The sequence below is a fragment of the Sceloporus occidentalis genome, unplaced genomic scaffold (genome assembly GCF_023333645.1).
Source record: "Sceloporus occidentalis isolate IW3139 unplaced genomic scaffold, rSceOcc1.0.p SCAF_5, whole genome shotgun sequence".
NCBI classification, from domain to species: domain Eukaryota; kingdom Metazoa; phylum Chordata; class Lepidosauria; order Squamata; family Phrynosomatidae; genus Sceloporus; species Sceloporus occidentalis.
Genome location: NW_028316985.1, coordinates 154,930,700 through 155,002,788, shown reverse-complemented (window position 1 = coordinate 155,002,788; position 72,089 = coordinate 154,930,700). Strand labels below are relative to the sequence as shown.

The window sequence follows — 72,089 nt, the reverse complement described above, 5'->3', positions numbered from 1 at the left end:
TGGTTTTATTCTACTTTTTTTCTTTTCTTTTTACTTGGATTTAAATTTTATAATGTGTGCTGATGACTGTAGAGTGGTCTCCATCTATCTTCTACATTTTAGAACATATGGGTATGATAGATGGATGTTATCTACCTGTTGCTGCCTTACTAGGTTGTTAGATGGTGCTTAGGAAACAGCCAAGAAAAGTGGCTATTTTGTTTAGTTGCTCAGTTGTTACTCAGTTGTATTTTTGTTCTGTCCCTTTCTCCAGGGCCCCTTTCAAAGGGCTACAATATAGCACCACGTCTCTGCTTTAATTGTTATGGTAGCATCTTATGAAATTCTGGAATTTGTAGTTTGATGAGGTACTAGAGCTCTCTGGCTGAGAATTATAAATTCCCCTCTTGAATTGAAAATCCCAGGATTTTGTGTGATCAAACCATGGCAGTTAAAGTGAAATTGTAGTGTCATAACTAGGTACTGTGAAAGTGAACTTGCCATGCTGTGCTGAATTGACAAGTGGAATGCATCTTGAGGAAAGCCCTAAGAAGCTTGGTTGGTTTTCTGTTTGTTCACACACTCTAAAAATTCATGTTAGATTTTTGCCTAGTTTATTTTAAGAATAAAATTCAGTCTTTCTTCTGGGTTCTCAAATTTGTAGCAATTAATGAATGAGTCTTGGGTGAAACTCTTCTAGACTCTTCAGCCAAAAATGAAATACAGTGGACCCTTGTTATCTGCTGGGTTTGGTTCCAGGAACCCCTGTGAATAACAAAATCTGTGTATGCTCAAGTCCCATTAAATGCAATGGCATAGCAAAATGATGTTCCTTATATAAAATGGGAAAATCAAGGTTTGATACTTGAAATTTATACTTTTTTTTGAATATTTTCAAGCAGTGGATGCTTGAATCCATGTATAAAAAATCCGTGGATAAGGAGGGCCAACTGTATTATGCTTTGTGGAGCTTTGCAAATGAGCATGAACATCTCTAGCAGACAAAGTGAGGCAACTGTTTCAGGCAGCAGGTAGTGGAAGGTGGAAGCCCACCAACCATTCTTCTTGACTTCATTACCTTCTGTTGGAGCTGTAGGAAAGAGCTGTGTGTGCATGCCACACAGCCTGTCCTGCACCCCTAATTTAGCCTGGTGTCCTCAGGGACTGTAGAAAACTACCCATTAATAGCGATGACGTAAGTTTCTTTTGGCTTCTGTAATAATGAGCAGGGCAGTTAGTCCTTTGTCTCAGGGGGCAAAATGTCTTGGGTCAGCCCTGTAAATGAAGGTGGGACCTGTCAGATGTACCTCTTGTAATTATGATTGCTGATATAGCCAGGATTGTTTCTAAGTACTTGCCAAACGCCAGCATATGTGCTTCCCTGAACAAAGATTCCTTCCGAAGATGAATTCAGAAAGGAAGAAAAGCAGTAGATTTCATAATGGCATCAGATTTCACAGATGGTCTATGATGATCCAAAAGAGGCATGGCAAAAAAATGAATTTGGAAGAGAGATTTGAGGTAGGAGAAGAATGTGGCATGGGATAAACTTAGAAGCTTCTCTAAATTCAGGCAACACTGGCATGCAGGAACAAAAGTCACTGAAAGCAAGTATGGGAGAAAAGAAACCAAGGGGATAAATATCAGGTAAGCCTGTTTTCATTTTACAACTCAGCTAAAGCCTCTGAAAAACATAATATGTAATGCCTGTACCATATATGATTATTACCTAGTTTTATTTCTAATCATTCCCAAAATGCAAAATCCTGCATTTTTATAAAATTCTGCCATGTTTCACATGGTGAAAGTTATTTTTTAAGTTCCCTAGTGGAATATGTTCATACTGTTAATGTTCTGTGCCAATTGGCTTTTCAAAACCTAAACAAGATTGTGAAGGCACTACAAAATGTATTTGTAATAGGCCTTGCTTAGAACAAAGTCTCTGTCAATGAACTGAACAAAGAACATGTCCTGCTCCCTTTCACCTGTGGCTGGATTGCTTTAAGAAAATTTGTTTATACCTCAACCCATGTCTAGACTTGCTGGGACATTTATTTAAGCCATTGCTATTGTGAAACCAAGACAGCTGATGGATTCTAGAGACGAAGGTTTGAATCACCATTTTGCCATGTAAACTCATGGGGTGACTTTAGGCATATCACACTCTCTCAGCCTCAGAGAAAGGAAAGACAAATTCCTTTCTCAGAGAAAGGAAAAACAACAACTTTTGCCAAAAATGTGTGATAGGTTTCCCTTGTGGTTGTCATAAGTACGGAATGACTTGAAGGCATACAACAACAAATCATGAAACCAATGCATATTGAATCTCTTAATTCTTTCTCGTTGTTGTTGTTGTCAAGATGACTTCCACTTATGGCAACCCTATGAATGAAAGACCTACAAGTTATCATAGGGTCAGGGCCATGGCTTCCCTGACTGAGTTTATCCATTTGGAATACGATCTTCCTCTTTTCTTACCGCCTTATTGTTCTTTCTACTGAGCCATGCCTTCTCATGATGTGCCTCAGTTTAGTCATCTTGAATTTAGGGAAAGTTCAGGCTTGATTTGCTCTAGAACCCATTTATTTGTCTTGTTAGCAGTCCATGGTATCTATAAAACTCTTCTCCAGCATCATATTTAAAATAAGTTGATTTGCTTCCTATCTGCTTTCTTCACTGTCCAGCTTTCACAACCATACATAGACGTTAGAAATGCAATGGCATGAACAATCCTAAATTTAGTACGTAGAGACATCTTGTAGCACCTTTGAGACTAATTGAAAGAAAGAAATTGGCAGCATGAGCTTTTGTAGAGGAAGTAGACTGAAGTGTATGAAAGCTCATGCTGCCAATTTCTTTCTTTCAGTTAGTTTCAGAGGTGTTTCAAGATCTCTCTATGCACTGATTTTACAGAATATATCTTTGAATCCTAAATTTAGTATTCAATGATATATCTTTACACTTTTTGTATAGTTCCTTCATAGCTGCCCTTCCAAGTCCTAGGAGCTTATCGCTTGGGCAAATAAGTTGGCTTATCTCTTCTGGCTTCAGTTATGGATCCAGGATGCCCTCGGATGTTATCATAGCTAAATTGCCACCGATCTAGGCGGGATACCACTGTCCAGATGCATCCTGGGTCAAAGCCATGCTCAGCCAGCCAATTTTTTAAGGTGGAAGCTCTCTGACTTTCAAAAAGTGCTGGCTGAGTGAGGCTTCGACCTGGGATACATCTGGGTGGTGGCATCCCACCTAGATCGGTGGTGATTTAGCTGTGATAACATCTGGGGGCATCTCAGATCCAGAATTGAAGCCAGAAGGTTTAAGCCTATTTGTCCAAGCAATAAGCTCTCTAGTCTTCTTCTGATTTCATGACTGCAGTCGCCCTTCTGATTAAGGACTGACACAAGGTATGGAAAATCTTGAGCTATTTCAATATCATCTTTGTCTGTTTTAATTATTTTAATTTCACTGCTGAGCATGTGAATAGCTTAACATTCTTTCAGCTTGAATTCAGTTGTGTCATTAGGTACAGCACTGCTTGCAGTTGTCCTCTGATGTACCCCAGAAGCTTGTTGAGTGTCATCTCCTCACCTTCTGGAACCATCTTTTGTTTCACTTTGGATTGTCTTATCTTACTATTTTTTGGGTAAAAGGCATTCAAAAGGGATTTACCTTTTTTGGTAGTTCTGCACAGCACTTACAAATGTTACTTATGGTGCCATTGCCATTGTCTCTGAGAGATCTTCTGTCAAAGTCACATTGGCTCATTTAGTCTTGCTGCTCAGCAAAAATCTTTTTGACATGGGAAACCCAACCAGCAGCAATGTTGCCATCAGCAGAGCCTCTTGCCTCACAGGAGCATGCAGTCCCACCACCATGGAAAGGCAGTGCCATCGGTGAGTTCTCTGTCATCAGGAAATAATAATTTTGACTGATAATGTAACAGAACAATTAAATAACTTTCTCTGTCTTACCCTAAAGAAGAAACATGCAGAGTAGTAGGTATGAAGAAAAAGTTAACACAGAGTGTGGAGATTTTAGGGCCTTATTTTGTGAACATTGGGCTTGTGAAATTTGTATCTTCATGAATGAACTATAGATGTTTTGTCTGAACGAACTGCCTAATTCTTTCTAATAGTATTCCAAGGAAAAGTGATGATTTGCCCCTTTACTGAGATTTTGTAATGCTGCTTCTTTGGAGGCAATGGCAATCAGTTTGATTGTAATCTTCCCCTTTTGTTTTTGCTTTTCTTCAAATGAGACTTTTTTTTTTTTTTAGCAAGGAAGGATTTTTTTTACCATATCTGAAAAGAACTGTGCTAAAGATGACATATCATACAAGTTATTGCATCCCATGTCCTTATCCAGTATTTAGTGCCATTAGGAATTTTAATTCAATTGGAGAAAGATCAGCCCGTTTGGATAAAGTTTCTGTATGCCCAATCCTGCTGAATAAAAAATGAGAAACTGGTCTTGCAGTCAGCATGCGACAAGACATGGATCTCAGTGTTGGGAAAGGTGCCTTTTTCAATTTCTTAGTGCCTGGGAAAGCTGCTTTTAAATTCCAACAAAAGTTTGAATCATTGCATGGAGTCACTGGCCCCTCTGAGGGGGCTTTCTCCATCTTCTTAAGAACAGACCACGCACAGAGCCAGATGGTTCCCGTCTGCTGGCTTTATTCAATGCACTTCCTCCCACAGACGGGAGCCCTTTTGCCCTTCTTCCACCCCTCCTCTTTCAAGCATCCACCATGGAGCCTTTCTGTTCTGTGGCTGGAAATAATCTTTTATTGCCCAGTTGTTCGGAAGTGACCTTTTGCCCTTGATTAGATAGCACCAGGCTCTATCACCGGATTGCTTTTGAGCTGGCAGTTGCTTTTTGTCTTTGCTGATCCGGTGTCAGGAAGAACAATGTAAAGGTTTGCAAAAATTTTAGTTCCACTAAGGCACCATGTGGGATGGTAAGAGGCAGGGGAAGATACTAGCATATTGTAGAGTAGCCTTTGCAGATCACAATAAGTGGTGTGTGTATAGTTGCTGTTTTTCTTAGAAAAAGTACATTGCAATGTAAAATCATCAACTCTGAAATAATACAACCTCCAGGTAGTTCCATTTTCCATAAAGCCTTTCAGACTCTCCAAAGACTTAGTGACTGTGACAAAAATCTATTAGAAAAATAAATGTTTGGTACAGAGAATATATGTGCTTAGAATATGGACTTGGATTCAAGATACTTATCTTGTAGATCTTGGAAGGAAGTGCCACTGATTTGGGTGGATTCCCAGTTCTTGTAGATTTTTAAAAAGTGAAGCACACTCCTACAAAATTGATGTCCTTAAGCCGAATGTCCCTCCTTCTCTCTTGGGGCTTCTGGAAAAGGCAAATTCATAACAAAAAGAGCAAGATGGCAGAGGTGCATATATAGTCTAGTGGTATTGCTGAGATAAAAGTTATATTGTGTGATGCTCAGTAATATCATTCAGGCAACAGAGTTGTGTTTAGGAATTTACATTAAAAATGGCTTCTAGGGCACATATACCTTTGATGCTTCAACTAAGGTGGATTATTGTTTACACCCCAATATAACAAGTTTCATTATTTGAATTCTTGTTAGTTTTGTTTTTATTTTAACTTGCTGCATATATATGCTCAGGGCCTTAAAACTGACATCCATGTACCTTTACCTCAAAATGGTAGATGAAGTAGTTACCCAGAATTTTAAAGGTATTTCCAAATGATGGTTGTTCCGGAAAAGGCCCTGAGCAAAAGGAATTAGTATAGTGAGACCTCTATTTTGGAGTCCATCTACTTCATAGATGCATTCTGTTTCACATCTGTAACCTGTCTGTTTTTGTAGGGCGTCCAATTGTATAGACAGGTGCCTATAAGTGTAGATATGTGCAAAAGGTCATATGTACATTTGTTAGAGATACTGAGGTGCTGAGAGCCAGTGTGATGTAATGTTTGACTGTTGGACTAGCATACTGGAAGATGAAGGTATCAATCCTCACTCAGCCATAGAAACCCACTGAATAATCTTGGACAAGTCACGCTCTCTTACCCTCAGAGGAAGGCAAAGGCAAACCCTCCCTGAATAAATTTTGCCAGAAAACCTCCATGATAATTTTGCCTTAGGGTCACCATAAGTCAGAACTTATTTGAACACACACAACAACAAACTGAGTAGCTCCTGAGTGTGTAAAGAGGGTTATAATGCATGTTACATTTCTTTTCAACCTCAGAGTTCACTGTGAGGATGAAATTCTGGAATATCTTGAAGCAATGTTCCAGAATAGAGCAAAGTCATCTGTGGGAGACAATGTTGGTGATTCTACTGTGTCTTCTGACACAGAGGAAGCACTACCAACAAACATGGCTCTATGCTTGTAGAATACATACCCTGCAACTGTGTTGATTTTCCACCCTAGTTTTCAGCTGTTTTTATAATGTCTCAGTTTTTCCCTTCCTTCCACTTTCTCCTCAGCTGATTTCAGTTCCTTCAAACTGAGTTCAAAGTGCAAAAGTCATTTGCAATCAGTTAACTCAACAGCAGGGAGAGGAACAGAGAGGGCAGAATCTTGTCCTTTCCAGTAAACCCAGGCAAAGGCAAACTGCTCTAACCTCTTCTAAATTGTGTGTTCTTTCTCATTAATAATGTTTACCATCTTGACTATACTCTGATATTGCCGGCCTACATATGTCCCAGTTTTTATCTGTGAAATATTGGAGCATACACAGAATGCAGATAACTAGGTACATGTGTCTGTGCATGCATTAAACAGGTGCAGGTAGCTAAGGATGCTCTAGCAGTTCCACCCCTTAGCCTTAGCAATTCCTCTTCCTCCATTCTCTTTACTCTTATTCTTCATAAAAAAATGCCTTCAAATATATAATTCATGCAACCTACATGTCCTCTTCTGGACTTAGCCCATCCATCAGGACTTTCTACATGTTGATTAATTTATTTTTTCTAATCCAGTATTATAGAAGTACATATATAAACCAATAACAACACACAAGTCCAAGTCTATACAGGGCTGCAGGTAGTAGATTTTACCTGCTGAGTTTGGCCTATCCTTCTGGTTGCTTCCTACCTTTAGAGCTCCACATAATTCTAAGCTTAATGTTTATAAATGTAATATAAGCATTCTTTATAAACCAGATTTTAATCATAACAACATCCACTGGAACAAACAACAACAGCAAAAAGCCACCTCTCCACTTTAAATAGATTGTGTACAAACTGTGGGCAGATGGACTGTGGATTAAATAACATTAACTGGATAAAAAGAGGCAATCTGATTATTTAATTTTTTTTTAAAAAAATCTCCAAACAAATGGCAGGATAAGCCTTGCTTTTAAAACCTTCTTAGTCCTTTGGTAAGTTTAGGAAGTGCCATTAAAGAGTAGCTGGTGTGGACAATTTCTATAAAGCAAGCTAATTTAGTCCTGTGATTATATTTTGCCAAAAAGCAGCTCTTTAGAAAGCAAGCGACAGAGGTATGGATTTCGTTAGCACTAAAGGCAATGCTTGTTTGTTGCTTCTTCCTGCCTTATTTTGAACTATGAAAAGTGCTGCAAATATGGCAGTAAAATAATCTGTTATGTAAATCTGTAAATATGAAGTGCAGGTGTAAGTATATGCTCTTTGAGTTCTTTTAGTGTACTCTCTTTCCCTCCCTCATTTTTAAAAATTTGGTAGGCTTAGTAGAACTTTTGTTACACTTCCTTCCCTGTATTAGCAATGGAGACAATCAAGAGGAAACTGACTTAGAAAAAAGTGGGGTGGCTTAGCAATATGCTGATGTTAGCCATACATCAGTGCTGTTAGACATGGTTTATTAGTCTTGTTAAGACCAATCAGGGTGGAAAAAGCTTTTTGTCCTGGTACATAATTTACCATTTAGACTTAAGAATCATTACCATTTAAATGTTTTGTGAACTTAAATAGTACTCATTTCTTTCCAAGACTGCCTTTTTTCAGAGGAAACGGTCTTTCATAACGGAAATTGCCAGTACTGATTTTTACGTTTTTATCAGGAAGGTTGTCTTCTCTCTTAAAAGAGACAGCTCATTGATCTTTCTTGATGTAGCTAGAGCGTATGAGAGAATGTTATTTGCATGCATATCTGTGCCTTCACACATACACAAGAACCAGTGTGGCATAGTGGTTTGAGTGTTGGACTGGAGACCAGGGTTCGAATCCTTATTCTTCCACCTGTATTCACCTGCATTCCAGATGGATAGACTCAATCAAGGAAGGCATGGCCCTGAGTCTGCAAGACCTGAGCAGAGCTGTTGCTATAGGGTGATTTTCTATTTCATTCATAGGGTTGCCATAAGTAGAAGTCTGTTTGATGGCAGTTAACAACAACAAATCCTCTTCAAGGTAAGCAAGCTTCCTCTGGCTGTCAGTATGTGTTATCTACAATTATGTGAGGACTGGCATAACCCTCAGTGTCTGCTACTCTGTAATTAGCCCATCCTTCCTTTCTTCACTTACTAAGTATAACTCAAAAACTGTCTGGAAAATACGTATGTGCATGTGGTAGGGGATGACAAACCAATCAATGAAGAACTGAACAGGAACTCAATCTATCCCAATATTACAATCAAGTAACGTTTATCATGGTAAAGGCATGCAAGGAAAGCAGACAGGATGCATGATAAAAATAAGAAAATAAACCTTAAAGCAGACCTATTGTGTTTCCGAAATTCAACACCATGTAAGTTAAGAGACCAAAGAAATGTATGTCAGGGTGCTCTCCTGCTATTTTATAGAATATCTTGTGTTTATTAAAATGGTTAGAAAGGTAAAAGTCAAAAAAAGAATTTTGCCAATTTTTATGCTGTATGGTTCGAGTGACCTTGACTGGCAATAGCAGTCTTCTGGCCAATTTTCATAGGCAAGAGATGCTCATAGAAAAGGATGATTTAGGCCCAGAGTTTACCACAGGTGAGGTAAGAGGAGGTTATGGGGAAGAATTGCTTTGTGTATCTGAAAGGACAGCTAAATGGAACATGACAGGAAGGGTCCCACCCAATGGAGCTTGCTACTTCAGCCACTGTAGGGAAAGCTAGGTTTTGTACTCTGCATGCATAGAATGAGGGGATGAGTGGGCAGGCATAGCGTCTCATTTAAATGTGAAAGTCTTCATACCTCTTTTCATAGTTGGTTTCAAAGAGAGTGACAGTTGATGGCAAAATATAAAAAAACACAGTGGTATCTTTATTGGGCCAATTAAAAAAAGCACAAAATACATAATGAAAGCTTTTGATGCTCCACTGTCTTCTTCATCAGACAAACGTGTTAAAAATCATACAGGAAAAGGAGAAAAAGTGAAGAAGTTAGAGTCACAGGGCCTGCATTTTGTCTTATGATGTTACTTTTGTTGTCAATTAAGATCTGGAGCAATATCAGTACAGGCAGAGGCCACTCTCCTCTTTGGCTACATGGGGATTTTGTTGGCAGTTGATTGCAGTAGCAATTGCGTTCTGTCTCTAGACAACCAATCTGATGAAGAAGTCACTGTTCACCATGGCAAACATCTTCCTCGTCATTCTCTTAAGGAGAAGCCGAATCTTCCAGGTTGCCAAAAGTTTGCATGGGCAGTGGTTCACAGCTGGGATGAGGCAACGGCTCCAGATATTGTTGGACTTCAACTCCCTGAGGTCCCAGACAATATGGCTGATGATGAGGGTTTATGAAAGCTAAAGTCCAACAACATCTGTAATCTTCCTAGTCAAAAACCATGGATATAGTAAGGTATCACACAAGTGATACATAATGCTACACAGGCTGAAAGCAAGTCCATTACAAATATAATAATACATAGAAAAGAAAATATGTCAGAGACATTGTGGTGGTGGTACCAAACCTCTCTTGGTTTGGTACCTTTCAGGGTAGTATCACTGCTCTCTTCAGTGCCATTCCCCATTGTCAACTGCACTTTGAAAGAATAACTTTTAATATATATGAACATAATAAGATTTTAACCTCCTAAAACTATTTCTCAAGATGGAGTTTTACTTCTGAGCATGTATTGAGGGCTTTTCAATGCCATTGAGTAAGTGCTGTCACCTCTGAAATCAAAAGAATGTACTTTGCAATCAAAAAAAATATAATCTCCACAAGGGGTCAAATTATGGCTTTAATAGATTCTCTTCCTGCACCAGCCCCATTTCAATGTTTATATGGAAAATAACAGAAATATAAAGAGCTACCACAGGTCCCTGCTTCTTTGCAAATCTCTATAAAGCCCTTATACTACTTGGATTCTCTTTTACCCAGGATCTGGCAGTCTGACATTTTCTGTGAAGTCAACACCTTCACAAGATTAACATACATTAGGCCTCATGTTTCAGTATTTCCCCTTTTCTGTATGCACAGCTATTAATGTGTGTGGAAAAAAAGTCATGCATATCAAAAGGCCTATTTGCATGACAATTTTCAGTGGAAATGTCCTGTGACCTTTTTCTTGTCTGGGGTAGCTAATCCTATTTGAAATTCCTGCCATGCTCCTACAGAAGGTCAGTGCACTTGTGAATCATACTGCACCTGCTGTTGCAGTGCCTAAGCTTTTGCCTTCAAATCTGACTGAAGGAAGATAAACACACACACACACACACACACACACACAGAGAGAGAGAGAGAGAGAGAGAGAGAGAGAGAGAGAGAGAGAGATCATTTAAGTACCTGTGTGGAAAAGAAGGGCAGTATTTAATTTGAAATAGTAGTCTATTTCAGTCTATTTCAGGCAAAACCACTTTTGAGTATTCCTTACCTAAGAGAATTCTATGAAATTCATGGGGTCACCATAAGTCAACAGGTGACTTGAAGGCACACGTGTGCAAGCACACACACATACACACACACACACACACAGAGCAGATCTATGTGAAAAGAACTAAAATGTACAACTTCACTTGTCTTCCATGTTTTTGATTGCAAATGTGTATTTCACTCTGAATGAAATGAATAGGAGTTGCTCATAAACATTATACAGTTTGAGTCCCCCTTATCCAAAACACTTGAAATCAGAAGTGTTTTGGATTTTTTCAGATTTTGGAATATTTGCACAAATATAATGAGATATCTTGGAGATGCAATCCAATAAAATTTATTTATATTTTGTTTATATCTTATACATATAGTCTGAAGGTAATTTTATATGCAAGAGTGTAAATAATTTTGTGCATAAAACAAAGTTTGTGTACACTGAACCATCAGAAAGCAAAGGGGTCACTATCTCAGTCACCCATGGGCGATTCTAGAATATTTTGCATTTTGAAATTCTGGCTAAGTGAGCTTTTCCCTTGAGAAATTAGGGTATCTGCTGAGGCTTTATGGGCAGTTTCTCCCTCCTTGATGACTTGTAATTCAGTGGCAGAACACATTATGCATACAGAAGGCCTCAGGTTTAAATCACAGCATTTACTGTTGTTGATAACCCTTGCTCAGTTATAGAAAACCCACTACATGACCTTGGGTAAGTCACACTCTCTCAGCCTTAGAAGAAGGCTATGGCAACTTGCCTCTGAATAACTCTTGCCAAGAAATCTCTACAATAGGGTTGCCATAAATCAGAGTCAACGTAAAGTCATATAAAAAACAACATCAAATATTAAGGTTTGGGAAGACTCCAAAATCTTAGAACAAGCATGGGGAGCACATTGCCTTCTGAAAAAATATATATGAAAAATATGGCTTTTTAAACCCTGAACTGAACTTTCCATCACTTTTGGTTTTGCTGAGGAGGTGGTGGCTGTGATAGTAGCTGGTGGTGGGAAGTTACCCACTTCTTGTTTTAGACGTTTGTTTGAAGCCCTCCAGGATGTGACACGCCGCTGTTCACCATCCAAGAACGGAGGGGGCGTGTTGGAGGGCCACCCCTTGGGGGCGAGGTGCCTGAGTCCTCCCCCCATCCTGCTATCCGACCACCAGAGTTTCCCTCTGGCACACCCGAGGGGGTGTGGGGAAGTGCTGGCCTCAGATGTGGAGCTTGCGGTGGGAAGGAGGGCCCCTTGGAGTGGCGTGGGGATGGCAGGCAGGCCCATTTGCAGTCAGGGGCGTAGTGGCTTCCACACTGGGCGACCACAGGTCTTCCCTTTCCAAGGCACATTCCCCCCCTTTCAGGTTTCTGTCCAAAAGTGTCCTCCATTTTGAAGCATGGGCTCATTCCCACTAATGGGAACAACATGGAATAAGGGCATAATTCGAATCCACAGTGGGAACTTGCATCAGTTGAATTCATGACCCGTTTTTAATGCAAATCGCAAACCAATTTAAACTGATTTAATAACAAATTGTAATGAGCCCCTAGTAAGACCGGACAGATGTAGAAAGTGCCAAGAAGCAACACACTGGAATACTACAGCTAGGGATGCCATAACCCGGCGGCCCCCGTGACAAACCTGCTTTTGGGGGGCCCCTCCTGGTCCCGGTATGGTTTGGCCCCCAGCCCTTGGTTTGGGGCCCGCGCAGCGCCAACCCACCTTCCCCTGCCTCCCTGCGTGGCTGCGCCACCCACCTCCTCCTCCTCCTCCTCCGTTCCAGGCCGTGCGGCCCTGTGGAGGAGGCGAAGGAGGAGGCGGTGCGTGGGGGGAGGCGGGGGAGGGTGGCGGGGAGGGTGGCGCAGGCACGCGCAGGAGGCGCACCTCCTCCTCCTCCTCCTCTGTTGCAGGCCGCGCCAAGCGGAGGAGGAGGCAGAGGTGCCTGCCTGGCTTGGTGCTCCCTGTGCGCGCGTGTGCCAAGGCAGCAGGCACTGGCAGGCAGCCACCCACCGCCTCTTCCGCCTGGCGCGCCTCTGCGCTGGGCACTTCCTTGGGCCCGGGAGGCGGAGGCAGAGGAGGAGGCTGAGGTGGAGGTGGGTGGCTGCCTGCCTCCTGCCTTGGCGCGCGGGCGGGGGGGGGGGAGCGCGCCAAGGCAGCCACCCACCTCCTCCTCCACTTGGGCCTGGGCTGGGAGGCAGAGGAGGAGGAGGGAGGAAGGAGGGAGGAGGGAGTAAAAAAGGAGGAAGGAGGAAGGGGGAGGAAGGGAGGAAGAAGGAAGGGAGGAGGAGGAGGAGGGAGGAAGGAAGGAAGGAGGGAGGAAAAAAGGAGGAAGGAGGAAGGGGGAGGAAGGAGGGAACAAGGAAGGGTGGAGGAGGAGGGAGGAAGGAAGGAGGGAGGAAAGAAGGAGGAAGGAGGAAAGGGGAGGAAGGAGGGAAGAAGGAAGGGAGGAGGAGGAGGGAGGAAGGAAGGAAGGAAGGAGGAAGGGGGAGGAAGGAAGGAGGGAGGAAGGACAAGGAGGAAGAAGAGGAGGAGGAGGAAGAGGATAGTGATGATGATGATATGAGCCAGCTTCTGAGGCACAACCAATGTAAGTTGCTCTGATTTTTACAAACTCATGCGCAGTGAAAAAAAACCCAAAGTCCCTTGACCAAGTACACATTTCTGAGAAGTACAGTTGAATCCAAGGGCAAACCCACTTCTTGTTAGACCACCTTGACATATTCAGTATGCGTAGCATGTTCAGTGTGAAACCCAAAGAGTTTGGTTATGGAATAAGCCTCTGAAATATGCAAGAGATTGCCATGTTAAGTAAAGCCATGTTCAATGCCCAAATGTGCTGTTTGGAATGGGAGAAGGGGGGTGGCCAGAAAGGGAAAGTACATTTCTGTCATCTGTCTAGGAATAATGCCCAAATGTCCTCCATTTTGATCATGCCTAAGAAACATGTATTTATATTAACATTTTTTAAAAACCATCAATTTTTTCCGTGTGTCCTCCATTTTTAAAAAATGTGCCCTCCATTTGAAATTTTTGTCCTACATTTGTCCCACATTTGTCCTGGTTTGGAGGTCCAGACTTATGGCAACCCTAACTACAGCCATGCAGCTTTTTGGAGGGCCTCCATCAGTTCCTTTGACCCCCCTTCTTTGGAGTTCAGAGGTGCACAGCAGTGGCCATATTAGACACTTTTATTTTCAGCCACTCTGCCAGTGAAAAATGAAACTGATAAATATATGACTATCCCATGATAGGTTCACCTTAGGGTCTCCATAAGTCAGAAATGACTTGAAGGCACACAGTGAAAAGAAAACACAATGGTACTAGTTATTGTTAATGATTTCTAGAATATGTACATTAACTAGATGATGTACGTAAATCAAAGTAAGACAAGGCCCTGCCCTTTTAGTTTTGCAGTCTAGAAGAGGAGGCATGGGCAACAAAGGGAAGGAAGGAAAATAAAAAGATCTTTTTGATGGAAGCAGAATGAAGTATTTGGTTGCTAGCTAACAGGCATTTATATCTAGCTTGCATATCTAGCTGGTTTTTCCTTATTGCTCATGATGAAGAGATGCAAGTGGTGTAATTACTCAGTGGTCATTAGCCTCAGTAACTTTGCTACTTCAGTCCCAGGATATCTGAAAGCTAGAGCAGAAAAGTGAGAACCACATACAGTAGATCTGAGTCCCCACTAAGCCATGAAACCTATTGGGTGAACTTCTAGCTATCTTAAGCCTAAACCTAAGACTAAGATTAAGACTAAATCTAATTTAGCCCACAGGATTGTTGTGATGATAAAGCCCAGAGGAAGAGAGCCTTGGAATCACTGGAGGAAAACTTTGAAGAAGAGCTTGTTCGTTTGTCCTTTGTTGTGGTGACTTTATTGGAGGGAATTGGGTGTGAACACACATTTGCTGACTATTGTGGTCACCAGATCAAAAACATGCGCTCATGCAAAATATTTGGTAATTTGATATAAATAGCTACTGGCTTTTTTGAGAAATAGGAGTTTTTAATTTCACTTTATTTTATTTTATGTCAGTTTCAAACACATTCCCCCCAGATAACCTTATAAACTTCATATAAAATCACACTAGGCTCCTCAGTTGTATTGTCCTTAATTATTTCTAGACAAATTGAAAACAAATGGCCTTCTATAATAATAATAAAACAAAAACAAAATAAACACCGGTGAAGTAGGACCATCTGTTAGAATGTGTCTTAGCTTCCAAATGTATCTGCACTGCCAAGTGGTGGTAAAAGTGATGACTTCTTTTTATCTTAAGCGTTTGAGGGGCTGGGTGGCAATTTAAGGGGAAGCAGAAAGGGGAAAGTGTCATTCGTTAACTGCAGCAATATTGTAATAGTAATGTGTTAAGGAATAAAAACCCAGCCCATAAAACATCCTAAGGTAAAGCTGTTTCCCCTCATGGATTGCTCCAACTAAAAGTGTTGTTTCCTGCTTTTGCTTATACTGAAGAAATTTACAGCCTGTCCTATCCAAACATGATAAAATAAAAATTATCCTACAGTAATATCTGTGGGAGAATTCCACTTCTAGAAAAAGGTGACAATCTAAAAGATACTTGAAAGAAAAGTCAGGAGATGAAATGCAAAGATGACCCGTTCTTCTTAGTTTTATGAGGAATGGATGATGAGGAAAAGTGTAGCTCTCCAGATGCTTTGGACTGTGACTCCTAGTGTTTCTTGTACTTGGATATGATGGTTAGGGTTAAGATGTATTGCAGTCTAGCCACACACTGTCCATCCCTGATCTAAAGGGAGATTTATGGATTTTTCGCTGGGCAATGAGAGAACATACATTTTCTATTGGGAGCGATAAATGCATCTCCTTCCTTCATAAGATTAGGAAGTATGGATGGAAGCTATACCAGTTTGTTGTGCTCCTCTTGCCATACCTTTTTAATGCCTAGAATAGATGGGCAACTTGTGGCCTTCCAGATACTGTTTGGCTACAGCTTTTGGAATTCCTCATTTATTGACTAAATCCGCTAGGACTGATGGGATTGCAGTCCAAAAACATCTGGTGACTCATACGTTTTAGAACAGACCCATTTAATCAATGACATTTAATTAGTGTTAATTCACCATTCAATAACTGAGTTAATAGATATACTCTATCTGGAAGAGCAAGAGAAACTGGTAAGAGTTTCCCTTGGTATCCATGGAGGTTTTGGTTCCAGAATTCCCCATGGGTACCAAAATCCATGGATGCTCATGTCCCATTAAATACACCATAGTAAAATGGTGTCCCTTATACAAAATGGTAAAATCAAGCTTTGCTTTTTGGAAAATATTTTTGTTGTTAACTGCCCTTGAGTTGATCTTGGCTCATGGCGGCCCTATGGATGAGACATTTCCAAGACCCTCAGTCCTCCACTGCTCTGCTTAATTCCTGCAACCTCATTCCCATGACCTCCTTAATAGAGTTCATCCATCTGGCATGTGACCTTCCTTTCTTCCTACTTCCCTCCACCTTTCCCAGCATTATTGTCTTTTCCAATGAGTCCTTACTTCTCATGATGTGTCCAAAGTATGACAGCTTCAGTTTGGTCATCTTGGCTTCAAGGGAGGTTTCTCGCTTGATCTGCATTAAGCCCCATTTGTTTGTCCTTTTGGCTGTCTATGCGATCCTCAACATTCTTCTCCAGCACCACATCTCAAATGAATGGATTTACTTCCGAACTTCTATCTTTACTGTCCAGCTCTCACATGCATACATATATATTGGTATATATCTATACCAATTCCGTGGACGGTTGAATCCACAGACAAAGAATCTGTGAATATGAAAGGCTGACTATACCGAAGAGTGAAGTCACTAAGAAGTCAACCACACGCACACGCACACACACACACACACACACACACACTTGTGACTAGTGTACAGATAGTTTTGTCATCCATGGATTTTCAAGGAGTTCTTTAAAGCTGCCTATCTGTGGTAGCAAATTTCAGTTTTGCTATGTGCTGTGTGAAGTACTTTGTTCTGAATCTCCCATCATTCACTTTCACCGGATGCAGTTCTAGTATTATGCGAAAGGGACACATGTGACTAAGTCCTTAGAATCACTGTGCAGTGATTCTGACTGTGCAGTGTGTGTGGTGAGGCAGCCAGAGTCTGATTGAGTAAAGTGGTAATTGTAGGAAGATTCAGTTCATATCCACTGTGCTAAAACATAACTACTGTATGCGTCGTCTTCTCTCCACAAATGTGATAGACAGCATTTTTCTGTGTCTGTTTATAGAGCAGTTAAAGCAAATAGAGAAATATATTATGTATTACTTCATTTGAGATTCAGCAGTATTGTTTTAAGACTCTATTACTAGAGCCATTGTAGCTGAAACAAGAATGAACATGAGTAGAAGAGCAATTTTGAATGCTATGTCCAAACACTGGTTTTATTGCACTTAGAAAAACCTGAATAATTGTTAATGGTAGATAAGAGATGGTCACATCTGACTGTTACATGTTCCAGGATTGTGGCTCTGATCCATAGTGTCTTCATAAGTCATCAAGGTATGTGTTTCTTCACATTAAGGGTAAATAAATAAATAAATAAATAAATAAATAAGTAGATGTGTGTGTGCATATAGCTTAAGGCAGATTTTAAAAATATGTCAGACAAAGGATGGCAGAATTCTGTAAGGACCATCTCTGTTTTCAAATAGTTCTGAAGCACCAGTGTTTGATAAAAGCAAACTAAGAAACACAGCTATTTTTAAGCTAGCTAATAGTCATATTGGTTGGGGAAGATGATAGTTGTAGTCCAATACATCACGAGAGAGCAATGGTGTGGAACAGGGCACAAGTGCTATAATAGTGCAGCTTTCTGCTTTTTTCTTTAGAATACAAAGATGGGTTTCCTGTGAAGAGTGTGGTCAAAGTTCATAAACAGTCTTCTTTTTGGGCTGCATATCCCAGAATCCTGAGTCAATTTCGTCAGTTTCCACAGAAAAGCCATCCAGCTAGAACTGCCTTGGGAAAGATGGGGCAGTTGCTCATTTGACTCAGACTTTAAACTCATTTGTGCATAATTGAAAAGATAACAATTGTTATATAATGTCTTGTTTATCACAAGACAAGACTGAGCGATTTGTCCGGGTTTAAGTCCTGTTGGAAAAGATCCAGTTTGAACTTCTTTCACCACTATCACAACTGTGAGCCCACATATTTTAAGCAGATAAGAAATCTCTTCCTTTCTTTCTCAAATACACACACAAGTGATAAAGAAATATTCCTGTATTTACAATAGTTAAAAACAAATAGCACATTTCTACCACAGGAGAAAAATATTGATGCTATGCACTGCTCCAAAAATGCGTCTTGTAATAGCTTAGTGTCTGAAATTTTCAAAAGCTCCAAAGGCCAGTATTTAGACTGGGAGGGGCTAAGAAAATAATGAAAGAGATAATTGATACTAAAAAAATATAGAGCATAGTTAAATATAAAACATAATAGCAGGATGAAAAATCAACTGACAAAATTCTGTTTTAAATCAAGGTGGGGTGTGCCTCTGTGCTTGGGCTGCATCCACACTGCAGAAATAAAACAGTTTGACACCACTTAAACTGTTATGGCTCAATGCTATAGAATCCTGGGATTTGTAGTTTTGTGAGATATTTAGCCTTCTTTGCCAGATAGCTCTGGTGCCACAATGAATTACAAATCCCAGGATTCCATAGCATTGTGCCATGGCAGTTAAAGTAGCACCTAACTGGATTGCTGTAGAGGATAGTGATGCATATACTACTACCTAGCACATTTGGCTGAATGGGCACAATTAATCTTTCAGAGCTAGATTTCACATTGTGGGAGTGGCAGATGGATTGATAAGAAATGAAAGGGGAGTGAAAGAATTCTTATTTTTTATGCCTATGTTCTCTCCTCCATGCAGCTTCCTGGGCCTAAATGTTTGAATATTGTTTCACTAAATGTAGCTTCATGATGCTTCCATTGACTTGCTTCACTCTCCAGTAATAATTCCAACAATGGCCAACAAGGAGGATTATTCTTAAATTGCAAATATAGTCCGCTTGCTCAATGCAGTAACCCTGAAAACACCAGCCAGGGAAGCTAGGACACTGCCTGGTGAGTCATTAGAGGAGCAGCTTGTAAATCTGGTTGCTGTTGGCTGGGGGTTGAAAAGTTAAGGACACTGGAGGTGCTGTGGAGTACATGGCCTCATTAGCATCTCAATGGGACCTGCTTGTTGACTCTGTGCCCAGCGCTTGGGCAGCTCCCATCCGAATCTCCCTTTGTTGGTTTTAGCTCCGGTCAAGTCCACTTGCTGCAAGAGGAGAGTTAGGCGCTTTTAGTTTGTTTAGTCAGGCAGAACACTCAACAGGAAGGAAGGGAGGAAGGAAGGAAGGAGGAAGGGGATTCTTGGGCCTTGCCATTGTCTGGGCAACAGGGCTTAAGCGGCAGCAATGATTTTGGGTCTATAAGGTGCACTTCAGTCCCTCATAAATCTGCTCAGTGAGGAGCAAGTGGGAGACTAGATAGGGACAGATGGTGCAAACACCACAGGTTTTTTTGTTTTGTTTTGGGAAGAAAGAAAGAAAGAAAGAAAGAAAGAAAGAAAGTAGGAAGACATCCCCTACCCCTTCACTGATAATAAAGTCACCTACTCTTGGAATTGTTTCCATAACCAATCTTGATCTGAAAGATGAAAAAGTTGCCAGTTGGTCCCTTTAATAAGTGAAACAATGTTTATTTCTGGAAGGATTTTCACTTTTCCAGATAAAATAATAAAATAATAAAAATTTTATTTATATTTTCCTGCCTCTCCCAGGGTGGATCAAGGTGAGATTACAAACTAATAAAATACAATAACAATGATTATTCTATTAAAAACTAACTCATCATCTGTAGCAATAACAGTAAGATTATATTATGGTCAAGAAGTGGAGCAATATCTCCTACCTGAGGTCAGGTGGGTACGCTCGCCGGATGAGATCCATCTTAAGTGCCTTCTTAAATGCCTCCAAGGAGGTAGTATGTCCCTTGATAACTGTTTTGTGTGACATGACCTCCTTTGGCCACCACATACTGTGTTTTTACCAGAGGTCCTTTCACACTACATAGTTACAACACTGTGATTCCACTTTAACTATCTTGGCAGTATCCCATGGAATCCTGGGGTTCGTAGTTTAGGGACAAGTACTTAGAATTCTCAACCATAGAGTTCTAGTGCTCACCAAACTATAACTCTCTGGATTCCACAGGATGTGGTCACGGCAATTAGAGTGGAATCATAGTGCTAGAACTGTGTACTATGAAAGGCCCCAGATTCACCACAAGCTGATGTATCTCAATCTGGCCTCAAGATGACATTAACAAGCTTTCATACCTTTTAAATTCTGCTGGAGGACTGCCAGAAGGTAAACTACGACCTGTGATATGATCTGAATGTTTCATTGTTATGGCAGTTTGATACCACTTTAATTGTCATGTGTCAACTCTATAGAATTGCTATACATTTGTATGTTGGTGAGCTACTTAGAATTCTCTGCTAGAAAGTAGTTCAAACTACAGATTCTCTAGAATGGAGCTATTTCAGGTAGTGTTATCAGATGTCTGTAACTCCTAGATGCACTCTAGGAAATGGCTTTCACATCAACAGTACCTGTTTCAAGTATTATTGTTGTACAGCTTTTCTGTTTATTTTCTTGAGTAAAGATATTATTAATAAGATAAGTGGAAGGAGAAAGGAAATTATTCCATTTCCATTATTCCTACTTGACCTTTAAGAAACTATGCCGATTAAGCACGGAAAGCTGTCTTATCCAGCCATTTTCTCAGCTTTGCTCTGGGCTCTTGAAAAAACCCTCTGTGCATTTGTTTGTGTGAGTGGACAACAGGAAGACAACTGGATCTCTGAAGTATGACAAGAATTTCCTAGAAGTGGTTATTTTGGCTGCTTTGACAAGAGCTGGAAATGAGAAATTTGCCATTCCCTAGAGAATACATTGTAAGTTATTGAAGAAAAAAAATCCCTTTGGATGTCAAGCCATTGGAACACATCCTGCTTTCACTCTGAAACGGGGTTAGTCAGCTGTCAACAAGTGACCCATTTTCCCAGCTGTTGTTGAATGCACTTAACCATGACCATGCTTAGACTCAATGTCACTCAAAAGAATTGTTAGAGAAAAGAGAGCTGAAGACTCCTTCTGTCAAACATTAACTTTCCACCATACTCAAAGGGACATGGCGATTTCAAGCAAGAGTACAATTTAAAGTTGAAATGGTTTAAAATACAAGCATAATCCTTAACCACAAAATGACCAATATTATTTTATTTATGGACAGGCTGTTATAGCCAGCTTTGTCAAACTCTTTCCCCACACTGGTGTGTATTTGCACATGTCAGTGGTAGCCTGTTCCCTGGATATATCTGTTTCAGGACATCTATTTCACCTCACAGTGTGTGAAAGGCAAGTGCTGTGTTTCTTTGTTGTTACGTTGTCTTTGTAAAACCCACATTACTAATCTGTGGGTGTCAATAGATGTAGATATAGGATTATCCAATCAAAGTGAGATTCATTTTCCTCAAAGCTTTGTAATATGATTTCTTGCTTTCATTTTATGACTTATTCTGCATTTCTAGGCTTGGCATAGTTTGGTCCCCGATGGGGTAGAATCATGCTGAGAAGCTGTCTTGTACAGTTGGCCCTTGGTATCCACTGGGGTTTATTCCATGAGCCCCTTTGGATACCAAAATTCATGAATGCTCAGTTCCTACTGAATACAATGGCATAGTGAAATGCCATTTTGAGAAGGGTTAATATATGGGCATAGGTAGAACAAAACCAAAGAGGTTGGGGTTTCCTGTGTTGCAAACCAGAACTCAATTCTTGGTATGTAGTAAGTTCCAATGGAACAAATCTCCAGGATGCAAACTCTGGAGTTTAATTTTAGGCACTAGCTCCTCAAGCCTCATGCCAGATATTTATGTTGATCTATATGGTAGAAGTGGTGTCTAGTCTTGTCTGGAGCTTCCAGGAATTGAACCTGGAACCTTCTGTAAACCAAGTATGTTGGCGCTTTGGCTGGTCTTTCTCTGAAGAAAACTCAGAATGTAAGAATGTGAAAGTAAGAATGATCCTTCTGAAAAAGTATTCAAAGACATAGCTGTGTTATGTGTTTCAGCATAAAAAGAAATACAGGAATTGTGCAGTATCAACTGGGATTTTTTTTCTAGTAGAGGCTTTTGTGGACTCCTGTACCTGATAGAGTGGACTGGAGTTAGTCTCAAAGATGCTACATGATTTCTTTATCTCTTTTACTTCTCGACTAGATCACAGTCCGTCTATTCTAGACCTTCAGTCTGACACTAGTGTTGTCATTCTTACTCTGATGAACTGGCACAGAAATATTTGCTATACATTACTGTGTGTCCCCACTGGTCTCTGTGTTCTGATCATATAAAGATTGTTACAGACCCACCATTGGATCATTTACACTTTAAAGTTAAATTATACTTAATGTGTCAGCTGACCATACATTTTTGGTAAATCTCACTGATTTCATTGAATGTTTCAATTAAAAATGAACTGCAATTTGATTATATTTATTGTTTTGCATTTTAATTAGTTTGTTCCATTTTTCTGTAGCTCATCTCACCAAGTTCTCAGGTACATTTAGTGGGAACATGGGAGAGGGTTTTGATCATGGTTGCTTCCAGGCTCTGGAACCCCTTCCTTGAGAAGCTAGATGTCACCTAGTGTAGTCTTCTTTTGGCAGCAGGCAAAGATTTTGTTTGTTTGTTTCAACAGACCTCTGGAAACAGCCTATTCATAGGGAAAATAAATGATAATGTCTTGTATAGTTTTGTTGTTGTTATTGAGTTGATATGCTTTTAAGATGCTTTTAATTCTATTGATAGCTTAATTACATTTTAACTTTACATGCTTTTAATTATGAATTTTTATTTTTTAAAATCATTTTTATTTCTGAATACTGCCTTGATTTTCAGTGCAGAAGAAAAGGTGGGATACAAATAAATTAATAATTACTTATATTGTCCTGAGCCTCTTCTGTAATATTTGATGTGGACTTCTATAAATAATGTATTGTGTAGTATTTGCACTGTGTGTGTTATTGTAGTACAGAGCATATATGAAGTGTAAATAATATATTGTGCAGTGAATTTAGTTAGGCATAAAATTAGCTCTGACATTCTAGTAAATGCTTAAATATCTCCAATGACAGTAGGTATGTTGCTTTCCTTAAATGTGGGACTAGCTAAGTAGTATACAGGTGATCATCACTTTGAAAAATACTGCTTAAAAGCTACCCATGTAGCCATTTCAGGAAACATTTGCATCAGATTCTGACCTTGTTATGCTCATGGGCTTTCTGGGCATATAGGTCTAAACTTCAGTGCAGTAATAATGCAGTTTGACCCCACTTTAAGCACCACATCTCAGTGCTAGAATTCTGGGATTTGTAGTTTTGTGAGACATTATGTCTTCTCTGTCAGAGAGCTCTGGTGCCACAACAGACTAAAAACCCTAGGATTCCATAGGATACAGCCATGACAGTTAAAGCTGTGTCAAGCTGCATTATATCTGTAGTGCAGATAAGACCATAGTTAATGCACAACCTATATGCATGTAGTTTCCATGCTGTCAGGAACCATGGCCCCCTGATAATGTGGAAAGGGCATAACATTTTGCTTTTTGTGTACATGTGAATGTTAGTTACAGAGACCACAGGGACAATTGCTTTGTATGCAGGCCATTTTATTCACAACCATATGAAAAGAACAAAATTGCCACCAAGACCAACACCTTGCTCTTGTTTATAATTCATTAGTCTCATGGTCATGTGAAAGAGTTCAATTTCAGAGTGTCGTCAGTGTGTCTTCAGAGTTAAGATTCATTGAGCTGAATTTTCATTGGTTTTAAAACTCTCAAACTGCAAAGGGGGAAATCCCAAGCTACTGCAGACGTTTCCAGCTTTGGGTCTTTCCGAGCCTTTGCACATACCATTGTTTGATAGTGAGTAAAATTAAATGCTGGTTTAGTACATAGAAAGACAATGTTTCCAACCTGTCTTTTGTGTGGAAAAATGGGCAGAATTTCCAATATCCATTAAAATTTATTTTAAATGTAACTATGTCATGGATCAGCCTTCACTGCATACATATACATATACTTTGCAAGTCCTGTATATTTATACTGCTGGACTGAGCCTTGAACCTGGAAGCCCAGGCCTCTGAGGTGGCCACCAGTGCATTTGGATCTAAGCAGAGCAGTGGAAGATAAGGAGGCTTGGAGATGTTTCATCCACAGGGTGGCTATGAGTCTGGATTGACTTGAAGGTGGTTAACAACAGCAGCAACTATGACTACTAGTAGTACTGCCATCACTTACTGAGAATTTAATTCATCCAGTATCAAGTTATAAACGGCTTGCAGTTTCTGAAATAGACCTTGATAAAAATGTTCGATTTTGTTTTCTTCTAAAGCTGATGCAAGATTAAAATGTGTGTTCTTATCCTACAGGATATTTGCTAGAATGGCAGGACCATCTGATGTTTATTTATGCCAGGATTTATCTCCGTGTGGAATGTGCAAGGCTTCATAAGCTTACTCTTATATATCATGTTGTTAGCCTTTTTGGGCTGAATCGTTGAAAATTCCAGCATGTTGGATTGTCCCATGACTGGGGTTTTTAAACAGTGGGCAGGCTGGTTAAGAATAATGAGAGTTGTGGTCCAACATATTTATTTTTGGCTACTTATTTAATTTATTAAGAATAATTCTGTGCTAACAAGGCAATGCACAACAGATAAAATCAATAATGTATTAAAACATTTAAATATATTACAATAGTATTAAAAGTGCTGGGGAGAGGATACCATGTTGGAGAAAGCTGTTGTGGGTTTAGTGGTTTTGAATAATTTCTTGCAATAGGCAGGTATCCACAAATGCTGTGGACTGCTGGAGTAGACTTGACTGTCTGGAAAATGGTAGAGATGAAGGCCACATATTTCCTTGCTTGCAAAAGGATTTAATTGCCATTTGTCATTTGTTGTACAGTGTTAAACATTCCTGACATAAATAGCCCCAGATTGTACCCAGTTAACTGATTATTGACTTCCTTCTTCCTGTGCTCAGGAAATTATATTTGTTTTTTAAACCTGTGCATACATTGGGATATTCAGAACTACCACGTGTGGTTTCCGACCGGGAGTAGTGCTGCTTCCTTTCCTGCTGATTGCATGATTGTTCAGGTCTCCTGGCTGTTTCACTTCTGGAAACGGACTGTGCTTTGCTTACCCACTGACATCCAATGGAATCATGCTTGAAATCCCAGAGACACTTCCCTCCTGATGGTGAGATCAGGGTAGATCTTCAATCATGGACAGAATATTCCAGGACCACCCACGTCTTCTCTGACAACAACAATAATATACCACACAGAAGTAGGCAGGTTTCCATGAGTAGTGGGCTAGATTATTTCTGAGCTAACTCATATATCACCCATAGAACCTTACTAGAAACCTTTCTTTTTGGACATTGAAATTATACTTCATGACTGTGAAAGTATGATGCCTGTGGTTCCCATAAGGAACAAACAATCAAACTATCTGCTACATATTGAAATAGCTGAGCATATGCACATCTGTGAAGCACGATAGCTTGGATAGGTTTCTCTAAGTACTTGGAGGCTTTGTCAGTTCACAAGAATGAGTGAAGAGAAGCCAGACAAATATAAAGGCCAGACAATCAAAGCTTTTATCTTTTAGATCTTTGCAGATGGGCCTTCTGATCAAATGACTAACGACTGCTTGCCAGATCAGCAAGTAGCAACCACAAAACACCTGTACTTACTTAAGTCTTTTAAATGTGCAGTTCTTAAAGTAAACTATATTTACACGCACACCGTCTTTAAGCTCAATGTCTCCAGTTCTCTACTAACTTATGTGAATGTGAATCAAGGAGCCCTGTGGAGCTACCTCAAGTGTTCTAATTACAGAATGCAACAGCTTGCATATTACAACAGAACTGCAACTGCAAGGTACAAAACTTAGGTTTTCTCTGTGTGTGAATGGGTACCCAAAGTGGAAGGCTGAAATCAGCAATGGAACATCTGCAATGAAACACTGCAGTGAAATTTACAATATTGTTGGTGAATCTGGTGTACTTTCACCCAGGAAGTATTTCTACTGTCATTTTTAAAAAACACAACAGTGAGCATCCTGTATTCCTGGGATATTTTAAACCTTTCCCATTGAACCACTTCCTGTAAACATAAGCCACAGAACTAGCATCTCTTGCTGCAGAAATAATGATACAGAAAAATAACTGCAACCAGCTGAAGACAACAACACAGTATACTTCAGCTGAAAAAAAGAAGAAAAATGGAACACATTCACCACATGCAATAAAATAAGAAAGGGTTGAGAGTAAACGATTTCCTATCATAATGTCATTTTATCATCAAGTATCATAATACCATTACAAGGTTGCTATTTGCTGTGGCAGTATACAATACTGTGTTAAGTTCTAACACATGTTTTAAAATTAGGCTACTAAAATGGTAAACAGATTTACTTGCTTTATTCGAGTAAAAAGGCTGTCAGAGAGGCTGGACAGCTATTTGCTGGGGATGCTTTAGCTGGAGAATCCTGCATTGAGTAGGAGGTTGGACTTGGTGGCCCATGAGGCACTTTCCAACTCTATGATTCTATGTAGGCTAAGCATAGAAAAAGAGATGATTAAGAATGAGTATATCCTGAAACATTATAACAGTGTGTTGAGAATGAATACAGTGGAGCCTCCGCATACGCGGTCTTTTTATAGGCGGCTTTGAGCATAGGCGCTCAAAGCCGCCGGCGCGCGCGGGGCGGAAGGGGTGGCGCGTCCCATTCAATTGAATAGGCGCGCGCACCTGTTGCGCCTCCCGCGCCGCCGCGCCGCCGCACACGAGCCCCATTGGAAACAATGGGGCTCGAGCATAGGCAGATTTTTTTATGCGCGGAGGGATCCGAAACGGATCCCCCGCGTATAATAAGGTTCCACTGTACTATTGAGGGTCAGCCACATTAACTGATGTAGGTTATTTACAGACTTATTTTAGGAAAGCAACCCTGTTCTATGATTTTGTTATTATTCTTGTAAGAAGTATCCAAATCAAGCCCACCTTATGGCAACTCCATCCTGAGGAAGCCTTCCAATAGGGCTGAGAGAGTGTGATTTGCCCAAGGTCATCCAGTGGCTTTCCATGGCTGAGTGAGGATTTGAACCCTGGTCTCCTAGAGTCCTAGTCCAACATTTGAACCCCAGCATTCAAAATATTACACTACACTAGCTCTCTATAACTAAAGGTATGGTAAAAGTTGTCTCTTGACATGAATGTCTAGTCATAACCGATTGTAGAGGACGGTGCTCATCTCCGTTACTAAGCCAAAGAGCCAGCGTTGTCCAAGGACTACTTTGGTGGCCATGTGGCCAGCATGACTACATCAAATGCTGCTACCTTCCCACAGAAGTGGTACCTATTTATCTACTTGCATTTGCATTGTTTCAAACTGCTAGTTCGGCAGAAACTGGAACTAGTGACAGGAGCTCACCCATCATGCAGCACTTGGGCCTTGAAGTGCTAACCTTCCAATCTTCCGTCTTAACCACTAAGCCACCACAACCACCTGTTTTTCAAAAGCATCTGGATAAGCACAGCTAGGGTTCTAGGCTGCAGATGAGTTGCACTCACCTAGCCTGGGCTGTGTGCAATAACACCCAGTTTTGACTTTTCAACCTTGCGTCTATCCCAGTGAGATTTGCAGGTGTGATAATCTCCTGTCTTCAATGGGAATTCCACACTCTTGGCTGCTATCAAGATCAACTCTGCATCTTCACCGAGGTGGTTGAACACAAAGGCTTCTACGTTGCACACAGTGCATGATTAAGTTTATGAGAGGAGAGGAGGCCCTTCACACGATACAGTCCCAAACTGCTGGGACCTTTATAGGCAATAATCAGCACTTTGAATTGTGTCCAGAAAAGAACTAAAAGAGAACTCTCATTCCTCAGATTATGCTGTTAAGAATCCATTCCCACAAAATATGATAATTATATATACAGTTGCATATTCTGAAAGATCATGTTGTAAATTCCTTTCTGGATTATATCATTCCAGATGACAGCTCTGTCATGCAGAACCAACATCCTGCATCTAAAACACAAGCACACCAGAAGGAAAGTTTTTAGTTTAGCCCTTGTCTTGGTTTGCTAGGCTGAAGAGTTGATTATTTATTTATTATTGCAGAGGGTAACATCCAACGTTTCATTTTCGTGCCTGACATCTTAAATGTTGCCATCTAAATAAGACATGATTATGGGATTTTGCAGAATGCACCTAGTAATATAGCTTTGATATATATTATATATATATATATATTACTAGGTGCATTCTATACTTTCTATACTTTCAGAGACAACCTATGTCCAAGAAGCAGATGGTGGGTAGGGGAAATATCTAACTTTGTTCTACCATGCCTGAAAGTTTCTAAGGGCATTTTAGAGAAAGAGGCAGGGACAGGAAACATCAGCCAGGTGACAGATTACAGAACACCCTTGAAACACTCTGCACTATGCAGTGGCTGGTTTTTGTCTCTGAGGTGTCAGCCTAAGATCCATTAATTCATTGTCTCCCATCAACATCTTAACACTGTTACCAAAGGTTAGCCCAAAAAAGGTCTTCCACAACACATCTGAATGGTGTTCCACCTCTGGCATATTGGAAATACGCATAACCTGCTAATGCCACGTTTTTGTAACATAACGTTGTCAATCTGGGCTCTAGTTAAAGACCCGATTAAAGGGGAGTGGTGGGTGGTGGGATATTGGAAGCTTTCCTTAGTATGAGGTTTCAGAGTCTACCTGGGACTTTGTCACTACATAGTAGCTGGCAGGGTTAAAAGCACTCTGTTCTTTGGAAGGTGTGGCTTCTTTTTAGCACACAGTTCTTGTAGCTGGAGGGCATTGTGTCTGGCTGAGTCAGTGAGACAGGCTCCTGAAGCTTGACTGAAGTGCAGGTGGTTGCACAACCCTTCCATTGTCGTCTGTCAAAAAGGAAAAAAAGGGTGCAGTTCAACTCATTTCTTTAATGCTTGATTGTTTAATACCGTTAACACCAAAGTGCTGGACTAAGACTGTGACTTGTAACAGCAACAGTGTCACAGCAGTCCTATGCATGACTACTCAGAAACAAATCCCCAAAGTCTCCAGTGGGACTTACTCATGTACAAGTGTGCTTGTATGGGACCCCCCTACAGTGAGTCTTTACACTTTCCTGTTATAACCACTGTTGGTTTTCAAACGATTTTTGTACTGCTGAACTGATGGTTAATCAAAAGTAAGCAATTCCTTCCAATTCCCTGCTTTGGACCATTGCTAAGAATTATAAAAATGTGTACCTTCTGTAATCAGCTCAGGCTAGAAATGTTTTCCTTGCTGCTGTTTAAAAAAAAGAAAAGAAAAGAAAGACCAAGCTCATACCTTAAGGACTTGTTACTAGGCAACAGGGTTACACTTGCCAATTGCCACCATTTCCTTCTTACCGTATTACAGGCCTTATTATTAACATTTAGTTTAGAGAAATTGCTGTCATTATGTGAAGTAACTTCCTTTTGAGGTTACTCATTAACCTTAGGTATTTTACTGTGTGATTATAATTGCTGAATGCCATTGGCATGGAAAAACTCCTCAAGGTATTAGGAAGAGTGACCAAAATACAAATACAAATAAAAAAATACACAGGTTTTTAAAAGTCATCTTTTCTGCCTCTCTCCCCCCCCCCCCCACTTTCCACTTTCTGTTTCATCACTGTTATGCAATCACTGACTGCAAATTATTCATTGTGAACATGTCAGTTATACTAACAAATGTGCATGGAACGATGCTTTAGAAAGACATTTCCATACTAAAATCAAAAGTAATTGTGGATTTAAAATAAAAAGTAGCCTGCCTAGTCCCCATTTTTCACCACCTCCCATCTGTGAGGATGAGGGGGTATTTTGCATGCTGTTTTTGACTTTTAAAAGCACATGATGCTGATTGCACTTATTATGTATTGTGCATGTGGCATGGCACAGTTACTAATAGTGTGAAGTCGAACCTGGAAAGTTCCTGATTCAGATTTCATTTCAAGTTTTAGACATCTGCAGAAAGTAGATCGTGATCTGAGATGGGTGCACTGGTCAATTTCCACTGGCCCAGTTTCCAGAGGTGGGAAAATTGCATCGTTCTAGATGATATTAGACTACAACTCTTGTCAACACCAGCCATCATAGCAAATGCTGAAGTATGCTGGGAGTAGCAGTTCAATAACCTCTGGAGGGCTACTCTTTGTTCATCCAAACTTTCTTGCAAAGAAATTCTGGACCAGGTGGCATAAGTATGACCCAAGAAGTTACTTATTGTCTTAAGCAAGAGTACAGCATGGTGTAGTGATTTAAGTGTTGGACTAGAACTCAGAGAGACTGGTGTTTGAATCTTTAACTATGGAACCTCACTAGGTGACCTTTGGCAAATGACATGCTTTCAGCCTCAGAGAAAGGCAATGGCAAACCTGCTCTGTATAAATCCTGTCAAGAACACCTTGTGATAGGGTTGCTATAAGTTGGAGCTGACTTAAAGGCACTTGCCAACAAGAGTATGAAATCCAGATGACAATAGAATTTTTTTTCTGCCTTAAAAGATCTTGCCTTGTACATCTGAAAAAAGTTGAGCCATGGAAAGCTGAAGCCAGCCAACCCTAACTCTATACTAGCTCATCTTAGAAAAACTACTATTGAAGCCTTAGCCTTTCAGTATGTGGATAATAATACTTATTTGTTTATTTATTATTTCCAGGATTTATATCCTGCCTTTCTCCCACAATGGGATTCAAAGCAGGTTACAATATTTTAAAAAGACAGAACTAAAACACTGATTACAAAAGTTAAAAAATAATAATAAAATACTACCAACATTAAAACATAGATTAAAAACAGCATAGTTAAAAACAGTAAAAATCATAAACAGTAAAACAAGACACCATTACTTAAATAAAACCTACCCCCAAATGCCTGCCTAAATTGAAATGTCTTCAACTACTGGTGGAAAGAGAGCAGGGAGGGGGCCGACCTGACCTTCCTGTGGCAGGGAGTTCCATAATCTGGGAGCAGCCATGGAGAAGACTCTCTCCTGAGGTCTCATCAACCGCACTTGCGAAGGTAGTGGAACTGAGAGAAACCCCTCTCCTGCTGATCTTAGCACTCGGGCTGGCTTGTATAGGGAGATACAGTCCTTCAGATAGTTTGGACCCAAGCTATTTAGGGCTTTAAAGGTCAAAACTGGCACCTTGAACTCTGCCTGGAAATGGACTGGTAGCCAGTCTTGTCTTGTTCTTGTGTGCCTTCAGGCCGTTTCCAACTTATGGCAACCCTAAGGTGACCTTGTCATGGGGTTTACTTGGCAAGGTATTTTCAGAGGGGTTTGCCTTTGCCTTTCTCCAAGGGTGAGAGAGGGTGACTAGTCAGAATCGTGCATTCAAACCACTATTGTTATTGTTACTATGTGCCTTTAAGTCATTTCCAGCTTATGGTGACCCTGTGGTGAATCTATCACAGGATTTTCTTGGCAAGTTTCTTCAGAGGGGTTTTCCATTGTCTTCTCCTGAGGCTGAGAGCATGTGACTTGCCCAAAGTCTTACTGTATGGAATTCCAGTAAAAATTAGTGAGATAATATATGAGAATATTGTAAAATACCATACTTTCTCTTCTTTTCCCTCTTTGTGGGAATCATCCTAAAGGGACTAATCTTTTAAACATTATGTTTCACTTCATTTTATAAGAACAGAATTAAAATAATGACAGTGTCCATTCTTGTCCTAACATTGATACTTTGCCGATTGGAGTAGGAGCAAAAATCTAATAAAATTCAGTAAAATCCTTGCAGCAGTCTCCAGTGTGAACAAGTCAGGTGTTGGTCACAGAAACTTTTACGTTAAACGGAATGCAATGCCAGCCCAAATATTATTTCACTTTCTGAGACAAAGGACGAGTTTGTGTTCCTTCCTCATTCTAAGTACAGAAGCAAAATGAGCTGGCCATTAAATCTTATTTCAGTATTGGAAATGGGAAGATCTTCTAATATACCATATGCACCAAGCTACTCTAGGAGGCCCAGGACAAGGGTTTAGGTGAGCGTGTGCAGAAGGAAGCAACTGTGGAGCCCAAAAGGACCAGTGAGGAGGCTACCACTGTTAAACCCCCCACTCCTCAAGTGTCACTTCAGACAATTGCCTCATTCTTCCTGAAGGTAAGGAGGGCCGTGGCAGAATGGGAGGTGAATGTAGTTGACTTATGGCAACCTCATGAATTTCACAGGGTTTTCTCATAGGTAGTTTTGTCAGTTCCTCTGAATTATAGCCTACAGCATCTGGTATTTGTTGGCAGCCTCTCATCAAAGTACTGACCAACCAGGTTGACCCTATTTATATTTGAAAATCAGACAGGATCTGATACTTTTAGAGTATTTAGGCCCTTTTTAGAATAATTTCCTACAGAGCAGTTATAGGTCTACTGTCCTCACTAATTGTATAATCTCCAAACACATTGAAAGTGGTTTCTTCTCCAATTTTCCTGATCCCTATTCAAACTTCATCTTCCTGATTTTACTTCTGAGGCCTATATCTATTGTCAAACTGGGAAGCTTTCTGTTGAACCTTGCTTAACAACCGGCCTGAACGGACAGGCCAAAATAAAGCTGCTTCAGGTCTCTTTGGAGGTATGCTGTTTAAATGATGTGTGCGTCCTAAGACGCAGGAAGCCACACCAAAGCCACACTCCCGTCCTAAGGACTGGAACACAGCTTTGGTGCAACTTCTGGCCTCTTGCGATGTTTGTGTCATTTAAACAGCATACATCCAAAGAGATCCGAAGCAGCTTTATTTTGGCCTGTTTGTTCAGGCCCAACCTTAACTATCATTTTGGAAGGATGGTCCCACACATTGCTACAATTTTTAAAAACCTCTCTGTATCCTTTTAAGAAGTAAACTTATGTTAACCTGTGCTGTCATCAGTATAGATTGATGATACTCTCAATAGAATGTACTAGACAACCGCATCTAATTTATTATGGTACAGTGGACCCTTGTTATACGCTGGGGTTTGGTTCCAAGATCCCCCGTGTTTAACAAAATCCGTGTATGCTCAAGTCCCATTAAATATAATGACATAGCAAAATGGTGTCCCTAATAAAAAATGGAAAATCAAGGCAAATTTATACTTTTTTGGAACATTTTCAAACCGTGTATGCTTGAATCCGTGTATAAAAAATCTGTGTATAAGAAGGGCCGACTGTATTGCCTGGCCTCCTTATAGCTGTCCTAGAGTCTGTATTGCACTAAGACTTATGGGACTAAATCCATTTGTTAATCCTGAATAGAATAGACCCATTGAGTCAATGAGGTTTACATGAGTTGATTCAATGAGGATAAGCATTTGATTTATTTAAATAACTCCACCATTGACACCACATTTCCATAGAGTTGGAATTGCATGCTACAGGAGGCAAGAGGCTATGAGACAATCCAAAATAAAACAAGAGATAGTGCTGGAAGATGACCCTCCCAGGTCAGAAGGCACTCAGTGAGACACTGGGGTAGAGCAGAGGACAAGTACAGGTAGTGCTGTGGGTAATAATGTCACTGGGCTTAAGATGAAAGAACATCCAGCTGTTGGTATGCTTAGAGGTAAAAGAAAAATCTGAAGCTGCACACAACACATTATAGGAACGTGGAATGTCAGATGCATGAATCGGAGGAGACATAGGTGCAATACATGCTGCCCTGAAAGAGAGAGCTGGAGGCATCCGTTTTTCTTCTGGAGGGATGCCGCAACAGCCAAACTGCGCGGCGTCCCTCTGCAATAAAAAGAACCCAGAAAAACCGGGTTCTTTTTAAGGTGCCTGGCACATGTCACAAGAGCGCCATTGGTGCACCAATGATGTTTAACGATGCACAGCGACGTCTGTACACTGCACGTTGCTTACGTCATCATGGCAGCGCCCATGTGGACGGGACGCTGCCATGATGCTGCCGCTGTTACACGAACCCTAGCATTGGCAGTGCCACACTGCTTTTGGCCCGTCTGTACTGGGTCAGAGTAAAACAACAAGTGACCCAGAAACTATCATACTGAAAGTAACTAAGAGGTCCACCAGAGGTAAAATTGAGACTCTCCTGCTTGCCATAGGCCATCCACCAAGGCACCTTACCCAAAAATGGAGTATTGGAGACTGGCTGATATTTATTCACTATAATGGGATAACTATCCATGGGCTAAGAGTGTATATAGCAGCATAGTCTACACATACAAACTTTACTGTATACATTCATCCACATAGCAAGTTTCCTCAGACCACATCAAAACCACCTTCAGACTTCTGTGCTGGACATGCAAAAGGTGAAAGAGCTTGCATTGGACAAGATGCTGGGGGAAGAGCTGGTATGCTCTTTCCAATCAAATGCAGTTCATCACTGAATTGGGGAGTGAAACACATTTGTAGGCCTCATGCATCCAGATTAAATAACAAGCCACTGCCATTCCATAAATCCCCATTTCACTTAAGTATTCTCAACAGTAGGACACCTTTGGCTTTCCTGACGCTTTGTGCTATAACTCCCTCAGTTGCGTGGCCATGTTGGATTGAGCCTTTAACAGTTGAAAACATCTGCATGATCAAAGGTTTTTCTGCCCAGACTAAATGTAAAAGAAATTGTCTGGGCCAGGTGTTTGAATGTTTTCATTTGCAACAATATAGCATAATCCTGTGTAAATTTTTCTTGTTAACTACCTTCAAGTAGACTTCGATTTATAGTGACTCTATGGATGAGAGACTCCAAGGTACCTTAACAGCTTGCTCAAGTCTTACAGATTCAGAAATAAATATCATTGTATTCAGTGAGGTTAGGATACATATGATTACAGCTTTAATTGTACTTTTTCCTACCCCTTTTTACTCTGATATTGTTTTAAATGCTGGATTATTATTTTTAAAACATCAGTTCATTAATGCACACAAAACATTATTTGTGTCATGGGTTGTTTTAATCTAGCTGAAACAGGAAAGAAATACTTGGATCTATGCATCAATGTTATCTATGTTTTAGTTCTGTTTCTAAGATGAATGAATGGCTGGCCTTCTTCTAGAGTCAGAGGCAAATGTTCTCTGCAAAAAATCTCAGTCGTCCTTCTCTCCATTTCTCCTTTGTATAGAAGTGCATCAGCATTCCTTGTAACTTGATTCTTTTGACAGGCTAGAGCAGGCCCCTGAAACTGAGATTCCCTAGTTTCCCTTACCATATGACCTGGTGGGGAAATATATATCATATTCAGGAAATTAGGAAGTCAAGTGATAGAGATGCTTTATACTTTCCATTTCTTTTAGTTTAAAATAATAGATGTTCTTTTCAAATTCTCATTTTGCATGAGGCTTACTGAAGCGGGCAGTGTGAAGCAGCTTTGATAACAGGGAATGGAACGTTATGATGGGCTGTAGAACCTTAATTTGGAAATCTTTTAAGATACAGTGACACAATTATCAGTCTTTCCAAAATCATAATGTATGTGCATAATGGAGGATATGAGCACATTCTCTTCTGTTTTAATTTTGTCAGTTCTCTTTTGAGCTATGCACATTGCTGGTAAGTTTGAAGAAACAAATGGGATACTGCTTCTCTGTGACTATAATGCAATTTGCTAGATAGTGAAGGAGCCCTGGTGGCGCAGTGGTTAAATGCCTGTACTGCAGTCACTCACTCACAAACCATATGGTTGTGAGTTCAATACCAGCAAAGGGGCTCAAGGTCGACTCAGGCTTCCATCCTTCCAAGCTCACTAAAATGAGTACCCAGATTGTTGGGGGCAATTAGCTTACACTTTGTAAACCACTTAGGGAGTGCTTAATTGCACTGATAAGCGGTATAGAAATGTACTTGCTATTGCTATTGAAGGAAGGAGGGAAGTAAAATTGCCTACAGAGGTTACAAAATGGGTTAGCCAAAATCCACATGCTCTGTAAAAGTTACCATAGTCAGCTGTGGCATGCCTTTTGGTTTGTAGGACAAACATGGTAAACACTGCTCCTTTCTTTGCAAATCTGGTGCTAGTAGTGACATGAGACTTCTGTTATCTAATAATAAGCACTTGGACTGGGCTCTACAGGCTAATGGTTATTCCAGCTCAGATATCAGAAGAGTTGCCAGGCCCAGGAAAACCCAGAGAAGAGAAGACAAGCAGCCACCAAAAGGGAAGGTATTTTTACCATACATCAAAGGAGTCACAGATAGAATAGGCAAAGTGGTGAGGAAGCACAACCTTCAAATGGTTTACAAACCGACGAAGAAAATCCAGCAAATGCTTCGCTCAGCCAAGGACTAGAGAGTCCCTTTCACAGCCGCAGGAATTTACAGCATACCATGCAGCTGTGGACAAGTCTACATAGGGACCACCAGACACAGTGTGCAAACAAGAATCAAGGAACATGAGAGACACTGCAGACTGGGCCAGCCAGAAAAACCAGCAGTAGCAGAACATGCCACAAACCATCCCGGGCATAAAATACTGTTTGAAAAAACTGAAATTCTAGACCCTGCCAACCACTACCATGTCAGGATGCACAGGAAAGCCATTTAAATCCACAAACATCTGGATAATTTCAACCAGAAAGAAGAAACCCTTAACGTGAACAAAATTTGGCTACCAGTCCTGAGGAATAGCAAAATAAGGACTCAGCAAATGCAAATGGGAAACCATTCAGAGTCAGGTGCTTTCCCAGCAGATAATGATCACCAATTAGCAGACATTAATCCTCTTTTGCATTAGCCTCCCAGCCTGAGGCCTGCCATCAGCACAGAACAATACACATGCAAATCACTCCTGCATTCTCAGGCTCACACAGTATATATGCACCCAATTTTTCCAGGCAAAGCATTCTCTGAAGATGCCAGCCACAGATGCTGGTGAAACATCAGGAAGAAAGTCTTCTAGAACATGGCCACATAGCCCGAAAACCCACAAAAAACCATTGGGTCACTCTCTAGCCTCAGGGGAAAGCGAGGGCAAAGCTCCTCTGAAGGAATCTTACCAAGAAAACCCTATGATAGGTTCACCTTAGAATCGCCATAAGTTGGAAACAACTTGAAGGCACACAACAACAACAACAACAACAACAACAACAATTACAACTACGACAAATATGTGTCTTCAAGTCGCTCGTCAGCATATGGGAATCCATAAATCTGATGGGGTTTTCTTCGGCAAGGAATACTCAGAAGTGGTTTTGCCAGTTCCTTCCTCTGAAATATAGCCTAAAGCACCCGGTATCTTTGGCAGACATCCACCCATGTACTAACCAGAGCTGATCCTGCTTAGCTTCCAAGATCAGACAGGATCTGATGCCTTTAGGGTATTTAGGCCACTAAGAAAATAATGCCTAGTTTTAAATCTCATGGCAGGAAGTAGAAAGTAATTACTCATCAAGCTTTGCAGATTTACTGGTCAAAGTTAGAGTATCAGAATGGAAGCTATTTACCCATCTTTCAGTCAAACCAAATCTAATCTGTCCTGTAGAAGTGGGCAATGTGAGAAGCCCTGAGGACCAATTTTCTTCCTCTGGGGACTCTTTGGACAAAAATACCAAAGAAAGGAGGAAAAACAAAAACAAAAAAGCCATCTAGCCAGACATCCACTTCTTGTTTTGAAAAATGTGTGTGTGTGTGTGTGTGTGTTTTAAAAAATTAAACAGTGCAGTGAGAACTTTCAGACTTTCAAAAACATGACTTGCAGTTCTTGCAGGCTTTGAGACATATTCCTCTCTTTTATGAGAAAAAGGTCAGTCTAGGGTGTCTGTCAAAGGCAATAAAAACATATTGGCCATCTGTGCCTATTTGGCAAGGAGAAGCCCAATTAATCCTCTGTCCTCCAATTTTAGTTGCTTATAAAATGTCCCAGTTTCTCTCTTTTTTCTCTACTTTTCCCCACTTTCCTCCAATTACTTCAATTGCTTCAGATGGAGCTCAAAGTTCAAAAGTAGTAGTAGTAGTAACAACACAATAACAGTAATAATTTCATACCTGCCTCTTCCTAAACATCAAGGTGGGGAAAAACAGATTAAAATACAACAACAGATAGATACCAGCTAAAAACATAGAGCACCAATCAAAACGAATAACCAGTTAAAAGAGTATTATAACATCAGTTAATAGACATAGGAGATTATTGCATGGACAAATAACCCAACTGCTCCCTAATGGAATGCAGCCGGGTTGTGGGCTGCAGGTGGGCACTATAGCTTGTAATTCACTGCTGATTCCACCAGACGATCACAACCCAACTGCATCCTGGGCTTCAGGCACACTTCAGAGGTCACTTTTCAAAGATGGAAAGCTCCTGGCTTTGAAAAGTAGCCTCTGAAGTGTGCCTGGGACCCGAGGTTAGCTGGGATGCAATTGCCTGGCAGGATCAGCAGCGACTTACAAGTGATAATACCCACCGACATCCCACAACCTGGCTGCATCCCGTTAGGGAGCAGTTGGATTATTTGTCCAGGTGATAATCTCCATACAATCAATCAATTCATAATTTAAAAACTTTTAATTTAAAAATAATCTGGATATGCCTGTCGGAAGAGATTGTCTTTAGTGCTGTTTCAAACTCAGAGACAGTACGTATATCCAGCTGTTGAATCTCTTCCAGCAGATGATTCCATAATTTTGAGGCAGCTGAAGAAAAAGTCCTCTGGGTGAAGTTGTCAGCCTAGTCTTGGTAGTTTGCACTCAAGTATCTCAGCAGAGAAAGGAAGAGAGAAGGGGACAGAATCTTGCCCTTCGCAGTGAGATCAGGCAAAACCAAACTTCTGCAGTGTCTCCTAGCTTGTGTGTTATTCCTCATTAATAACTTTTGCCATCTTGACCAGACTCTGGTGTTGCTTGACCACATATGGCTTAGCTTTCATCTATAAAATGTTGGAAAAACATCAACAAAACAGCGTGTACATGTAGACCTTATTTGCTCATACCTTTTTAAGAAATCTGAGTGGGACAGACAGCCTTTCACAGAATTGCTATATAAACCTCAAAAGTTTTGAAGGCATGCAGACTTCATTGTCTATTCAGTGTATGTACTTGTGTTCAACATATCTTACCAGAAGATTTGAAAACAACAATGAAGTACACAAGAGACAGACACCACAGTCGTTATCCAATAGGTGCATGTCACAATTGCACAATCAGGAAGAGCATACTAGAAGTGAACAAACCACCAAATGGGAACATTGGGCTTCTTGGACCATAATCTGCATTTTCACAAAGAAGGATTTCCTACAAGAGATAGGTTGCACCTCACAGCAGTTGGTAAAAACATATTTGCTAGGAGTCTTGCAAACCTACTAAGGGGAGATTTACTGAGTCATAAGGGGGTGGGAGATGATACTCCAGAGGGGAGTGGGACATTGAGTACTGGAGAAAATAGACTCAATAATACAGGGGGAATCAGACCAATAGTACAAGAACCAAATAGGAGACAAAATAACAGTAACAACAAACAAGGGATCAGCTGGAAAAAATGAACCATGGTCTTAGATGTCTCTACACTAATGCACAAAGAATGAAAGATGAATATGAATGCTTAGCACAGGAAAGCAAATATGATTTAAGAAGCATTGTTGAAACTTGGTGGTATCAGTGTCATGATTGAAACTTAGGACGTTTATTAAAGGTGAGATACTGAACATGTATTTGCAAATAATTCCAATGTGAAAGAAAAGTGCAGGTGTTTAAGAAACTAAGGTTTCTTAAGCTTTCAGATGAACTGAGATTTAAAGGAGACATGTACAGTGCCATTCAAAAAAAATGGTGCCAAAGTAAAGCTGCCCATATTTGGTTTTGCACTGAATCACCCTGTATAAGAAATGGAAGAAGGGAGAAATCACCCAAGAGGAATACAAACAAATAGCCAGTATTTGTAAGGGAATTCAGAAAAGCTAAAGCTCAAAATGAGCTAAGACTCACTAGAGAGGCCAAAAATAATAAAATATGATTTTTTTTGGCAATGTTTGAAGGAAGAACAAAGAAATGGTAGGGTCACTGCATATAGAAAATAGCAGAATGCTAACAGGGGACAGAAAGAAAGTCTGAGCTGTTCAGTATCTTCTTGGCCTCAGTCTTCTCCCAAAAGGAAAACAGTGACCTAACTGCTGAAAACAAAACAAGTGATATAGTAAAGAGATTGCAGTCCAGAATAGGTAAAGAGGTAGTAAATGAATACCTATCTACTCTAAATGAATTCAACTCTCCAGGGCCCTAAGAACTACATCTGAGGTTGCAGCCGCACTGCAGAAATAATGTAATTTGACACTACTTTAACTGCCCTAGTTCAGTGCTACAGAATTCTGGGATTTGTAGTTTTCTGAAATATTTAGCCTTCTCTGTCAGAGAGTTCCGGTGCCACAACAAGTTGTAAATCGTAGGATTGCAGAGCATTAAGCCATGGTAATTAAAACTGTGTGCAACTGCATTATTCCTCAGTACTAAAGAATCTTTCAGATGCTATCTCAAAGTCACTGTCAATAATCTCTGATAATTCTTGGAGAACAGGAGAGGTCCCAGCAGACTGGAGGAAAAGAACAAAGAAGAGTATCCAAACAACTACCACCAGGCCAACTTGTCACTGCTACCAGGAAAAGTACTAGATTATTAAAAAGCCAATCTGTGCATACATAAAAGGGATGCTATGATTATTAAAAGCCAGCATTGGTTTCTCAAAAGGGAGTTATGCCAAACTAATCTCTCTCTCTTTCTCTCTTTCTCTCTCTTTGATAGAGTTTCAAGCTTAGTAGATCAAGGGAGTGTTGTGGATATAGTGTAGCTTGATTTCAGCAAGGTTTTTGACATGGGTTTATCTACACTCTGAATATGTTTTAATGTGATTCCTCCACATGTGATTCCAAAGAATGTAGCCATTTTGCAGGGGGGGTGGGTGGGTGCCAAAAACTCCTCAAACTGCACAGAAAAAGGCATTGCAGTTTTTAGTGGAGTATTTGTGAGTATCCAGGAGGATACAGCTCAATATGGCTGTGCATTTTTGACAGAGGGAGAGCAAATAATGCAAATTTGCACAGGAAAGGAAAGTGTTGATGTGAATGTGCAAGAATCCATAGCAATTAGCATAATACACTTATGTATAGATTACTGGAAGGTCTCCCATGATATTCTTGCAGGTAAACTGTTTAACGGTGCTGCTGTTAGGTGGATTTATAATTGGTACACTGAATGAATTCAGAGAGTTCTCACCAATCGTTATTCTTCATCTTGTAGAGAGGTGACTAGTGGGGTGCATCAGGGAATTGTTTTGGGCCTGGATCTTTAGAAATGATATAGAGGATGGATCTACATCTTTATAAATGATGTAGATGATGGAATAGAAGGTATGTTGGTCAGGTTTGTAGATGATACCAAACTGGGGTGAATGTAGATGAATGCACCAGAGGATAGGATCAGAATTCAAAATGACTGTAACAGATTAGAGAGCTGGGCCAAAACTAACAAAATGAATTTCAACAGGGATAAATGTTAGGCAGGAATGTAGGCAGGAAAATGAGATGCTTAAATATAGGATGAATGACATCTGTCTTGAAAGCAGTACACGTGAAAAGATCTTACTGTATTTTTTATAGAAATATATATGCCATCTTTTCATGGTGACTTCACACAGTTGTGGCTTAAGTAAAATTTCTGATTTAAATTGCTGAAATAGCTGTCTTCTTCTTCTTCTTCTTCTTCTTCTTCTTCTTCTTCTTCTTCTTCTTCTTCTTTTTGCATAGTTTTTAGTACTTTTAAGTGTGATGCAGATGTGATCCATCTTTAACACTTTTGCTGAACCTGACTTTGACATCTGAGAAATGATGTTGCTTACAAATGTGGAAATTGTAAATGTGGGGAAACTTACAAGCAGAGCTATTATGGCAGTTTTGGGAACAAAGTGGACATGGTTATAACCTAGCTTTGGGAATACATATACTGTACACCAAAGAAATAGTGTTCAAATGTTTAAGTTTCTGCTTCTGCTCTATAACATTTTGAACTTTTATTTTGCTTCCACCACTTTCTCACTGCCTAAAAAATTCAGTTCTTTTAGAGAATGAATGTAATGACAAAAAAGTATACAGATTTTCCCTTTATTGGTGACATTTTCAAAATAAGTAAAACGTGCTTTTCTTTTTGATATTGGACTATTTAAAAAAACGAATGAAATACACTGTGTGTTTGCTATGAGTATCTGACTTTTTAAAATATATCCTGTGAACCTTTTCCCTTCCCCTATGTCTACTCCCATCAGGGAAGTTGTAGATCCACAGGGATTTACTGCTTCCTTCTTGGATAACCTGTGTTGCAACTTAACTTCAAGTTTGTTTCCTCAGCTGTCTGACGAAGTTTATCTGATTCACATTGACCCCTTAGTTTTATAATGAGCCAGTTTATTTGCTTGTGCAGAATTAGATTTTCTTAGACAGAAACATAACAGACCTGTAAAGAGGCCAGCCTTTTGATCATTTCTTACCCAGAAGTGGAAAATATACAGTTCCTTTCTGCACTCACTGTGCACTTTCTGGCTTTCTAATAATATTACGTTACTCCTGCTATGCACTGTGCTGTTGACTTTTTTTTTAAACACCATGTTGTAAAGTCTGAGTGAGAAAAATGCTGTTTCTCTTCTCTCTAGTAGAGGCATTGTCAGAATTTACAAGCTAATTCCTTGACTGTGCTTTGAAAATCCAGACCTTTTGCTTAGCAACTGAGCCAATCACTTCTAACTCTAGTTTAATTTTTTTCCTCAAATGTTGCTGCTGATTGAAAGTTTTAAATGTTTATCAAAACCCTGGGAAGAAACTGAGGGATAAACATCTTATGCACGCAGTTCAATTTTGTCTTTGATAGAACTGAGTCTATCACATTCTCTAACAAAGCTAGATACCTGTGCAAGAAAAGAAAAGAGAATAAAATAAGAAAAGAGAGAGGGCCTTTAAAAAACAAGATAGGCAATGGGACATAATAGTTGTCAGTGCTTGATTTTCTAATGTAGGGTCACATTCCAACCTGCTTCAGCCTCCTATAAGTCTACAGAGATACCCCCATACAGAGGGCCCCATGGAGGAAAAGAACTTTTACATTTCTGTTTGACTGGGATCCATGCCAGTGGCTAAGTTCAATGTGCAGTTTCCAGGAACTTTCTGGTACTACTCTGTGCTTCTGACAGGCCAAGCCAGACGTGTTCAGCCCAAAGTAATATTTCCTGATTTCCATCATTTCTCAAGATGTGAGTGAAGGTTGCTGAGGGATTTGGTGAGATAGAATACTGGCGTTACCTCCAGAGCTGCTGATGTTTTCTTTTTCCCCTCCTGCCCTGCCCTGGGCTTTCCTTTCACATCCTGTCTTGTGCCTTTATAAGTCCTATACTTGGATGCAATTCATGTTGATTATTTCCCTGTGCAAACAATGTGCACCTGTTCTTATGCAACAAGCAAACAACTTTATTGATTTATTGCTAGGGGCGCTTAAGTGCATAAACCTCTATAGATGCTATAACAGTTAATTATCGCTGCCACATTTATAATTTAATCTTAATGTGTTTTCTTGCAGCCCTGTTCTGAATGTGACATTAGGATTAGAATCATAGAACCGTAGAGTTGGAAGAGACCACAAGGGCCATCCAGTCCAACCCCCCCCCCCCCGCCATGCATGAAATATAAATCAAAGAATCTCTGACAGATGGTCACCCAGCCTCTGCTTAACAACCTCCAAGGAGGGAGATTCCACCACTCTCCAAGGGAGTTTGTTCCACTGTCAAACAGCCCTTACTGTCAGGAAGTTCCTCCTAATGTTGAGGTGGAATCTCTTTTCCTGTAGCTTACATCCATTGTTCCGGGTCCTAGTCTCTGGAGCAGCAGAAAACAAGCTTGCTCCCTCCTCAATATGACATCCCTTCAAATATTTAAACAGGGCTATCATGTCACCTCTTAACCTTCTCTTCTCCAGGCTAAACATCCCCAGCTCCCTAAGTCATTCCTCATAGGACATGGTTTCCAGGCCCTTCACCATTTTAATCGCCCTTCTTTGGACACGCTCCAATTTCTCAACGTCCTTTTTGAATTGTGGTGCCCAGAACTAGACACAATATTCCAGGTGGGGCCTGACCAGAGCAGAATACAGTGGCACAATTACTTCTCTTGATCTAGACACTATACTTTTATCGATGTAGCCTAAAATTGCATTGACCTTTTTAGCTGCCGCATCACACTGTTGACTCATGTTCAACTTGTGATCTACTTGGACTCTTACATCCCTTTCACATGTAGTCTTGTTCAGCCAGGTGTCCCCCATCCTATATCTATGCATTTCATTTTCTGCCCTAAGTGCAGTATCTTACATTTCTCAGTGTTGAATTTCATTTTATTAGCTGTGCCCCAACTTTCTAGTCTATTCAGGTCATTTTGAATTTTGATCCTTTCCTCTGGAGTATTAACCACTCCTCCTTATGTGTCATCTGCAAATTTGATAAGTATGCCCATAAATTGTGTCATCCAAGTAATTAATAAAGATGTTGAATAGCACTGGGCCCAGGACATAGCCCTGTGGGACCCCACTGGTCACTACTTTCCAGGATGAAAAGAAGCCATTGTTAAGCACCCTTTGAGTTCAGCTGGTCAACCAATTACAAATCCATGTAACAGTTACCTTGTCTAACCCATATTTTACAAGCTTGTTTTCAAGAATGTCATGAGAAACTTTGTCAAAGGCCGTACTGAAATCAAGATATGCTATATCCACAGCATTCCCTTCATCTATCAAGCTGGTAATTTTATCAGAGAAAGAGATAAGATTTGTCTGGCATGACTTGTTTCTCTAAAACCCATGTTGGCTCTTTGTGATTATGGAATTGCCTTCTAAATGTTCACAGACTCTCTGTTTAATGATCTGCTCTAGAATCTTTCCTGGTATTATTATTAGTGGTACAAACTGTTTAGAACTATGCTAGAAACTTGAAAATATGTGATGGCAGTTATTAGAATACAAGCCTGGGTTTTTAGAGGTTTATTTTTGGCAGTTTGGGTAAATCTCTGCTTCTTATGCCACCCCAATTTCTCCTGCTCACAATGTCTATCAGCTCCTGTCTTTATTTTCCATCCTGTAATGCTTTCTTCCGATCTCAGTTAACTTGTACTACCATTGCTGTCTTGTACCTCACTTTTGCCATATGTTCCAATGTTTGTTTGAGCAAGACTGGCAGAGTGAAGCAACTGCTTCAGATAGCAGTTGCTGGGGGATAGCACTGGAAACTTGCCAGTTGCTTTACCTGTCATCCTTGGCTTTACATTGCCTTCAATGACACAGCAATGCTTTCCATGCTGTAAATTGGCTATCTGTATAGGTATAGGTGAAGGACTCTATCCATTACCTGTGTATTCACTAGGTATGATGACAGACCCTATCCCATTAGCTGTAGGCGGGATACAGACCGCCCAAAAAGGGCGGTCTGCCACCACCTCCATTTCCGCTGGTGGGAAGCCTCAGCTGCCAAGCAGCGAGGCTTCCCGGTGGCGGAAAAAGAACCCGCAAAAAGTGGGTTCTTTTTGCGTTGCGCTTGTGACACTTGAGTGCGCAAATGGTGCACTTGTGATGTCGCAAGCGTGACGGGACGTGCGGACGCTATGCATTCATTGCGTCAAAATGATGGCGCCCGTGTGTATAAGGCGCCGCCATTTTGACGCCCCCGTCAGGTGCTAGGGGTGAGGCCGGTATGGATGGTGCATCCTCGGCCAACCCCTAGCACGTGACGGGGATGGTGCAAAGGCCCATCTAAATAGGGCCGTAGATAGCATCTGTGCATGGAAAGAAGGGGCTCACCCTTGTCCTTTTTTTCAGACAGAAAAATGTCTTGGGCTGGTCTTGCATTTATGTATGCACAGTGTCTACCTTATTCACACACATAGGAAAATATTGGTGGCAAACTGCAGTTATGAAACATCTGAGGAATAAAGGATTTCAAGGATACATACTCTAAGCAGCATTAGCTGAACAAACAGAGGTTAAATGGAATCTGATTTGGAACTGTTCTTGAATATTCGTAATGTAGTCCTCAAGAAAAAGGAGACATTTTGCTTCAACTGTATACTGAAGTGCAAACTGTCAAGTTGTGTTTTGTGGAAGATTACTGCTTTAGAAACAGGCCAATAGGATTTGAGGCATTTGAAGAGAAAATCACAACCTGGCTGCTGAATATTTCATCTACTGTGTGAATCATTCTACAGAGGATGACTGTACAAGCTGTCAAAACCACAACCTCCTGTGGTAACAAAACCACTGGTCCTATGCCAAATGCACTGTTATGAGCCACGTTCCATTCAAGAAGACTGAACTTGTTTTGTTCTGTGGGCTCTACCAGCAGGTAAACAAAAGATAAAGACTAGGCATAACTAGGTAAAATTACATCTCATTCTAAGTGCTGCTTATTTCAGTGTAAAAATTCATTAAAAATTAATGTATATTTAATTGACTGAATATCCTTCTTGATTTAAAAAAAGTGAAATAGAAAAGTTCTTGAATGGTTAAAGTATTTGTAATTATGAATTTCCCTTTACTGGGTTGTTAATATTGATAGCCAATGCATTGATAACAAGAGTAAGTAGGATAGTAATTTTTATTATTATTTTAATTTTCAATAGATTTTTAAAATCTTTACCTATTTCTGTTCTTACAACAATGCCGGGTTGACTGTTCTTCTTCTCATTTTGCAGGTAGATTACAGTGAATATTCTGGATATATAAGGTAGTATGGTGAATGTACTGTTGGAAAGCAGATATTAGCAGAAAATCTCAAAAACTTGGAATGACTACTGAGGAAAACCAAGGAAGAAAGTGCAAAAGCAAGATCACAGCTGAACTTTAAGAAAATATAAATAACGACCAAAGATGATTTATATAACTTTAAAGTAGATGATGAAGACATCAGAATAGTCAAAGTTTTTCTATACTTTGGCTCCCTCATAAATTAAATTGGAGACTGTAGTCAAGACATCAGAAGAAGACTAGAACTTGGAAAGGAAGCTATGAAGGAATTAGATATGATTCTCAAATGTAAAGATATGAGATTGAGTACCAAAAGTTTGTGCCATCACATTGCCAATTTCTATGTACAGTTGTGAAAGTTGGACAGTAAAAGAAACCTGACAAGAAGAAACTCATTTGAAATATGGTGCTAGAGGTAATTTCTATGGATACCATGGAGTGCCAAAAAAACGAGTACTAGAGCAAATTAATCCTGAACTCTACAAAATAACCAAATTGAAGCTATTGTATTTTGGACATATCATGAGACAGCATGACTCATTAGAAAAGACAATATTGCTAGATAAAGTAGGAGGCAATAGGAAAAAAGGAAGGCCCCATTACAGGTGGATAAACACATTCAAGGAAGCCACAGTGCTGACTTTGCAGGATCTGAACAGGCCTGTTGCTGACAGGATGTCTTGGAAATCTCTCATTCATAAAGTCATCTTAGGTCAAATTTGAAAGCAGTTAACAACAACAGATACATGAAAGATGCCTTATATCAGATATTTGTACAACAAGCCTAGTACAAAATTTGGAAACATTAATGTTTTAGACTACAAGTCCTGGAATCCACAGCCAACACTACCTTATTGGTTACATGATTCTGGTAGGAGTAGTCCAAATAAATAACTTTTCTGAGGTCTGTCGTAGTGCAGTCTATTATGACTTGCAGAAATCTTTCACATCATTTCCTACCAGATTCTTTTTAACTGCAGATTTCAGCATCAAATCTTCTGTAAATCAAATCAAATAAAGCAAAAGCTGAAAACCCATGTACATGCTCTGTCAGTCCAAGCTATAGTCCTGACAAGTAACCTAAATGGTGAATGGGGACAGGAGGATGGTAAGGTGTAATAAAGGAAAAGGATGTTGTTTGAATTAAGGGATAGACTTTTAGCACTTATCTCACCTCTTTCATGGTGCCAGTCCAGCCTGAGGACTTACATGAGGAAGCCTTTGATGCTTTTACTTTACAAAAGTCCATAAACACAGGTTGAACCTCAGCAAGCCTGGACAAGTTGGGGAACTAAATTACCTCACATGGCTTGATAGTGCTCCCTCAAGCTTAAATATGAATTGTTTCAAAGAACAGTAAGGCTTTACAAACAACAAAGAAGATTGTTATGTGGATAGAGTGAATTTAGGAGCAAAAGGAGTGTTTTATAACATTAATTTCAGTAGCTTATTTACAATTAATTGCAAGATTTTCTAGAACACTGTTGTTTACCTCTTTAGCTGTGACCTGGCGCAGCACACAACACACCTTTTTCAACCAGCCCTTAGTTTTGTAATGGAATTTGTGCATTTAAACTTGCCAGTCAGTGCAGTGGCAGTTTTCTGAGCTTTGATAATCTGGTTTACTACTTTATTTTCATTGCAACAAACAACTTGGCCTGATAAATGTGCACTGTTAAAATGTGTGCTCCTTCTGTATTTACTGGACTTGGGCTGCATCCACATTGCAGAAATAATGCACTTTGACATTTTTAACTTCCATGGCTCAGTGCTATGGAATTCTGGATTTGCAGCTTGTTGTGGTACCAGAGCTCTGTGACAGAGAAGGCTAAATAGCTCACAAAACTACAGTTCCCAGAATTCCATAGCATTGACCCATGGCAGTTAAAGTGATGTCAAATTGCATTATTTCTGCAGCGTGGATGCAGCCTTACTGATTCTACTAAAACAAACAAACAAAACCAGTGGACATACCCATTTGGCACCTGTAGTTCCCCCCTCTTTTTCTTCATGTCCCTCCTGAGATAACAGGGCTGCCAGCATGATAGAGATGTCACTTCACATTTTCCTTCCAGTGGATCCTAGTGGTGATTCAGATTGTGAGTTATGGTTGATTCTAGTCCTTTCAACAATGACATACTTATAACTTCTTCTTTGCCTTTGTTAAGTAAACACTTCCATAATGCTTTCTTTTTCAGAAACCTGATCTCATTTTGGTTGGGAACACAGGACACTGCCTTACACAGTTATAAGGATCAGCCCATGGGTCCATCTAGTTTTAGGGTTGCCTATGGTGACTGGTAGCAACTCTCAGCCAGGAGCCTTCTCAGGCATACCTGGAGATACCAGGTACTGCACATGGAACCTTTTGCATATAAAGCATGTGAAATATCATTCACACTCATCCCTTGGTTTTTCATTTCTTGTGTAACAAATATAAAAAATATCATACTTGTCACATTATACATACCTCAGTGGACATCCTGGTAGTGACATACATAATTATGTCCACTTTACATTTGTGTATGAATTTCCCCTGACTCCGATTGATGTAGAGGGTACCTCCCTCCCTCTGCCTTGTGCTAAGCCTCCTCGGGACTCCCTTTTACTCTGTGATAGCCCCCCTCCAACAGTCCTTCTGTTGTTGGTGGAGAGTTGGGGTCATGGTGGAGATCAGCAGATGACATAATCTGCTGAAGCCTCTGGAAGATTCCAGCAGATCTTGGCAGAAGTTGTCCTCAGTCTGTGTTTGGCTATGGGAACATAACTAGACTTGTTTCCACTCACATCTATTCTCCACCAGCAACAGAATGGCTGTGCAAAGTGGGGCTATTGCTGTGAAATTGTAGTTCTGGTGTGTGTGTGAAGGGGGAGCCATAGCAGAATTCTGCATGTGCAATTGTTATGCTACACTTGACAATTGTAGGATATTGACCATAGTAATCACATTAGAGTATGCATACATTTGTATAGTTCGTATTAACCTGATTAAATTTTGTCTCACAATTTCCGTGGCAGCTTAGGCAGTGATAAAGTGTAAGCTATGAAACACTCCTGCTTTCTTCACAGACTTCCCTTGCACAGTATGTACTTCCCTTGCACAAATCCTTCATCCAGAGACATTCCCTTCAAATTGTTTCTTTGGTCAAGAGACACATGACTCTCAGAATTACTGCTGACAGTTGAACACTTTATTATAGGGCAAAAGATCCTCTTAGGAATATAAGGTCAACCATCTCCTGAGTGAAGAATTTTGTATGCACATCAACACACCAGTGCTTGATGCCTAATCCTTTAATATGATTTTTATGGGCCCATTTCAACAGGTATTTGAAAGGATGTCTTTCAGTAATGAAACAGGTTGCTGGGCAAAATGAAGGAGTTATGGTCAAAGGTGGTGTGGCATCATGCTGATCTTTTCATGTTGTTGTTTTTGTTTATTCATTGTAACATTTGCTGCTGATGTTGCATTTGAGTATAACTGATCTTTTACATGACATAAAACTCTCAAGTTCTTCCCCCAAACCAGTCAAAAACTCTTGATTTAGCTTCAGTTGTATCAGCAGAAGTAATGGCACACTGGCTTTGCCCTGTTTCCCAGGAAAACCCATCCTTGTTTGGGCTGCTGTACAGCATTTCTACATCTAACAGAGAGAGTCTTCTAAGACATGTCCCTCACTTCAGTTATTTGGTGCCTTTTGCAGGTGTAATTATTAGTTGTGTATAAATTTTGGGGGCCTGGTGAGAAAAATAAGAACATAATCAGTGCTTGGTAAGTTGCTTTAAAAAGTAACCAGTTACAATTACAGTCAGACCGTCATATTCACAGATTCTGCATCCACCAGTTCTGTTTCCATTGATTCAATAATCCATAGCTTGAAAATATTTTAAAAATAATAATTCCAAAAAGCAAACCTTGATTTTGCCATTTTATATAAGGAGTATAATTTTATTATGTCATTATGCCATTTAATGGGACTTGAGCAACCACAGATTTTGGTATCTATGGTGGTGGTGGGGTCCTGCAACCAAACCCCAGCTGATTCCAAGGGTCCACTGTATAGCTTCAGGCCCTTCTCACTAATACATAGCTACTGTTATTATTCCAGTTTTTAAAGCACTTTTCCTGATATTTTGGACTCCATCTGATATTTGCTTCATTTTGTTTTGGGCTTAAATTATACAGTTATCTGTATTGCAGCCCTGTTGGTGAGAGTTGGACACAGACAACACATTGTGGGAATAAATAGGGAGAGGTAGCAGGTTAAAATGTTATTGGCTACAGTTGCTAAGGCTTGACACAACATGAGGTGAACTATACCTAGGGTTACCATAATTCTCTACTATAAGCTGGACAGTGTAGGATAAAATTTAGCCTAAAATGTAGGACATTTAAGGTCCTCCGTTATCCTACATTTTGGTCTAAATTTTATCCTATAATTGTCTTATATTTTGGTCTAAATTTTGTCCTATATTTTGTCCCGGTTTATAGTAGAGAATTATGACAACCCTATCTATACCAGTAGTGAATAACCTGCTGCCACCCCATATGAACCTCACCCCCAATCCCCTAGCCTACCAGCTTGAAGTTGAACCTTGGATTGACAGATATATGACCCATTGTGCCAGTCACAATGTAGTTCCCACATCACCTGGGAATGAGACAAGACCCACAGCCCTTGAGCTGGGCATGGCTCAACCCCAAGCTACTATAAGGAGCACCCAGTCCTGAGTACTCCAACCGAATCTATCCTCATACCAAATCACACAAAGTTGTGACAATAAAAACAAACCAAAAGAAAGCAGATAAAACTAAATGCCAATGTAGATCAAGGGAAACATTTATATGCTCCTGACATGGACCTAACTGAAGCCAGCACTGAAAACATCCACTTGGGGAGTCCTAACCCTTACTCTCAGACACTTGAGACACGGTGAGTCTGTAGACCATGTGTGTTCTTAGTGTTTTCTTCTCCTCTTGTCAGCATTTTTTTTTAAATCACACTTTCATTAACATTTTTATTCCATTTCCATAACTTTTTTTTGGTGGGGTTTATAATTCTTAAAAACAAAACAAAACATATACCCCCCATAACCAAACTATATCTACTTACTTATATCCCAGTTTTCTCTTAACAAGGTCCCAAGGCATCTTGCAATAAGTTTAAAACAAAGTCACAACTAAAAACAGATAACACAGAAGTTAGAAAAAAAACATTACATTCGCTAACATTCAAAGGCCACATATAATTTAAATCAGTATAAAGTTATATAAAAGACATAATTATTTAATTAAACATAAATATATAAATATAACAATTTAATTAGAACTAGTAACTTTTCCAGAGAGTATGATCTTATGCAAGCCCCACTGAATTTGTTTCTGTTCAGAGTAATAGCAATGTTTATTTTAAAAAATAATTGCTTACATTAAAAAAAAATCCAACAAACTACAGAATACTCTCCCCTACAAATTCCTTATTTTAATTGTTTTCCCAAGTATCAAATGTGAAAGCTTACACAGCAATATAAAACCAAAAAGCCCTAGATTGAATATATCTGCATTCCATTACATGTGCATAGAGTTTACTGATGAGAACAGAACTGCATTGTGTACAGTATGCACATGTGAAAAACTCTACCTGTATTTGAAACAACAATCTATGCACACATGTCCACAAACTGTACCTGTGTTGAAAGTAAGGTATGAATATCTCTTATCTTTCTCTTTATTTCCAGGAATGAAAAATATATCTCAAATCACGGCAGCTCAGCAGCTTTAGAGGTAGGTAGGAAGTAATAAGGGCTCTGGGACCTGGGAATGAAAGGGTTATCTTTCATCTTGCTGCATTAGCCAGGAGGCACAAAGATAATAATAGCATGGGAGGATGGCAGCCTGCACTCTGGAACGGTTTATGAGGAGGAAGTCCGCAATTACATATTTCTGGGCAAACATTAACCAAGACCGAAGCACAGTTTTGTAGGAAAACAACTGACTGGAACGTCCAGTAATATAGTTGTTGAGTAGACTGAAAACATTTGTGTGGCTCTAAAAGCAAAGTTAAGAATGTCAAAGAGACTAAATAAAACCCCAGATAACATTTAAGAATGCTCTCTATTTTTCTCTGAAATAATTCTTTACCCTACTCTTCAGCTCATGAGGTTACTCCAGGTAGCTCAGGGCAGTTTAGAGAAGAGTACAGTGGTGTCAGAATTAAAGCAAAGTGATGCAATAGTTGGTTGTTATAAGTATACACTGTCTAACCCATGTGGTTTAAGGAGCTGTCACCAAACACTGTATTTTCTCAGTTGAAAAGGCAAAAAGTCGTAATGGTCATGGGTTTACCAAGCGTGGATCTATTGCTATTTTTGTGTGACTTGTAAAGTGATATTTGTAATTGGGCTGTGCCTGCTAAACTTAGAAGCATCCGTCCCATTCCTATTTTAAGCTTTAGGTATCTAAAAATACAGTAATGCTAAAATAAGTATGGTATCTATGAGCAATGTTTAACATTCTAGTTCTTCTGATTCATTCTAAGCAAATGATACACAATTGTACAAGTTCAAGAAAGGGAGGAATGGCATTTGCTGTAACTTCATAAAGGAAGACGTTGTTATTTGCTGTCACATTAAATTCAACTTATGGTGGCCCTACAAATGAGAGACCGCCATGATCCTTGGTCATCCACTGCCCCACTCAGGTCTAGCAAGCTTAGGGTTGTGGCTTCATTGAACAAATAAATTCACCTGCAGTGTGGTTTTCCCTTTTTCTTACCATCTTTCACTTAGAATTATAGAGCTGGAAGACACTACAAGGACCACCCAGTCCAACCCCCTGCCATGCATGTGTCTTTTTCAATAAGTCATGTCATCTCATGATATGTCCAAAATAGGACTAGGGAGAGTTCAGGTTTGTATTCCCCTATGACCCATGCATTTATCTTTTTAGCAGTTTATGGTATTGGTAGAACTCTTCTCCAGCACCACATTTCAAATGAGCTGTTTCTCTTGCCGCCTTTCTTCACTGTCCAGCTTTCATAATCATACACAGAAATTGGAGAAACCTCTAAATAAAACAATTGTTCTTGCACAAATTTTGTGCCAACTCTGTATTTAAATTTTTTGCAGAACAACTGAAATGTATATATACAGATAGTCTAACAGCCACATGATGTTTGTCAGTAGTGAAATTGAGATCCAATATGGCTCAGTAGATGGATGTAATTTTAAAAGTTTGAGGATTTGAAGAAAACCTACAGTTGCCAATATGTTAATTGAAGCTGGGTATTTTGACATGGTGTAGCAACATTTCAAGGATTTCCTGAACCGCATAAAAGATCTTGCCTCTGGTACAAGACTGAGACATCATTTCCCCCCCATGATTGTTTCTGCAATCTGTGCAAATGAACTTGGTACAAAATTGTTACATTTCCCCCCTGTGTGATGTGAAATACATCCACAAAGCACAACAGGACAAGATGATGGGTCATGAAGACACAAACAACACGTTCAGCGCTCTTATTACAAGGCAAAAAGTAATTGTATTTTCCAATACTTTGCTCTTTACATAAAGACACACAAACCACTCAGAAAAATGCACACAGTTTCTCTAAGATCACCCCCTCCCACCTTTTTGGTTTGTGTATTATGCAAGGAGGAATCAAGTCAGTTTACATCCCTAATGGGTACAAATCCAGCATCACAACATTAGGAGATACTTCAGATTGTTTATCTGGTGTTTCCTACAATAGAAGGAGATCTTCGCTTCAAACCAGATGATTTCCATTGTCTAAAATGTCTAGTGAAGGAAATTAATACAGGTAGCAGGAGAGCTATGGAATGAATACCTGGAATAGTGTAACTCAGTTAAATCACTGGTTAGGGTAGCTTTTCACTGTGACAGGTGACAAACCATCACTTTTAACAATCGATAGTTGTAGTCACTAGGTTTTTTTTTGTAATATGTATGGGTGTGATACTGGAAAGATCATGGCAGCTGTGACTAAACAGCCATTGGATTCAGCACCAAAATATGCAGGCAATGACTATGGAAATAAAAAAGATTGCAGAGGCAAAATGTGTCTGCTTTAGAAGCTCAAAAGGTCAGCTGCTGACCAAAGGTCCTCGTGGAATAGTACAGACTTAGATCTCAATAGTCAGGATTCTATATTGTGGCTTTCAGTAATATGTTATCTACATCATAGGCCTGGTACACACGGGTGGGGAAATGCCACCCCTTTTTGCTGCGTATCGTTGCCACAGCAATGATACGCCAGCAGGAAGAAGCTGCCTAGAGCGGCTTCTTCCAGAAAGATTTTGATTTCTTCTATGTGCATTCAGACTATTCCTATAACTCATTTGATCAGGTTGCTCTTGAGAATGGACTTGAAGAAGCTGCCTAGAGCAGCTTCTTCCTTAGGACGTCATAAGGGCTGTGATGCAGCCCTATGATAGTCCTTCCTGGCACTGATGTTTGGGCACTCAGATGCCCATGGATACATCTCCCTGTGTGGTCGGTGCTGCTCAATAATGGTGCCACCTGCATGCACTAGGGCTCGGGAGCGTGTGGTTGCTGCGCTCTCCTGAGCCCTAATTTTTGGCCCATGATGGAGCTTTCCGCCCATCTATACTGGGCCATAGTCTTCTTATTTTATATCCATCAAGAGCATCTGGTTCTCCAGATGTTTTGTACTTCAGCTCCCAGAATTCTTGAAAGTTCGTCAAACTGCCTGATGCTTTAGGGAGTTGAAGTCCAAAACACCTAGAGGACTAGAGTTTGGGAATCACTGATCTACAGGAAGATTTTCATTTCTTCTACGTGCATTCAGACTATTCATATAACTCAGTTGACCAGGTTGCTCTTGAGAATGGACTTGGTAGATCGCAAATGGACCTCAGGAATCTATATTGCGGATGGGCATAAAAATTGTTTTTGATTCTGAATCTGAAATTCTAACAAACCTCTCGGTGTTTTAAAGAGCCTCTTTAAGTATATATTTTCAATTAATCAGAATACAGTAGTTTCACCTCTTGGTGCCTTAGTTTCTTCCAATCGAGTTTCTCAATATTGTATAAAAATACACTCTTACAGACAAAATATTAATGCATAGTTGTGGTTGTGCCATCTGGTTTCCTCTTCTCCAAATTCATCAGCATCCACCAAACATCTTTTGCTCCACATGAACACTAAAGAAAGATGTGATTGTGGCTAATTGTTAACAAATGTTGACTGTTCCTGAGTAGTCCATCTGAGTTTAATTCTGACAGAAGGCTACACAGAGGTATAATTGCCTCAAGACAGATTGACCATTTAAGCACATGTGACACAGCCTAGCTTTAATTAGAGTAAATTGGCAACATTTCTATTGCTAGTACTTTGGGGACTTTTGGATGCGCTCTCTCTCTCTCTCTCTGTCTCTCTCTCTCTCTCTCTCTCTCTCTCTATATATATATATATATATATAGTTTCATGCATATCATTTCCAGCTGAGGCTAGACCCTGGAACTACCTGGGAGACTTACAGTTAGGATAAAATCACTCAGAGCAGAACCCTACACTGAAAGTTTGCTGGCTTTAGGATACACTGCTGCTATGACAGATCTGTTGATAAGACTATCTTGATAATTTGGCAGAAATGTTCCACAGGCCAAGGTACATGGAGGCTAGCAGGGACAGAGTCATGGGTGGAAAGTAAGCAGCATAGTAGGAGGATCACACTTACTTCTTACACCCAGTGTCAGATTCCAAAATCTAGGCGTTTCAAGGGAAAGGGGAACTCATGTTGTAATGCTGAATTCCTGCAACCACCTCCCATCTCTCTCCCACTTTACTTGTCTTATGTGTACACTGCATCTTACCTGTAGCAGTGACTGATCCATGGATCACTAGCATCACTAGCTAGAGTGTCACCTGTGGGGGTGGCATAACCTGCCTTATCCTCCTGCTAACTTGGAAGTCTGCCCCCCCCCCCACCTGATCTGCTGCCCGGCACACTATGGAAGGATTGCCTGGCAGTGGCAGAATCCTTTGCCTCCCCTCCCTCCCTAGCTACTGCATCACCCTGGGCAGGCAGGTGGGACAGTGGAAGGGGACAGAAGGTATGCATTTGCTCCTTTTGCGGTTATATCCCCAGTCCTCTTCCCCAGGGAGAAAGCTCAACCAAGGAGCAGTTAGGAAGAGGATGTGTTTGCTCCTCCTGCACTGAAGGGAGAGGAGGGCACAACTGGGTGTCACCCCTCCTCTAGGGTATCACTCAGTGCCTCCCCCCCTCATTCCCCTGTACTGACCCCACTCTATGGATCCCATCCCCCAGCTGTATAGGACAGAGATGTGAGTTAAGACATAATGACACTTAGTGTTGGGAAATGCCTTAAGTACAATCTTGTTAGTAAAGTAAAAGTAGTGGGCTTCTTTCTCTAGATTAGAAACTCTCAATCTGAAATAACTGAATAGGAAAAAATTAGCATAAAATTAGCTGTTCCAGATCAGATGTTCCAGCTAGGCCCTGAACTAGACATTGCTGGCTCCATCTCTCCTGAAGACAGTGCACACTTCAAGATGGTTAAATATTGCAGGCGTTTTGTCCTCTCTTTCTGTCCCACTGTTCCTTTCATGATGAAAACCTACTGTAGCCCTCAGAACTCCACTGTCCTTCAGGGAGGGCTCTCTCCCCGCTTTCCAGGCAGACTTCCTTATCCCCTTTTGTGGCTGCTCAAGACATCACTATTGCTCTTCTATTGTACTATTACCTTTTCCTTGATTCTTTTTCAGCCTTTTGCCTCTATAGGTTACACAGATTCAAAACTGTATTGTCCCTGTGTGTAGCCATGCTGCAGATTTAGCACAATTTGATACCAATTTAACTGCCATGACTCTATTCTACAGAATCCTGGAATTTGTAATTTGGTGAAGTACTCTATTCTACAGAATCCTGGAATTTGTAGTTGAGTGAGGCACTAGAGCTCTCTGACAGCCCAGGCTGAGTACCTCACCAAACTGCAAATTCCAGAATTCTGTAGGATGTCATGGCAGTTAAAGTGGTGTCAAACTGCTTTTATTTTGCAATGTGGCTATACCCTCAGTTACTTAGTTGTAGGGTGGGATCAAAGTGTAATAGAATACCATATCAAAAGAAGCAGTTTGTGACATTTTACACAAATGTGTAAAATGTCATTGCTAATATGCCTGTGGATTGGTATTAACTCCATCAATGCATCTGAAGAAGAGGATTGAAATCCACAAAACCCATGGTAAAACAGTGATTCTCAGCCTTTCTTGGGTCACCAACCATTTGGAAAATCTTATCAAAGCTATGAACCCCCTTCCCAGAATGCATTTCAATAATATTTCAAAGTAACAGATGGAAGTCAAAGGGGTCATGCATTTTTTATGCCACTTCATTGATCCCCTGATGCCCCCAGGCTAGCAACCTCTGTGCTAAAATAAACCAATGACTCTTAAGTGGGCTGCTAGCTTCCTTCTTTCTCCACCCCTTTTCCTTTTTATGAGAATCCTACTGTTTCAATTCATCAGTTAATCATAGGCCAATATTGTAATGTAGGGTAGCATGACATAATGGTTTGAGCGTTTGACTGTGACTGTGGAGATCAGTGGTTGACTCCATGAAACCCACTGGGTGACCTTGGGCAAGTCACACACTCTCAGCCTGAGGGGAAGGCAATGGCAACCCTCCTCTGAACAAATCTTGCCAAAAAGACCCCATGATAAAACCCCATGAATAGGCTCGCCATAAGTCTGAAATGACTTGAACACACAACAACAACAGCAAGGCATATAAATAAATGAAAATACACTGTATATGCTGAGTGTTACCTTGATGGGAAAGTGAGGATCCCAAATTGGGGAAACAAAGTAATCACCCCTCCCTTCTGATAAACCATACTAGGAAAAGTAAACCAAAATGTACTGTGAAGGGAGAAAATGTTGTAGCAAAGGTGGATGTATCCCAGCAAATGAGCTTTCTCCAACCTTTGTCCTTCTGGACATGTTGGACTATATGTCCTATATCCTGTCTCCCTGGCTGGGGATGACGAGAGTTTTTCTGTAACACATCTGAGAAGAGTGAAGTTAGGAAAGCTGCAATAGCTGTTTGTCAGTTCTTGTCAGCTGTTTGCCAGCAGAGATTTTTTTAAGTCAGAAACTCTTGGCTTACCAAACTGCACTCACAACAGGTAGATAGTATATGGGAATGACTTCATCGCCAACTGAAATGCAGTCACAGCAACATTTTGCTCTTAATGGACATATATAAAAAATTATTGCATCCCCTTCAAGCTGTGCACATGCTGGAAGACGGCAACATAATTATTTGTGCTGGAAGTCTACCCAGGTAATTTATTTTGCACTCCTCTAATGGGTTTCCTCTCCTTTGCACATTTATTCTGGAAGTTGAAATGATCAGTAGTTTGTGGAAAGATTGTGTTTTCTGTGAAAGCTATGAATCAATGAGCTTTCAGTAAAACTGCGCTGGATAGGGACCAGACAATTAGCTGAAGCATTTGGCCCTGCACCAGTGCAGTATATGAAAAAGGATGAAATAGGTAAAAAACAAATCTGAGTGAGCTCAGGTTCCAGAACAAATGTAGTATGCATCAGGCTTGACTTTTGGTTTGAAATGACACATCTTCCCTTATCCATGTGAAGTCATTTGCAATGGATTGGATTTCATTTTGTAACTTGTAAGGAGAAAGCATAGACTGTATTTCTGACATTGGCTTGACATGCAGGGCCTAGACAACAGGAATCTATTGCTACATGTCAAGTGCAGGGGCCTCTGGAAGAGTTGTTGGCTAAGGAGTTTTATTTCTTTTCAAATCCTTTCTTTTATGCAGGTTCCCTCTCCCTCACTTCTGTGTAGTGACACTGAAAATGTGCCACAACTTGATGGTGAATATCTAATCCCAAAATAAACTGGACTTTATAGGGTTTTAGCTTTCTTTTTAATTAAGGTCAATTCTCTAATTACTGATTTAAAGGGGCAGCATATTCTAGAGGTGTGTGCATGAATGCGAACTTTGGCCCGTTACAGACGGGCGTAAAGTACGTCCTGGGGACGTACTAGGGTTAGGGAAAGTGCATGTCTTATGCATGCACCTAACCCTAATACATCCCCAGGACATAGAAATTGGCAGTGCCCATTCCACACGGGGGCCGCCATTACAACGTCACGAATGCGCCGCCTGCAAATGGGGCGGTGCGGACGTGATGTCTTTGCACCGTGCGAGGGCGCATAGAGCACCCTTTACGTGGCGCTAGAAGGAGCTCCGAAACGGAGCTCCTTCTGTGATTTGCGTTGCTGGCACAGCTTTTAGATGGCTGCGCCAGTGACGCAAGGGAGAAAGGGGCCGAGTGGCCCCTTTCTTCTCCTCCCCGCCGCGTCGGGTGACCTTGGGGCATGAAGCCCCAAGGACAACCCTTTCCAGGCCGTGGGGAAGCGGCCTTTTGCCACTTCCCCACGACCTGGAAAGCGGCGGATTGGGGCCCCAGAGGTTGCCGTTCTGGCAGCTGAGGCCCCGATCTGGTGGGGAAAGGAGCTCCTACAGGCCGCCCCAAAGGGGCGGTCTGTAATGCGCCATAGCTGGATATGGAGAAGAGCGCTTTTGCTTCTCCATGTAGTGATGATCCAGAATGGTCAGAGACAGTTTGGTTTAATAATTTTCAATTTTTTGTATGAGACCTGCCATTTTAGAAAAAAAGAAAAAGAAATTAAATAGATGATACTTCCATTTGCCTTGAGAAATAATGCTGCTTTCCTTAACAGTTGCTTAAAAAACCATGCATTAAACTAAAAACATGTTCATACAAGGTTGAAACAAAAGGTGAAAAAAACCAAGTTAAAGTGCAATCTAATAAACTACTTTTGGCTACATTTCTTCTTTACCACACCTTTCAATTTCACTAATATGCACTATCTATAGAAAGATTACAAAGGGTTCTTGTAGCACCTTGAGACTAACTGTATGAAAGAAGTTGTAGCATGAGCTTTCACATACTTGGTTTACTTCTGCAGACATCTCTGAATTCTACACAAAGAATTGCTACCCAGAGCTTTTCCCTCTCAGCTTGGAAAAATTTCTTTTTGAAAATCCATGGATTTCCCATGGATCTCCTATCTTGAAGCAGATAACTTGGTCCTTGTTGCCAGTGTTAGACATGCTAATTCCACACCACTGCTGTTACACACACTTAGGGCTGCCATAATTGTCCACTTTTACCAGGGACAAAATGTAGGACAAATTCAAGACCAAACTGTAGGGCAACTGCAGGACAAAACTCAGCTCAAAATGTAGGACATTTAAGGTCCACCATTTTTCTTCAATGTCCTACATTTTGGGCTGAGTTTTGTCCTGCAGTTGTCCTACAGTTTGGTCTTGAATTTGTTCCACATTTTGTCCCTGGTAAAAGTGGACAATTATGGCAACCCTACACACACTGTCACACTCATCTCAAATGCCGCCAATATCTAGTCCTAGCAATATCTAGTCCTAGCAAATGAATCACAATGAAACATTTAACACACTGTAACATCAAGGTTTTTAAAAGTCTTGTTCCAAAATGTCAAAGCCAAGTAATGTTAGATAATTAAACACATGAATAAACTCACTGGAAAAATGGCTACCTCCACCACTTCACACTTAAATCTTCCTTTACTTCACTGTTCTGTACCACAAGCTTTAAATCCAGTTGCTGCTCCCAATTACAGTACAGTATGGTGCCTCAGCTTTGTGAAATTATCAAGTTTGATAAATGCACCATATTTGTCTGGGCTGTTAAGAATAACATGTATCCACTGTAAAATCTTAAGAAATGTCAGCTGTCAGTTCTCTCAGATTTAAAATATTGTATAGCAAGGCATAGTAGTACTGCCAGTCATCTTTCCTTCTTCATGTTATAAGGACCACAAGATGTAACAATGACTGCCAAACTGAATGACTTCAAAAGGGGACTGGACAAATTCATGGAGGATAAGACTGTTGGTAGCTATTAGTCTCAATGGTCCATAGTATCTGTGGATACTGAGGAAGCATGCCTCTGAATACCTACTCCCTGGGAGCACCAATGGAAAAGTCTATTACGTTTGTTTCTTACTCGTAGATAGCTCATGGCTGGCCCTGTGTATAACAATGCTACCCTTTGGGCAACCATAGGTCTGATCCACTAGGTCCCTTCCTATGTTTTTATAATAATGAATGCAGATATTGTTCTAGGTGAAAGATTTTGGTAAGCAGCCATTCTTGATGGTTAGTCTGATTCCAGCATAACACCTATTTCTTTTATGCCGGGAAAAAGAAGAGAATTGGTTGGCATTTAGATCAGCTAGGCAAGAAGACTTAAGAGAGGCAATCTTTCTTTAAAAGTGCTACCTATCTGATTCTTGGACTAAGCATGCATTACTGCATAATAATAGGGCACATGATATTAATTATTCACCAAAGTAAGGAAAGAGATTTTTACACAGTCTATGCTGAAAAGTAAAAACCACTCTTTCCTAAATCTGCCCTGTTTTGGCTGAATTGAACCCGTTTTTTGTACATCTGGAATGGACAACTTCTTTGAGGCTGGGAGCATTTTTCAGGTTTGGCAAGTGCTCAAGAGCGGCATGCCCGAGAAACACAACTTAAGCAGAAGGGGCAGTAAAAATAAGTAAAATCTCCCCCGATTGTTCAGATCTAAATTATGCTAGGTTGCTTTCCTTCTTCATGTTATAAGGACAATCAGGGTATGTGCAAATATTTGTGCTCCTTTGTCTAGGGTTGGGTGACGTTTGCTACTGCTATCACCATCATCATCACCATCCACTTTGGCAAGGGCATGCCTTGTAAAAAGCTGGGCTCAGGAACACAGTGAAATGTGATGAATCTTAACAAAGAAATAAACATGTCCTGCAAGCAATTGTGGTTGGAAGGAACTATGCATACAAAAGAAGGACCTGACATTCAAATTATCAGGAGGAACTTTGTGATGGTAAAAACCGTTTAACTGTGGAATATGTTGCCTCGGAGAGTGGTGTAGTTTCGTTCTTTGGAGGTTTTTAAACAGAGACTCTATTGGGAGTGCTTTGATTATGTACTCCTGCACGATGGCCCTTGAGGTGTCTTCCAACTCTAAGATTCTAAATAATTTCAGAAATACTATTTTTTGCTTAAATATTTTGGCTTCTGAGAATTAATGGCAAAAGTGCACAGCTTTGCTATGTTACAGGAACAGGAATCGAAATACTAACCAATTCTCTCTTTCACTGCATCACAACCCTGAAGCCAGGCCTTGTTTTCTTGAATGCATGCATGCAGACACACACGCACGCACGCACACACAGACACACACACACACACACCCCACACACACTTGAATCCCTTTGTTGCTGTTTTTCTCTTGGTGTCATCTCCCACGGTTGCCATGGGAGCCAGCCAGGATCCTTTCAGCATATGTTATTGCGTCTCCGGAAGGAAGTGCTCCAGTGCTGGTCTGCTATTTTTATAGAACCTGTTACATAATGCAAACCATTAAAGGTTCCTCTGGGTGTTTTATTGTGTGAAGGGGAAATTAAATTTGATGGCTCCTAAAATCTTTGATGGAGGATGCCAGGTGATTTCTTTCTTTCTTTTCTTTTCTTCTTAAAAACATACATATAACCCCCCCCCCCCCCTTGTTTCTGTATCATCCACATAGCAATGATATTTCGGTGCGCACTTAAAGCAGGACAAAATACACATTAGAGCCATTGGCAATATTTGTCTGCATGTCTGTCAGAAGAGGAAATTGAATTCTAAGTGGGGCAAGTTGAAGCTATAAAAATGCACAGTGCTATCAGTCCAGAGAACTAGACCAACTAACAACAGTGTGGTACAGACTGCCCCATTTCACTCTGGATTGGGGCCAGGGCAGCCTCACCAGCAGCTCTGCAGCCCCAATCCAGAGTTTCCCCGCGCCATGGAGAAGTCGCAGAATGCCGCTTCTCCGTGGTGCTGAACAGGAGTATCCTTGGGGTTCATGCCCAATTTTTTTGGAGTGGGGAGGATCCTATAATTAGATTTCCTCAGTCACATTGTAACCACCTTCTTATTTAATCTTCTTTAGATTGCTGTAGGATGGAGAATCCTCTTGTGTGAGACCTTTAGAGGACTTGGTAAAATCAGGAATACTAGAAAGACAAGGCTAGAGTCACACACTGCTACCAAGACTAACTCAGTTCCATCTACAAAAGCAAGACACAAAGACTGTCAGATAACTCTATGGATTTATACTCAAAATCACTTAATGCAAATTCATTCTCCCATATAAGATACTAGAACTACCTTTTCACAATCTAGGTCTGCACTGGCACTGCAGAAATAATGCAGTTTGGCACCACTTTAACTGCCATGGCTAAATGCTGTGGAATTCTGGGGTTTGTAATTTTGTGAGATATTTACCTTTGACGGCCAGAGAGGTCTAGTGCCACAACAAGCTAAAAATCCCAGGATTCCATAACACTGAGCCAAGGTAATTAAATCAGTGTATATATGTGTGTTGTGTGCCTTCAAGTCATTTCTGACTTATGGTGACCTTAAGGTCAACCTCTCATGGGGTTTTCTTGGCAAGATATGTTCAGAAAAAGTTTGGCATTACCTTCGTCTGAGGCAGAGAATGTGTGACTTGCTCAAAGTCACCCAGGGGGTTTCATGGCTGAGCTGGGAATCAAACCCTGGTGTCCAGAGTTGCAGTCCAACATTCAAACCATTATGCCATGGTGGCTCCAATTAAAGCAGCATCAAACTATATTATTTCTGCAGTGCAGTTACACCCTTGGTGGTAAAATGCAGCATAGATCTTCCCCATCTTTCAGTACTTGGTGATGCTCAGGAAATTATTCTGATTGTTTGTTTGATAGTCATGGCTAGTAGAAATTCTAGCCTCAATAAGCCAGAACATTTCTAAAGAGCCGGGTATAAATAAAATAGAATAAAATCAATCAATCAAAAATGGTTTTAATATCTGGTTTAAGATTTGATAACAGTACATTACTGGTGATGTGATGTGAAATATTTGAAACTGGAACTAAACTAAGAACCATCATAGTAATACAGTAATCTAAATCTATTTGGTAGATCTACATAGCGTAGCTGATCTTTGTCAATGAGTTGATTCAATGGGCTTATTTTGTTGGGATCAGCAGTTGGATTTAGACCAGAATACCCAAGGTTATACAAGCATGTGAATTCATTTTTCAACACAGTACCCAGTTATTATAATAATAATAATAATAATAATAATAATAATAATAATAATAATATTTATTTGTATACCGCCCTCTGGCAAACCAATCCGGGCGGTTAACAACAGTAAAATATAAAATATCACAATTAAAAACACTTTATCCCTCCCCCCCTTAAGACAGTATTAAATAGTATAACATATTAAAAATACAATATCAAGGATAAAAACAGCAATTAAAACTAAAAACCCTGATATCCCTCTGTTGATCCTCAACCATCACTAAGATGGGGCCACGGGAGGAATGAGGGAATCAGGGAACCTGGGCCGGGATGGTTAATCTGGAAAGGCCTGCCGGAAGAGATCCGTCTTGACCGCTTTTTTAAAGCTGTCTAATGATGTTATCTGACGGATCTCATCCGGCAGGTCGTTCCAGAGTTTGGGGGCGACAGCAGAGAACGCCCTCTGGGAGGTTGCCGCAAGCCTAGATTTTAGAGGCTGCAGTAAGTTCCTCCCAGAGGACCGGAGAGCGCGGGGAGGATTGTACGGGAGGAGGCGGTCTCTAAGATAGTTTGGACCCAAGCCATTTAGGGCTTTAAAGGTGATAACCAACACCTTGTACTGGGCCCGGAAGCTGATAGGCAGCCAGTGGAGGGACCTCAAAACCGGAGTAATGTGGTCCCTCCTAGATGTACCAGAAATAAGCCTGGCTGCCATATTTTGAACCAGCTGTAATTTCCGAGTCAAGCACAGGGGTAGCCCCATGTAGAGTGCATTACAGAAGTCAAGGCGTGAGGTTACCAGTGCGTGCACAACCGTCTCGAGATCCCTTACTTCCAGAAAAGGGCGCAGCTGGCGTATCAGCCGAAGCTGATAACAGGCACTCCTGACCGTCGCATTTACCTGATTTGTCATCAGGAGCGACGAGTCAAGGAGCACCCCCAGACTGCGAACACAGTCGCTGGAGGAGAGTGTGACCCCATCCAGGACTGGAGGTTGCAACCCAATTCTTGGTTTCGGGGCCGCTACCATGAGCACCTCCGTCTTGTCTGGATTCAGTTTCAATCTGTTTTTCCTCATCCAGCCCATTACCGCCTCCAGCGGTACACAGCGCTGTACATACAAAGAATAAAATAGATAAAGTAAACCTGCCGGTGCTGGCGTACAATCTAAATGAACCCAGAAATATAGGATTGTTTTGCAGAGATGTGGTGTGAACAGTCCTGCAAAAAAAAAAAAAGAAAAAAAAAAAAAAAGAAAAGAAAAGAAAAGAAAGAAAGAAAGAAAAAAAAAAAGAAGTCACCTCAAGAACATAGCCAATGATGAAAACAAATGTTTTATATTGTCACAAATGTTTACAGACATAAAATCGTTGAACAGTATGTAGACTTGGTAGCATTAGCAGACTAATCCTAACAACGGTGAGAGAGTTAAGAAAATGCTCTGTGGAAGGTGTGGGAGTCATGTTTTGTCAAACAAGGAGCAGAAAGGGCATGAAGGAAATAGTGAAGTAAATGTGAAATACAACAAAGATGCCTTTGAGCTTCAGAGGTAAAGAGTATGCTTGAGGCAGATTTAGAGAGCTGATAGAGAAGTTTCAGGAGAAAGAGGAAGAAATAAAGTCAGAATTGACATATTGATCTTATATGGAAACACAAAGGGCTACATTTTCTGATTAGTCATAACCACTTGGAAACTCAGGGCCCGAACATACAGGCCAAAATAAAGCTGCTGAGGGTCACTTTGGAGGTATGCTGTTTAAATTATGCATGCGTCCTAAGCGGCCAGAAGCCATGCCAAAGCTGTGCTCCAGTCCTTAGGACTGGAGCATGGCTTTGGCATGGCTTCTGGCCGCTTAGGACGCATGCATAATTTAAACAGCATACCTCCAAAGTGACCTGAAGCAGCTTTATTTTGGCTTGTCTGGGTCCTCACTGTGGGCACAGCTCATGTTAAGTTTGAGCTTAATGCCTGGATAAGACTGGCAACTGCATCACAGTTTCATTGGTCATCACAGTCTCATTGATAAAGACAGGGTAGATTTCACCTGTCCCTTACAATGCTTAGTGGATAAGACTGGCAATACCATTGGCAGTTATGTGCATTGGTTGTGTAGTAAGTTGCTCTGGACTCACTCCATACTAAAACCTCCTTTGTATCTAACTTAATTTATTTCCAATTATTTTTTGGGGCAATGAAGTGTAGCAAAGGAATATTGCCACAATAACGTGCTCCTGGGGGTGAAAAATCACACATCATTAATGCAGCTAAGGGCATCATCACATAACAATGCTGTTGATGTATTGGTAATAGTAGTAAAGTGGAATGTGCAGCTTTTGGCTACATCTACACTGCAGAATTAATCCAGTTTGACATGGCTTTAACTGCTGTGGCTCAATGCTATGGAATTCTGGTAACTGTAGTTTGTGAGACATTCAGCCTTTCTGTCAGAGAATGTTGGTGCAACAACAAACTCTAGTTCCCAGAATTCCATATTATTTTGCCTTGACAATTAAAGTGGTGTCAAACTAGATTATTTCTTCAGTGCAGATGCAGCTTTTGACACTGTAAAAAAAAAATCTTTGCCACATTTAATAACTCATTTGGCATCTACATTATCACAAGCAAACTGTCCAAAGTGGGTTGATTGGTCATGCAAAAAGTAAACTGAATAATGTGTATGCGATTTGGCACATGACAGAATTAGGTCACTTCTTCCATGTATGTTCACTGCTTTATAGATTCACTCAGTCTACATTAACACTGGCCAGTTACAAACGGGCAAAAAGTATGTGTCGCGCACGTACTAGGCTTGGCATGTACAAAATGTTGGTGCCCGTTCTACACGGGTGCTGCCATCTTGACATCGTGGACGCCTAGCATCCACACGTCGCGTGGTGGAAATGACGTCACCAGCGTGCCATTAGCACTTTGGGGCGCCATTTCCGCAGCGCAAAAAGAAGCTGCTTTTTTGGGCTTCTTTTTGTTGCGTCCCGGAATCGCGTGGTTTGGCCACTGCAGTTCCCGGACGCAGCAACCAGCGGCGCCAGCAGACCGCCCTTTTTGGGCAGTCTGTAAAGCACCATTGTGTTAATTTGTTCATGTTTATTTGCATTAAAAACAGAATTTGTAAAAAATGAATTTATAATCAATATGTTGATATACTGAACCCCTCCATAACTGAGCAATGGCAGGAGGATGCTCTGGATCCTGAAAGCGACCCAAATGATGCTACTACTCAGTGACAGTATGAGAATGCAACTGAGCCAGATCATTGGTCCATCTAATTCAGTATTGTCTGCATGTGTTTCTTAACCATTGAGACTTCATCTTCCAAAATCTGGATGGAGGTCATGTAGGATGGGGGATTCTGGAACCAGAAGTTTAAAAACATCTGAGATATCCCCTCTGCATAGGTATACCAGGGGTGGGAACCTCCAGATACTGTTGGACTTCAAGCCCCAGGCACAATGCCCCTACCCAAACTAGCTAATGGTGTGCAATGCTAGGAGTTGCAGTCCAACAACATCTGGAAGGCTTCATAATTCCTACCCCCAATTTATATTAATTGGCTGAGGCCTCCTGGGTTTTAGTTAGGACTGTTAGGAAAATCCTTGGCCTCTCAAATTAAAGTAAAACCATACCCTATAACTGAATTGAGAAATACTGTAAATATGACAACACAGAAGCAAGATAGGGGTTTGGTTTAGTTGTCATTTAAAATATAGACTAATGTGGAACTGCAGATAAAAAATTGTTATGTAGTGAAAATAGTTTGCTTTTTACAATGTTGAATAAGTTGTGTACACCAAGTGGTAACAACACCAGTTAAAACCATTCCAGTTCCAGGCTGTGACAGAACAAATTGTGGAAAATTCAAAAGGGCAAGCATTGAATACTTTTGCAAGGTACTGTATGGTGACGAGGTTCATTAAAAACTCCATCCTACAGAATCCTGAGATTTGTAGTTTTGTGAGGCACCAACACTCTTAAGCAGAGAAGACTCAAGTGCTTGCAAAACTGCAAATCCCAGGATTCCATAGGACAGACATACAGTACTTAAAGTGATACATTATTTCTACAGTGTAGATGCGCTCTGTGTGAGATACATACTTCTCATCCCTGCTTTTTAATTTGTTTTAATTCTTATAAGCCACCTTGAATACCAGTTTTGAGGAAGAAGTGGGATGTGAGTTAAATGATGACAACGTACCAAATGATGATAATACACTTTGTGATAGGTTGCTTTGAAAACAATCCCAAGCATATTAATGAAACATCTCAATGATACTGCTGGAAGTAGGATCAAAACAGCACAGCTACACCAAGTGATGCTGTAGGAAACTTTTCACATTATCCAAAATTATTTCACTGATTGCCAGATTCTTGGATATAATCGGAATTACTGGTGATCCAGACCTCCAGTCAGTAACATCTGGTAGACTGTGAAACTGAGAATTAAAACAATAATCCTTGTCCAAGTGGATTTGTGTGAAAAGGTAATTGTAATACCAGTAGTACTCAACATACATACAATATGTATATGTGTGTGCATGTGTGTATTTTGCAGGAAAAGAGTACTTGGAACAGTATATGCAAAAGTCCAAATGCAAACTGCAAAAAAGGAGCACATCATCTTGAAAGCACTGATACCTTAAAATCCTAGTCTGCTTTGAGAAGGGAAGCAACTGGCTGCATGAAGTCTCGAAACAGAGAGCTAGAATTATCCTTGACTTTGTCCTGTCAAATGTTAAGTCAAACAGGAAGCAAGGAGGGTTTCTTTTTTCTTATTTTTGGCAAGCGTTTCCCTTGCTTCCTATGGGGTGGAAATGGGCAATAAATAGCAGGGTATCTTGTGGCGTCATTCCAGGCCTCCCAGCTACCGGTGTTGGCAAGGAAATGGCTCTCCTTTTCTTCCTCCTTGTTTTTAGAGTGTTGCATTTTCCTGGGTTGGAGGGAAGGTCTGTCATTATCAGGGAGAGAGTCAAACCACAGCGGCTGGCTTCTGCTGAACTCCTCTTGCCCTGCCAAACAGGAGGAAGCCATAACCATATTATTCACACCACTAGTGGTTTTTGTCTGAAAGTGAGACTTCCTTTAAATTACAGCACATGCACTCACATGCACACATGTGCACAAAATGCAAAATTGTGGTCGTCCTTATAAAAGCAGGGCATTTTTTGAAAATACAGCCTTTTTCAAAATGTCTTCAAATCTTCCACCATAGTAGATGTGCACTGCCTTGCAATTCAGTTTTGAAAAGTATTGCTCTTGGAATGGATGCAGAAAATAGACATCCCCAAGGGCAACTGGCTAAAGAAGGAAATAAAGACTTTCCTGTGTTTATCAACCCATACAAGTGATTCTCCTGAAGTAGCTTTCTGGGCTTTCTTCACCTCAGTTCCGCAAACCTGAAGATCGCTACAAAATCTGTTTGTTTTGCTTCACAAAACCTGTGGCATTACAGCAAAACCACACATCTCCCACTTGGACATAGATTCCCTTCCCTTGATTCCCCATTTTGGAATTATGTCTGCATGTCAGGTGAGGTATCCACTGTTTTTTCAAGTGGAACAAAAGCTGTTGAAAGAGCATGTGGCTGAGGCCTTGTCCATGTTGCCCGGGGATTCTGGAAGTTATAACTTAAATATAGATGTTGTTGGACTGCACCTCCCAGCACACCCCACCACTGGCTATGCTATCTAGGGCTGCTGAGACTTTCAATGCAACAACATCTGAAGGGCTATGTGATTCACTCTCTGTAAAAAGAAAATAACTTTTTCTAAGCTTTGGGTTGAGGTTTTTCTGTGGCCCTGTACAAACGGGCCATTTTGTACGTACTCGGTACGTACTAGGGTTGCCTGGGGGTGTCTCTTTTAGATGCCCACAACCCTAGTATGTACAGAGTATGTACAAAATGGCGGCACCCTGTCCACATGGGCGCCACCATTATGATGTCACGGCCGCGCCGCATCCAAATGGAGTGGCGCGGACATGATGTCCTGGTGCCGCTGAAGGGTGCCTGTGGTGCCTTTCCACGGTGCCAGATGGTGCCTTTCCACGGTGCCATTTTGGAGCTCCTTCCTGGGTTTGTGTCGTTGGCACAGCCTTTACATGGCTGCGCCAGCGACACACAGGAGAAAGGGGCCGAGCGGCCCCTTTCTCTTTTTACCCGCTGCTGTTGGGTGTCCTTGGGGCATGAAACCCCAAGAATACTGCTTTCCAGGCTGCGGGGAAGCAGTCTTTTGCGGATCGGGGCCTCTGGGCTGCCGCTGTGGCAGCTGAGGCCCCGATCCATTGGGGAAAGGGGTGGGTACAGGGTACCCCAAAGAGGCGGTCTGTACACCGTCTGGGACAACTTGGCACCAACTGGTCAGAGATATTATATATGATTTGAGCTCTATGGAAACTCAACAAATCTTGCAGACTTTCCAGGTTTTCCCATAATGATTTCAGACAAATCAACAACCGAAGAACACATTGCAGCATTTAAAAACCCCACTGTATTTATTGATTTATTAATGAATATTTGTAAACAGCTTATATTTGAAGATTTCAAAGTAGTTTACAACAGTAACAAACATCCACATAAAACAATACATAAAATCATAATACTGCAACCACATCTATAATAATAAAAGTATGAGTGTGTTGGTCTGTGCAATAGAATTCAACAATGAAATAAATCTAAGCACTTGAAACTTGATATGCTTACTAATGTTGTTGTTCTGACTTATGGTGACCCTAAGGAGTACCTATCATGGGGTTTTCTTGGCAAGATTTTGTTCAGCGGAGGTTTGCCATTGCCTTCCCTTGAAGTTGAGAGCATGTGACTTGCCCAAGGTCACCCAGTTGGCTCAGCTGGGAATTGAAACCTGGTCTTCAAAGTCATAGTCCAACACTCAGATCACTATGCCATGCTGGATTTCATGCATACTATAATGGGTTGGTCACCTATGGAATGACAAATCTGCTTGGCTGGGTTTCAGTCAAAACTGGAATCAATTTACTACTAGGCAGATAGAAGAGGATTTGTCTACATCATCTAAACCATGCCCAGCTCTAACTGGCTTTTTTCAAGTCCTACCATGCCCTGTTTTCTAAGATACTGATTCAGCCATGTTTTGAGTGAGAGACTTTAGTGGATACCTTTTAACTCAATCCTGGTGGGCTAAGGTTTTTTTAAAAAATTTTTGTTATT

At 40.6% G+C, this 72,089-nt stretch overlaps 1 long non-coding RNA gene across 2 annotated transcripts; it reads right to left on the bottom strand.

Annotated features, from left to right (window-relative positions):
- Positions 1-28,237: 28,237 nt before the first annotated feature.
- LOC149312991 (uncharacterized) lies at positions 28,238-52,443 on the bottom strand. Of its 2 annotated transcripts, none has more exons than XR_016281449.1 (3): positions 52,363-52,443; positions 51,789-51,855; positions 28,238-28,845 (listed from the first exon to the last, which is right to left on the bottom strand). It is a non-coding gene; the product is annotated as an uncharacterized LOC149312991 (long non-coding RNA). The 2 variants fall into 2 exon arrangements; XR_016281448.1 differs by lacking the exon at positions 28,238-28,845 and adding an exon at positions 49,968-50,412.
- Positions 52,444-72,089: the final 19,646 nt, after the last annotated feature.